Source organism: Hyperolius riggenbachi, chromosome 3 (genome assembly GCF_040937935.1).
Source record: "Hyperolius riggenbachi isolate aHypRig1 chromosome 3, aHypRig1.pri, whole genome shotgun sequence".
Taxonomy (NCBI): Eukaryota; Metazoa; Chordata; class Amphibia; order Anura; family Hyperoliidae; genus Hyperolius; species Hyperolius riggenbachi.
Window position 1 is genome coordinate 137,485,267 of NC_090648.1, and position 72,089 is coordinate 137,557,355.

Below are 72,089 nucleotides of genomic sequence, written 5' to 3' on the forward strand. Positions count from 1 at the left end.
CCGTACATCAAAAAAGGGCGTCGGGAAAAAAGGGCGCGTGGTGTAAACGATAAGCAGTATTATCGTATATAGAAATATTGTGTAGAATTTCGTTTACAAATAGTGTTTTAAGAATTTATAAATCATTAAATAATGTGTATGAGATCGGCAATTCTTAAAACGTTAATCTTCCCTGTTTCTAAACTGAAACTTATATTTACGTTTGTTAAAAACCCTCCCTGTACCTATCCCTAACCCCTAGACCCCCTGGTGGTGCCTAAACCTAAGACCCCCCTGTTGGTGCCTAAACCTAAGACCCCCCTGGTGGTGCCTAAACCTAAGACCCCCCTGTTGGTGCCTAAGCCTAAGACCCCCCCTGTTGGTGCCTAAACCTAAGACCCCCCTGGTGGTGCCTAAACCTAAGACCCCCCTGTTGGTGCCTAAACCTAAGACCCCCCTGGTGGTGCCTAAACCTAAGACCCCCTATGGATAATAATGTTTTACAAACATTAATAAATAAAAAATGTAAATAAAAAAAATGTAAATAATTTTTTGGGGTGGATAATAATGTTTTAGAAATGTTTTAGAAATAGTGATTTAGTATCTTTATAAACGTTATTCGTCACGGGCTCATTTTGTAAAGTTAAATCATCACAAGCACAGTTATAAAACCTTAAAAATCTCCGGGCGCCGTTTGTAAAACGTTAATAATCTCCGGCGCCTTTTTTTCCCTGTTCGGCGCCCATTAAACGATATTTATAATGGGAGTGAATGGGGCGCCCTTTTTGTCCACTTGTCTCATGCGCCCAAATCTCCTGCTTCCACCACCGCTGCCTCCCTGTGTGCTGCCACCACTGCCTCTCCATCCCCGCTGCCTCCCTGTGTGCTGCCACCACTGCCACGCCACCACCGCTGCCTCCCTGTGTGCTGCCACCACTGCCACGCCACCACCGCTGCCTCCCTGTGTGTTGCCACCACTGCCTCTCCATCCCCGCTGCCTCCACGTCAATCCCCGTCAGACCTAAGGTCAGCGGCAGCCATGGAGAGAAAAGGTAACATTTATTTAGAGAGGCCCCAAGGTTTTGGTGAGAGAGCATATGTTCTTCAGCAGTATCTGTTAACTGGGCTCCAGCTTTTGTTGGCCTGCGGTTTCATTAATTGAAAGTGTCATAATCCAGTTATAGGGGAACTCCAGAACCCATGACTTTTACTCTTATTATTTTACTAACCTAACTTTGACATCAAACCCCACATTATGAGCCTGATTTACTAAGACATCTCCTGAGAATTCCAAGTGTGTCTGGAAGGGATATCAGAAGTAATGTAAATGCTCCAAATAAGAAAGATGACTGAATCCCTCCAACTCAATAAAAAAAAAACATTTTACTATATCATCATCATTATAAAAAAATGCATGACTTCCCCAGCTGAATCATCCCAGCATACTCTTCCAATTTCTGAGAGCCGCAGAGCGAAGGTGACCAGACTACAAGAATCATCTTGTAAGTGCCCTACCACTATGGGTGAGATCTCCCCCAATTTGCTTTGTTTGGTGGCGTCAACACTAAATTTTGCACATTGATATTTGCATGGCTGACTAGACTGATCCTGTGGACTAAGATCTAAACCTGACCCAGCTGTGATTTGGCCTCAGGTTGTATCACAGAGAATACAGCTGGATGTCTGTTTGCAGCAGTGGACTGCGAGTGGGTCCAGTGCTGGGAGAAGGTAAAAATGGCGCATGACGAGCACCTATAAAAATGGCGCCGCCATAGGCCGCGATTAGCAGCAAAAAGGTTAAATTATGGCACTCAATAAATAGCAGGCACCAAGCAACTGCTATTTATCAGGCAGCATAGTTTAAACTTTTTTGCCGCTAATTGGTGCTTGTACTTTGCCGCCTATGGAGGCAGTAAGACAGGTGCAGGCAAGGTGGTTAGGCAGGCAGCGCAGCACAGCGGGGGTACAGTAGTTAGATTTAGGCATGAGGGTGGAGTGGTACGGTTTAGGCAGAGGGAGGGTTCAGTGTGAGAGAGGCAGGGGCTTTAGTATACATTACCTTGTCCCAGGTGATCGCATCTCCTTCACTTCCTTGTTAGTTTGCTGCTGTTCTGCAGCCAGCCAATCACCATGCGCCTTCAGCCCCCGCATGGTGATTGGCTGGCTGCAGGACTCCTGCACACTAAACAGGAAGTGGAGGAGATGCGATCGCTGGCACCAGGTAATGTATTAGAGATAACAATAATGACAACTTATTACTAAGGTTATTTAATGTTTTAGGATAATTCTGAAACCTTAAATACCCTTAGTAGCAAGATGCCATTATCAGCATGACTCTGCACCATTTTTTTGCCGTGCCATTTTTGAATGTACCCCATTGGTAACAGGGATTATTTATCTCTTTACTGACATTACCAGTGATGTGTATGACATTTTATCAATATAAATGCAAACAGTCTGATCTACGACAGGGGCCCTGGTGTGGTCTCAGCCTCTATTTCTCCTATTGCTACACCACTGGCCTAATCCTTACCTATCTTTCAGAGTGTTGCCAAGCAAAACGTGATTCTATGTGTATCATGATCTGCAAAAATACTTAAAAATGAATTTGCACATAAAGTTTAAAATTGCCATAATATAAGGGAGACACTGTAATAGGATTTAACATCTTATTTTCCTATATATAGTATGGCACAGCAAGTTACCAGGGCAGAGTGTGGGCATTCTTCTATTCCTTTCTGCTAACAAAGCAGAGATGAACAAAGATCCATTAATTTTCTACTCAATTTTTGCCAACACAGCAGAGATGAATAGAGATCCCATAATGAATACTGCTGAATAATAACTCTCCTGATTACAACCTCACAGCCATTAAACAGGGGATCAGTCAGGTCCAAGGCTTCCAACTCAACCTTTAAAGTGAACCTCCGGACTAAAAATCGACTCAGCAGCACTGAAAAGGCATGGTGTTTCTTTAACAGTATCACAGCATCAGAACTTTGTTTCTCTTATCCAAGCCTCATTTTTAGCTGCACAGAAGAAAACTGCCCGGGCTTTTTTCCCCTGATGCTGTGCAAAGCATGATGGGATTTCTGATGTTGTTGCTCTCGTTCTGCTGTTTTGGTGCAATTTTTTTTTTTTTTTAACATTTCGAATTTGACATTTGAAGCCTAGCGTGTGCAGCTGGGAGAGGTGATCAGGACACAGGACAGTTGGAACAGTGTCTCATGCTCCCTGTCACCTCCTTTCAACCAAAAAGATGTCTGCCCCCATGACAAAGATGGCAGCCCCCATGAATCACAAACATTTGCCTGTTCTTTTAAAACAGGGTGGGTAAAAAATTATATTACCTATCTATTCTAATTAACATAACTAATGTAACTTAAGGACAGTATGTTTGTTTAGGCTGAAGTTCCCCTTTAAATCGCTATATCACTATACACTGGTTCTGTGCATATTCTGTGCATATTTACATTCAGGTAGGGCAATAACAGCATGGATCTTACTTAAAGAAAGCCTGAAATAAAAATTAAAAGGCAAAATAAACATATGCACAACATACTCCAGTGTAGTCTACTCATCAATCTTTTTATCCTCTCATGCATCTTGTTTCTCTACTGTGATCAGTGGAATTCTTCGTCCTCCATTTTGAAAATGGCCATTACCCCATAACAGCTTCAGGGTCAGCACACTGTTAAACTGTAATATCGCCCACTTGAGCCATAGGGAAACATGGACATTACACCTTGCTCAACAATGTAGGCCTGGGTTCGATTCCTGGCCAATGTATGCGAGTTGGCTTTTGACATCCTACAAATCCCTAAGCAAGCTCATTTTTCTCTTGGATATATCATAATGGTACATGCTAGGCTGGCTTAAGCATGTAGCATTGTAGTGTGTTGTGTTGGTGCTATAATGGTTAGGATAGCAGCCTACCACGCGGTAGGCCTGGGTTCGATTCCTGGCCAATGTATGTAAGCTGGCTTTTGAAATGCTACAATTCCCTGGAAGATGAGAGGGAGGAGAGAGGGAGCTGTGGTGGGGTGCAGTATAAGGAATAACAATCAGCCAGGAGCAAGCTAACAAGCCTACAAGAGCCTAACTAAGCTTTCCCTAGCAGAGTCTGTCAGCAGCTGTCCCTTAACTAATTACTATAGGCAGACGAGTGAGTCAAACAGCTGGAGAACCTTGCCTTTTATAAGGGGGGGTGGGGCTCCAGGAGTGAGTGTAGTCTGATTGGCGACAATGTGCCTGCTGACTGTGATGTAGAGGGTCAAAGTTGACCCTAATGGAGCATTATGGGGGCGAACCAAACTTCCGCAAAAGTTCGCCTTCGCCTGCGAATGCGAACCATCCAAAGTTCGCCTAGAACCATTCGTGGGCATACCGTTCGGGCCATCTCTAGTAGGCAACAGCTTTTTTTGGTTGAAAAAATGGAATACCATACTCCCCTTACACTTGGTTCTTTCAACTCTAACGTCAGACGTCATTGTTAGCAAACATTGACTATGTCATTGTTTTTTATTAAAATTATTTATTTTAAACAAAATTACACTATTCCTAACAACATTGTACTACTGTTTACATTATCCACTATTTTTTATACTACGCATGACGGATGTCCTTTAACTGTAAACTCAGTAAGGCTCGGTTCCCACTTGCACCGGATCATGTACAGCCAGGGTGAGCAGACAGTGCAGTGTCAGCTTTGATGGTCCACTCTGGTCCGGCTGTAGGGCGGGGCAGATGTGTTACCCCCATAGGCTATATGGGGGAACGCATCCACCTGCCCAGGATTATTGTGGACTGCACAGAAGTGCGACCACTTACCGCAGGAGATCCAGAAGATTCATTGCAGACTGACAAGTGTGAACGGCTCCTATATATAAACTTGGAACTGTTCATTGTCAGTTTTGCAATGAGCAGAGAAAAGCTCAAGTGGGAACACAACCTAAATGATGAGATCAGATTACATGCCCACATTGAAAAAGATGTTTGTTGGCTAAATTGAGAATAGCTGAGGATCAGAGGGCTACATAAATAATTTTTAGTTTCAACATTTTTTATTGAGCATTCAACAACAACAAAAATAAACAGTTGTGCATGTGTGAGAGGAGAGCATCCCACGCAGGGGAGCAAATAGGTACAGTAAACCATGGCACAGGAGGCACCTCGGCAGCATGTACCGAGGAGCCCAGGCCAGGATAATAGGTTACATAGTTACATAGTTCTTTTGGTTGAAAAAAGACATACGTCCATCGAGTTCAACCAGTACAAAGTACAACTCCAGCCTGCTCCCTCACATATCCCTGTTGATCCAGAGGAAGGTGAAAAAACCCTTACAAGGCATGGTCCAATTAGCCCCAAAAGGGAAAAATACCTTCCCGACTCCAGATGGCAATCAGATAAAATCCCTGGATCAACATCATTAGGCATTAACTAGTAATTGTAGCCATGGATGTCTTTCAACGCAAGGAAAGCATCTAAGCCCCCTTTAAATGCAGGTATAGAGTTTGCCATAACGACTTCCTGTGGCAATGCATTCCACATCTTAATCACTCTTACTGTACTCTTACTGTAAAGAACCCTTTCCTAAATAAATGGCTAAAACGTTTTCCCTGCATGTGCAGATCATGTCCTCTAGTCCTTTGAGAAGGCCTAGGGGCAAAAAGCTCATCCGCCAAGCTATTATATTGCCCTCTGATGTATTTATACATGTTGATTAGATCCCCTCTAAGGCGTCTTTTCTCTAGACTAAATAAACCCAGTTTATCTAACCTTTCTTGGTAAGTGAGATCTTCTATCCCACGTATCAAGTTTGTTGCTCGTCTCTGCACGTGCTCTAAAACTGCAATATCTTTTTTGTAATGTGGTGCCCAGAACTAATTCCATATTCCAGATGTGGCCTTACTAGAGAGCTAAACAGGGGCAATATTATGCTAGCATCTCGAGTTTTTATTTCCCTTTTAATGCATCCCAAAATTTTGTTAGCTTTAGCTGCAGCGGCTTGGCATTGAGTATGATTATTTAACTTGTTGGCGATGAGTACTCCTAAGTCCTTCTCCAAGTTTGATGTCCCCAACTGTATCCCATTTATTTTGTATGGTGCTAGACCATTGGTACGACCAAAATGCATGACTTTACATTTTTCAACATTGAATTTCATCTGCCATGTATGTGCCCATATAGCCATCCTATCCAGATCCTGTTGCAATATGACACTATCTTCCTGAGAGTTGATGATTCTGCACAATTTTGTATTATCTGCAAAAATAGCAACATTGCTCACTACTGCATCTACTAGGTCATTAATAAATAAATTAAAGAGCACTGGACCCAGTACAGACCCCTGTGGGACCCCATTGCTAACAGTCTCCCATTTTGAGTATGATCCATTGACCACAACTCTTTGTTTTCTGTCCATTAGCCAGTTCCCTATCCATGCACACAGACTCTTCCCCAGTCCTTGCATCCTCAACTTTTGCACCAGACTTTTGTGGGGAACAGTGTCGAAGGCCTTTGCAAAGTCCAAGTATATCACATCTACAGCATTCCCAATATCCATATTAGCATTCACTACCTCATAAAAGCTGAGCATGTTAGTCAAAAGGGACCTGTCTTTAGTAAACCCATGTTGATGCTGAGAAATAAGATTATTTTCTACTATGAAGTCATGTATAGTATCTCTTAGTAACCCCTCAAATAGTTTGCATACAACTGATGTTAGGCTTCCAGATCTATAATTTCCTGGATCTGATTTTTTTGCCCTTCTTAAATAATGGGAAAACGTGGGCTGTACACCAATCCACTGGGACTCTGCCAGTTGAAAGAGAGTCACAAAAGATAAGATAAAGGGGTTTATCTATAACTGAACTTAATTCCCTTAGGACCCGAGGATGCGTGCCATCCGGGCCAGGTGCCTTGTCTATTTTTAATTTATTTAGTCTTGCCTTCACTTCTTCCTGCGTTAAGTATTTAATATTACAGTTAGAAGATTGAGACTCTTCTGCCTCTATAATTTGCAACAGTGCTGTTTCCTTTGTGAAGACAGAAGCAAAGAAAGCATTTAATAACTCTGCCTTACCTTGGCCATCCACCATTGAGTTTCCACCCTCATCCTTTAGGAGTCCTATACAGTCAACCTTTCCTTTTTTAGAGTTGATGTACTTGTAAAACTTTTTTGGGTTAGATTTAATTTTCAGCTTCGATCTTTGCCAGCCTAATTTCTTTTTTAAAATTTTTATTGCACTCCTTATAATTGCTTAGTACAGTCTCGGTCCCCTCCTGTTTTAGGACCTTATAGGCATTTTTTTTCCTCTTCATTTTATCCCTAACCTTTCTATTCATCCATAGAGGCCTTTTTTTATTCCTAGACATTTTGTTTCCATATGGGATATACATACTACAATATTGATTGAGAATAAGTTTAAAAGCTTGCCATTTCCCTTCAGTGTCCTCCCCTTGTAGTACATTATCCCAGTTCACCAAACTTAGCGCCTGCCTAATTTGATTGAACTTTGCTTTTCTAAAATTCATAGTTTTAGTGGTCCCGCTGCCCCCGTGCCCTATCAGTCACCAGATCAAATGTTATCATGTTGTGATCATTATTTCCCAAATGTTCTTGAACCTGCACATTTGATACATTATCTGGTCTATTAGAAATGATCAGATCCAGTAACGCATTCCCCCTAGTTGGTTCCGTTACCATTTGAGTCAAGTAATTGTCCTGTAGTGCTGCCAGGAATCTGCTGCTTTTACCAGAATGGGTAGCCTCAATACCCCAGTCAATGTCTGGAAAGTTTAAGTCGCCCATAACTATGACCTCATTTTTGCTTGCAGCTTTTTCAATCTGCTGTAGTAATCGCAGTTCTGCAGCTTCATTAATATGAGGTGGTCTGTAGCATACCCCAATAAGCAATAATGGTCATGTACATTCAAAAACCATAACAGGAACAAACAAACAAACAGATCCTGGAGGTCCAATGGCAAGCAGAGCCTGGGACCTGTAGTCCTGAAAGGGTTGTAAAAGAAAGGAGAGGGAAAATCATAACATCCTGTCGTGCCCAACCCAGGGCCGACCTTAGGTTTCACAGCGCCCTGAGTGTAACCAGATTTTGGTGCCCCTATCATCCCCTTCGCACACACACACTCACACGCTCGTGCATGCACATACACACACGCGCACACTCACACTTTTACAAGTTTACAAAAATGCTTACCAAAACCACCCAACTCACAAATCGCCGGATAGGGAAAAAAGCATTAAAAACGCCCAACACAAACGCACCTGGAACGCAATGTGAACGAGGCCTAACTGTATATAGAATGTTTTTTAAAAAGCCAAGGCTTTCTAACTACAAGCATTTATACTTACCTGGGTATTTTCTCCTGCCCTCTGTAGGCTGTGAGCTCCCTCAAATCCTCCTGGTCCTTTCCGCTTCTTCCCTGTCCAGCCTGGTAGTTTGGGATTACTGCGTATGCACAGCGAAGCGGAACTAAGCTTAATTGCAGCTTTAACCAGGCCAGATGGGAGGATCGGACGAGCCCAGGACAACAGCAAGGAAGCCCCAGGTAAATATAAATGCTTGTAGTTAGAAAGTTTTCGTTAAAGGGAAACTTAAGTGAAAAAAAAAAAAGGATTTCAACCTACCTGGGGCTTCTTTCAGCCTCCTGGACACATACTGTGCCCACGACATCCTGCTAACACCCTCTGGCCAGCAGCAGTAACCCCCACAAAGCTGGTCTGTCGCCGCCAGTCGGTGGCTAATGCGCATGTGTGGCCCTAAGCTGTGCGCACCTTGGTCGCACCACCGCCGGCAGAAGCACTCTGTGCAGTATGTGGAAATTGGTACTGCGCACGCGCAGAACGCTCCTGATAGTGGGAGTGCAACCAGGGTGCTCACGGCTGCACATGCGCAGTACCTTGCAACTGGCCAACTTTGCAGGGGTTGACGCTGCTTGCCAGAGGGGATCAGGAAGATGTTGTGGCCACAGTAAGAGTCCAGGGGGCTGAAAGGAATCCCAGGTAAGTTAACATCTTTTTTCAATTTTTCTTAAGCTATTCGGGCAGTAAAATTAAAAAAAAAAATAAGTTTTACTCACCTGGGTCTTCATCCAGCTCTTAGAACAGTTTAAGGTCCCACGCTGCTGTTCCGCTGTCAGCCAGGCTCTGGTCTCCCCTCCAGTAGATCATGCCCTGCGGCCAGGATTGGGATGTTCTGCGCGGGCGCAATGTTTGTCTCTCATCATCGATTGCGCAAAATAGTCGCCAGTCATGGGGGGGGATCACTGAAAATCACTACACAATCAGAGCATTCCCACCAATAAGCCCACACTGCAAACACATACATACTCTTTTCTCCCCCCCCCTCCCCCCAATAAACCCACTTCACTAACACATCACACTTACCCTTCCTCCCCTCACTACAACCAAATCACCTACACCTGCAGACCCTTCCCTCCCCAATAAACCTACTCCAGTAACACACTCCGACCCATCCTTATCCCTCCCCCCCATAAAGCCACATCACTAATTCCCCAAGTACATTTATAAAGATCGAAAGTAAAAGGAAACAAATATATCACCTCAGATCTCTGTTGTGTGCAATACACTCTCTGGCAGTCTGGCTGGAGCCGTATCACGTTGTTGAGGAGCCTGATCCAGTCTGCCGAGCTAAGTGAGAAGGAGTCAGCACAGCAGCGTAAGCTGCTCTCTTCATGCCTGCACTCCTTGGCCTCCCTGATTGCCATGCCGGCTCTGTTCTCTTCTCCCCACCTCTTCCGTACTCACATGGTAGGGCAGGCACTGTCGGGGCTGTGGTATGAAGAAAAAGCGGGGACTGGGGAAGCAGGCAGTGGTATAATTATGAGCCGCCGCCGAGTCACACATGAGCTCAAATGACTTTTCACGCTGCGTGCATCTGGCGTGCATTGCGCGCTGCGTGCATGAGGGGAAAGGGAGACGCAATCGATCGCGCTGAGAGCGGCCAGGCCGGGTGGGGGTTTAAGTGAAGGCGCGTTCCGTTTTACTGTACATACAGGGGAGCTGTATGTACGTACGGCCGCCGCAGCAGAGCACAAATTAACAATATGGGGCCAGGGCGGCAGGAGCGCGGTGCGGCGCCCCCCTGAAATCCGGCGGCCCGGCGCCCTGAGCGATCGCTCCGGTCGCTCAGGTCAAAGGCCGGCCGTGGCCCAACCCTCACCCATAGGGGTAGGAGGAAAGAAGAGAAAAGAACCAGGAAAAGAGGAAATAGAAAAGCCGGGGAAAAGAGGAGACTAGAGAGGGGGGAGGAAGAAAATTTGAACAATAAAAGCAAGCTTGAACTGAAAATAAACTGATGACAATTGCATTTATCCTCCTTTCTCCTTAAAATTACAATTTTTTTTACAATACCACAGTTTTATTTTGTTTTGCTTAAAAGCGAAAAAAAAGTAGGTTTAATGTTTTATTGTCTCAGCTGAATGACTCAGTCTGAGAGCCACAATATATGAACTATTGACCTTTGGACTATTGACCTTTAGCTAATCTTCATGTCCGAATGTTTAACCCTTTAGTGAGAAACATTAAAAAAATGAAGATTGTTATATACACGCATGCCCCTGTGCATACACATTTATCTCATTATGTTAAAGGTCAGTTCAGCTGCCCTTTAACTCCCCCACGACCAATGGGCGTGATCGTGGCGGCAGCCCCAGGACCGACTAACGGCTGCTGGAGCCTATGACAGCTGATCACGTTGATTGGCTGGTGGGGGGAGGGAGGGCTGGGGAATAAATAGTAAAAAAAATAGCAACATTTATTTATAAAATAATAAAATAAATATTTATAATAAAAAATAAAAATTGGGGGAGTGATCAGACCCCACCAACAGAGAGCTCTGTTGGTGGAGAGAAAGGGAGGGGGGGGGGGAAATCACTTGTGTGCTGAGTTGTGCGGCCCTGCAGCGGGGCCTTAACGCTAAAAAAAATTGATTGATTTTCGCAATGTAATTTGTTCATAGTTTTGATCCACAGTCATCCTGCAAGTAATCATCTTTACTACTGGCAGACATAAAAAAAATCAGACAGCACAAACTGCCATTATCTATAACCACACCCCCTAACAATGGGATAGGCTAAAATGTTTTTTTTTAATAGATATACATATGCACAGAGGGAGATACTAATTTCTTAGCAGGTGGCAACAGACGTTATTTGCCACAATCCAACAGGGTTCACAGACAGGAAACTGTCAGGACCATGGTCAAGACATCACACTGTGGAAGGCATTTGAGCACAATATCAGCCAAACACATCCCCATGAGAAAAGATTTCTTGTGGAAAGGGGGTATCAACTACTGATTGGGATGAAGTTTAAACCTACAGTTCCTCTTTAAGTTCCAGAGGTAATGCCCTTACTTTACACTCGTCAACCTCACTGCTTTTGTAATTTGCCATGGTTAGTTTGGGGCTTTAACCTTAAAGAGAATCTGTATTGTTAAAATCGCACAAAAGTAAACATACCAGTGCGTTAGGGGACATCTCCTATTACCCTCTGTCACAATTTCGCCGCTCCTCGCCACATTAAAAGTGGTTAAAAACTGTTTTAAAAAGTTTGTTTATAAACAAACAAAATGGCCACCAAAACAGGAAGTAGGTTGATGTACAGTATGTCCACACATAGAAAATACATCCATACACAAGCAGGCTGTATACAGCCTTCCTTTTGAATCTCAAAAGATCATTTGTGTGTTTCTTTTCCCCTGCATCTCTCATGCACTGAAGTTTCAGGCTGCTCTTTTCTTCCTGCAAACAGCTTTGCCCTTGTCTGTAATTCCTCAGTATGTGAAAGCCCAGCCAGCTCAGAGGAGGATTTATCCAGCTTGTAAAAGATAAGAGAGAAGAGAGAAGCTGCCCTAATCTAAATAATACACAGGCAGTGTGCATAGAGGGGCGTTCATAGCAGAATCACAACACTGAAGAACTTGGCAGCCTTCCAGACACTGGCCGACAAGTCTGACAGGGGAAAGATACATTGATGTATTACAGAGATGGTGATAGTAGAACATGCTGCAGTTAGCCAGAACACATTAGAATAGCTTTTGGAACTTGTAGGATGATAAAAAACAGGATGCAATTTTTGTTACGGAGTCTCTTTAAAGAGGAACTCCAGCCTAAACAAATATACTGTCATTAAGTTACATTAGTTATGTTAATTAAAATAGATAGGTAATATAATCTCTTACCCACACCGTTTTAAAAGAACAGGCAAATGTTTGATTTCATGATGGCAGCCATCTTTTTGGTTGAAAGGAGGTGACAGGGAGCATGAGACACAGTTCCAACTGTCCTGTGTCCTGAGCACCTCTCCCAGTTGCTAGGCAACATGAATAACAACATCATCCCATCATGCTCCGCACAGCATCAGGGAAAAAGCCCGGACTTTTTTTCTTTGATGGGTGGAGCTTAGCTAAAAATGCAGCTAAAAATGATGCTTTGGTAAGAAAAACAAAGTTCTGAGGCTGTGAAACTGTTAAAGAAACACCAAGCCTCTTCAGTTCTGCTGAGTAGATTTTTAGTCTGGAGGTTCACTTTAAGAGAATGCAGTCTTATTGCATTTCTTTAAATTAAATGGTGGAAATGAAATCCTGCCACATCGTGAATTCTTCTGTAAGGTCCCTTTGCTGGTACAGAGCTTGGAACACCAGCCAAATTGCTATGAGCCTTGAAAGTGCTTGTTCCACATGAAGATACCCTTGTGATTCTGAAGCAAGGCTTTTAGGCTCCATTGTGCTTGATACTTTCTATGGAGACATCAAGCATGTTTTGCACACATCTGTTCCAAGTCTCATTGCAAAGTCACTTCTTGTGTTGTAAACAGACAATTGGGAATCCGTATCCAGTTGTATTTGAAAAAAAAATCCTTATAACGTATAAATCATTTTGACAGCTGTTTCTCAAAGGAAGATGTAACAAAATTACTCTGCCAAATATGTTTGACGAACAGAAGCTATGGGAGGATGAAGGCACAGGGCACTACAGGTCCTGTCATTATTATTGGTACTAATAAGCCAACCTGTTCACTCTCATCAATGGAGTTGAAAACTCAGTAAAAACATACTGCAATATTTTTGTTATCTTTGATCAAAAAGCTTAGAAGAATTCCAATCGAATATAGAAAATAATGCAAATGATTTCCCTTTGTATTGCTGTAAAACTAATTCAACCCTTTTTTCAATTTAGGTAGTGTAATTCTGAGATATAGTATACTGTTCATTATCTCTGTATAATATGGATCCCATATAGAAGCCCTGCCCAACCAGCAGCTTAGCAGTCAATTGCAAATCATAAACAAAAAACTAAATAAATAAAAAGATAGATACTGTGCAAGGGGGCTTAACTATATTGTGCATTGCCAAGCCCCCCTAAAGTGATTTGTTAGCCAGGACATTCCTGAACTTAAAGGGAACCTGAAGCGAGTAAAATTATTTAAAATAAACACATGACATAGCAGATAATGAATATTACATACTAACCTCACCGTCAGTTTCTCTCAGAAGCTCATTGTTTTTTTTTATAGTGATCTCTTCCAGTTCTGACAATATTTTGTCAGAACTAAAATATACCAGTTGCTCTCAGTTATACATCAGCAGCTGTCAATTACAACTGAATGTGCAGGGTAATGTCCATGTTTTCCTATGGCTCAAGTGGGTGATATTACAGTTTAACAGTGTGCTGACCAGGAAGCTGTTATGGGGTAATGGCCATTTTTAAAATGGAGGACAGAGAATTCCATTGATCACAGTGGACAAATGGGACGCAGGAGAGGAGAAAGAAATTGAGGAGTAGACTACACAGGAGGTAAGTATGACCTGTGTATGGTTATTTTAACTTTTTATTTTCAGTTCAGGTTCTCTTTAATGCAGAGCAGGCAGTGGGACATTATACATAATCTGCCAGCAGTGGGAAGGTCCTCCTCACTCCTCTTCAGCGACAGTGTACAAGCGCCGTACAGCTAATCTCCATGCATCTTCTATAGCCACATGGTGATTGGCTATACAGCAGTGCTTGTACACTGAAGAGGAGGGGGAAGGATCTTCCGCCACTAGAAGCAGGTAATGTATAACGTTCTACTGCCGCTGCTGCTCTGCATAAAGTACAGAATCAGGCCAGGCCCACCCATGACAGTGGAGATTGCTAGAGCTTTTGTTACACCCCTGGCTGTGTGCTATTAGAGGCATATATAAAATCAATGCCAGTTTTGCCCCACACTCTCTACATGGTGGCTGTTAGGGCAGCATCAGAGGCCAAGCTTAACAGGACCCCTCTAACCCCGGCCTTACGTCGCAACCATCCAGCAACTGCAAGGCCCACTCTTCCACAGGTTTCACCATTAGTTATCTTAAAAAACAAGTTTTGATGCAATGTTTTTGGCATAAATTGCGTACCATTATTAAAAGACAACTATCAAAGTTAACTAAAATTCTAAATGCCACATATATTTCCAACTGGATCAGGGTTGTGAGGAGGCGCCAAAATTGTGTAGAATTTGAAAATGGTATCTCTATATTTATATAAAAAAGAAATTTCTTACCTCTACAGAAAACTCACGAGAATGGATTAGCAGGGAGCCTTTATTAAGAAAGCGGTTATACTGTTGACAACAACAGTATAACCGCTTTTTTAATAAAGGCTCCCTGATAATCCATTCTCGTGAGTCTTCTGTAGAGGTAAAAAAAACCCTCTTTTTTATATAAATATAGAGATGTCGTTTTCAAATTCTACACAATTTGGGTGCCTCCTCACAACCCTGATCCAGTTACTTCACACCACCCACGGAGGTGATGACCTCGACCACGGTGGACTAGTTCCATCAAGAGTAGAGGACCCAAAGAGGAGCACAACCGCCCAACTCCTGAGTAGTCTGGGACACCAACGTTTTTTTCCCACATGCCTATACGATGGTTGCAGGACTGCAACCCGTGTTTGTGAGTATCCACTTCTTCTGAATTTGAGCCATAAGGCGATACTAACGATACTGCACTATTGGGCTCCCGGTCTTCCCTTTCTTAACAGAAAAAAAGGGGATCCGACTTCTGAAGTGAAGGAAGGACCCTAAACCTGTACTTCTCTTGACATATATTTCCAGTAATTTCTAGTGAATACTAGCATTACAAAGGCTTTTTTTTCATCTTTTCATGTTTTATGTGAAGAAAATATGACATTTACATAGAACAAGTTTTACTGAGTGCATTACTATGGAGAACTGCATCCAGAACATTCAGCATACAGAAACAATCATCACTGGCTGTAATCTTGCCACTAAAATCTTTTTAGAATGATATAAAGCAGAAATATAGCTTCAAATGTGTGTAAATAATCATCAGCTGCAGCTCTGCTTATGTGCCTGATCCTGTGTCTCTCTCTATCTGCTGTGCATTGTAAAGTAGGCAGTTTACAGCCAGGGAGATCATCTCACTCTGAATGGGGGTGAAAAGGTAAGGAAAAATTACAGGTCCTTCTTTTCAGATCCTTCTCTGTATCTAAAAAGGCCTCCGCTGTTCTCATATAATCTGTGATAAAGCAGTGTGTGTGGGCAGGGCAGAAACAAACAGTAAATCATTCCTCTGTCAATAGTGATAGAGAAGTGTAACCTAGCTTACAAACAGCTGATAAACAAAGCATTTTTTTCCACACAGGCTGTGATGACAGACCTCTGAAAAGCTTTCTAGTATTGCTGGCTAAAAGCTCTGTGTATGTGGGGTTTACAGAAGAACAGTTTGTTTGATAGTTGTTCTTTACAAAAAACAGATGCTAAAGAAATACCTTCTGTAAGTACTATTAAATACTGACCATAGAATGTTGAGTGGGCATGGGAAAATGTGATTCTGAAAGGATTAACAATCATTTGGAGAATTCTTATGGGCTCATCTTAGTTGGGGCGCCAAGCAGTTTGGTGCAGGGCAAGTCAAGTGACGGTTCTCCCTGCTGCTGCTAAACTCCCGGGCGGCGTTAAATACTATTCCCCCTCTGAGTTATCGCAACTCAAAGGGAGATGTAATTCGGGGTCTGGTAATTGCCGGAGTCCCAAATTATCATTACGTGGAGCACGCATCATAACATTACTGACATGACGATGCCCAGCTTTCGGCACTCTGCGCTTAAAATAACCTGCTTCGGATTTTTATTATGTAAGCTGACAAGAGCAGGCTTCTCTCCCTTTTGTTTCTTGTGATTGCTGTATGAGTTTTTTTAGACTTTGTACTTAGTCACTGCAACATTTTTGTTGTCTTCTTCCTCTTTGTTATGTCCCCATGTTATGTGTTCATGTTTGTATTATCTACCCATGTTCTTACTTTGTACTGCATATTGGAAGATAATGGCTCTGTAGAAATCAATGACAATAATTTAATGCATTATGGAATTGTCCTCCACGATGATGACATGCAGCTAGTTGTGCGCTCCTGTATTGTATTCCAAGCCGGTTTTCCTGCAGAGCGCAGCAGCACAGCCTCGTATTCAGTAGCTCGCAAAAGAATGTATTTATGGCTGACAGTCTGCTAAATTCCCATAGCAGTCTAATGTCAAAGAGGGGATTATGACAGCATGAAATGTTTATAGAAAGGTTACCAACCTTTTCAGAAGCCAAGGACAACGAAAAAGTCAAAACGCTATTATAATTTGCAATATAAATGCGTGTCTGTTAACACCAGCACATTTACATTGCTCATTCCACGTTGTCCCAATTCCTCCTACTCATTGGTTTGGTGACAGTGATTAATGGTGTTAACGGTTGTACCTGTTAAGCTACAGCACGTCTAACCCTGCTAGGCAATAATCTGGTCAAGTAAATATACTAAATCTGTAACACGGAGCTTTGGCAAAATCAGGCAAATATTAACCCCTTTTTCAGATAATCTATATTTAAATTTATAAAAAAAAGTCTATCTCAAAAACTGCTATAGAAAAGCTTTCTGTGGTGCAGGACATGTGCACAAGAGTAAATGAGAGAAGTCATCACTCTTTGCATAGCACCACAGTATGACAAGCGGTGAGTACAGGATGTTGGTTGGAGCTCACCATTGAACAATGTTTCTCCAGGTGGAAGAACACTGTTCACACAACTACACAACTCTAGTGGGGATCTTGTCCTTCCTGTCAACAGTAAGGCTGAATACTACATTGGTTTATCACCTTTACCACCATTGCAGCACTGGCTGCTCTCACTAGAAAGGTTCTTTTAAGCCTACATGAGCACCAGTGTTTGGCTGGACTTCTTGGTTTAGAAGCCCAGCCACGCCCACTCCTGTTTCTGACCATTGCAATGCCCCCACCCACACTGCTCATGGGACAGATAGAAAGAAAGAAAGAAAGAAAGAAAGAAAGAAAGAAAGAAAGAAAGAAAGAAAGAAAGAAAGAAAGAAAGAAAGAAAGAAAGAAAGAAAGAAAGAAAGAAAGAAAGAAAGAAAAAAACAAAGAAAGAAAAGACTTGCCTCCACTGGTTAGATTTTCATCCAACAGTGGTGACTCACCATAGTGATGTAGTCTAAAAAGAGACGTGAATAAAACTGCAATCTGCACCCCAAAATTTCAGGATATAAATAAAACTATTTCTAAATAGACACCTACATTTCAGCCAATGCTGTCCTAGTTCTAGGATCAGGGATTTACTTAAAAAAAAAACCCTAAACATTGTCTGTAACCTAAACTAATGTCCAGCGCTGCGTAATATGTTGGTGCTTTATAAATACAATAAATAGATAAATAAACAAGCCTGAAGTGAAAATTACTGATGAGATAAACAATCGTATTAATAGACGTATTCCTAAATAGGACTTTCCTGGAATCTCATTGTCTTATTTTGTGTTTAAGAGCTAAAAACACAAGTTTAAAGATTTTATTGTCTGGTGTGAATGATGTTTTTTTTAATGTTGTACAGCTCCTGCGGTCACAAAACTTGAACAACTGCATAGTGTAATGGTTAAGGGCTCTGCCTCTGATATTGGAGACCTTGGTTCAAATGCTCCTCAGTTCCTCGGGTCTTCCTATTTTAGTAAGCCAGCACCTATTCAGTTAGCGAGTTCTTGAGCGAGACTCCCCAACACTGCTATTGCCTACTGAGTGCGCTCTAGTGGCTGCTTTGCAAGCGCTTTGAGTCTCTAACAGGATAAAAGCGCTATACAAATACTGGAATTATTATTATTTATCTCTTCCATGTATTAGAAAGTGTTTTTCTGCTGTGAAATATTTTTTTGGGCTTGTAATTATCAGTGCAAGTTACACTATACAGTGGGGTGCGAAAGTTTTGGCAACCTTGTGAATCGTTGTGATTTTCCTGTATAAATCGTTGGTTGTTACGATTTAATGTCAGTTAAATATATCATATAGGAGACACACACGGTGATATTTGAGAAGTGAAATGAAATTTATTGGATTTACAGAAAGTGCGCAATAATTGTTTAAATAATATTAGGCAGGTGCATACATTTTGGCACTGTTGTCATTTTATTGATTTCAAAACCTTTAGAACTAATTATTGGATTTCAAATTGGCGTGGTAAGCTCAGTGACCCCTGACCTACATACACAGGTGAATCCAATTATGAGAAAGAGTATTTAAGGGGGTCAATTGTAAGTTTCTCTCCTCTTTTCCCTCCTCCAAATTTTCTCTGAAGAGTAGCAACATGGGGGTCTTAAAACAACTCTCAAATGACCTGAAAACAAAGATTGTTCACCGTCATGGTTTAGGGAAAGGATACAGAAATCTGTCTCAGAGATTTCAGCTGTCTGTTTCCACAGTTTGAAACATATTGAGGAAATGGAAGACCACAGGCTCAGTTCAAGTTAAGGCTCAAAGTGGCAGACCAAGAAAAATCTTAGGTAGACAGAAGTGACAAATTGTGAGAACAGTCAGAGTCAACCCACAGACCATCACCAAAGACCTACAACATCATTTTGCTGCAGATGGAGTCACTGTGCATCGTACAACCATTCAGCAGACTTTACACAAGGGGAGGCTGCATGCGAGAGTGAGACAGAGGAAGCCCACAGCACAAACAGAGCTGCTTGTGGTATGCTAAAGCACATTTGGACAAGCCAGCTTCATTTTGGAATAAGGTGCTGTGGACTGATGAGTTATTTGGGAATAAAAAGGGGCGTTATGCATGGAGGTAAAAGAACACCGCAGTCCAACAAAAACACCAGCAGCTACAGTAAAATATGGTGGTGGTTCCATCATGCTGTGGGGCTGTGTGGCCAGTGCAGGGACTGGGAATCTTGTCAAAGTTGAGGGACGCATACATTCCACTCAGTATCAGCAGATTCTGGAGACCAATGCCCAGGAATCGGTGACAAAGCTGAAGCTGGGCCGAGGCTGGATCTTTCAACAAAACAACGACCCGAAGAAGTTGTAGATATGCACTACTGTCCAGTAGGTGTGGCGACGTGCCCTGGCTGTAGGAACACCACTCCTGTTGCAATGGAAAGGATCAGCCGGCACCGTCAAGTATTATGCTCTTTAAATAAATTTATTGAAGATCTGTCATCGTAGTAGCAGTAACGACGTTTCGGAGTAAGTACTCCTTTATCAAGTTAAATGACAGGTCTGACCATTTAACTTGATAAAGGAGTACTTACTCCAAAACGTCGCTACTGCTACTATGATGACAGAGCTTCAATACATTATTTAAAGAGCATAATACTTGACGGTGCCGGCTGATCCTTTCCATTGCAAAAAGACAACGACCTTAAACACTGCTCAAAATCCACTAAGGCATTCATGCAGAGGAACAAGTACAATGTTCTGGAATAACTATCTCATTCCCCAGACCTGAATATAATTGACGATCTGTGGTGTGAGTTAAAGAGAGCTGTCCATGCTTGGAAGCCATCAAACCTGAATGAACTAGAGATGTTTTGTAAAGAGGAATGGTCCAAAATATCTTCAAACAGAATCTAGACTCTCATTGGAACCTACAGGAAGTGTTTAGAGGCTGTAATTTCTGCAAAAGGAGGATCTACTAAATATTGATTTCATTTTTTTTGTCGTGCCCAAATGTATGCACCTCCCTAATTTTGTTTAAACAATTATTACACACTTTCTGTAAATCCAATAAACTTAATTTCACTTCTTAATATCACTGTGTGTGTCTCCTATATGATATACTAGCTGATTGCCCGGCATTGCCCGGGTATGTATTTCGCTGGTGTTGGCTCCACCTACTTTTTCTAACCCTTAAGCCCCATCTACACGGAGGGACATTGTAGCGATCCGGCTCGATTAGCCGCCGGATCGCCTCTTCCGCGTGCCCGCCGCTTTCCCGCTCGCCGCATTCGATTCCCCGCTCGTGCCCGCTCGTCCCCGCCGGCGCCGCTTATCTCCTGCACGATTCCCTGCCATTGTCCCCTCGCTGGGAGCGAGCAGGGAATCGGCGGTGCGGAGATCCGTCCTGTCGAATCGTATCAATCGAGCCGCATCAGCGGCTCGATTGATAAGGAACATCGTGGCCGCATCTACGCGTGTAGATGCGGCTTAACACACAATTACTCACTGACCAAGTTTGTGAGCTTTGCATTGTTTGGCACCAATAATTTGCATTGAAATGAAACAAATCTAATTGGCTGTGTGTGGCTCCACCCCCTTTTCTGAATTTGAACCCCAGTCACCCAATAACCAACTGTACCAGGTTTGAGGCCTGTGCCATTAACAGTGCAAGAATCGTAGCAATTAAATATTCCCCTTGAAAAGCAATAGGTGAAATTTGATTCACTTTTGTAGGCTCCACCCACTTTTCTGAATATTAATCCCAGTCACCCAGTGACCAACTGTGCAAAGTTTAAAAACCCTGCCATTAACAGAATTGCTGCAGTTTACATTTTCCCAGTGAAATTTATGTATGTATTTGACTGGTGTTGGCTCCGCCCACTTTCTAACCCTAACACACAAACACTCAAAGACCAAGTTTGTGAGCTTTGGGGTCCTTGGCATCAATAATTTGTATATTCCCATAGAAATTAAACAAATCAGATAGGCTGTTTGTGGCTCCACCCCTCTCCAGCATTTGAACCCCAGTCACCCAATGACCAACTGTAGCAGGTTTGAGGCATCTGCTATTAACAGTGTAAAAATGGCAGCAATTTAAATATTCCACTTGAAAATCAACAGGTGAATTTTGATTGGCTATTATAGGCTCCACCCACTTCCCTGAATATTAATCTCAGTCACTCAGTGACCATCAGGGCAAAGTTTGGGAACCCTGAAATAAACAGTGTAAGAATGGCTACAGTTTACACTTTCCCAGTGAAATTTGTTTTTGGCTCCGCCCACTTTTTGTAACCTGGACACAAAGTCACTACTCAATGCCCAAGTTTGTGAGTTTTGGGGTCCTTGGCATCAATAATTTGTATTTTCCCATTAAATGAAACAAATCTGATTAACTGTTTGTGGTTCTGTCCCTTTTCTGAATTTGAACCTCAGTGACCCAATGACCAACTGTACCAGGTTTGAGGCTTGTGCCATTAACAGTACAAGAATGGCAGCAATTTTAATATTCTCCTTGAAAAGTGACATGTGATTTTTGATTGGCATTTTTAGGCTCCACCCACTTTTCTGAATATTAATCCCAGTCACCCAGTAACCAGCTTTGCTAAGTTTGAGAACCCTGCCATTAACAGTGAAGAAGGGCTGCAGTATACAATTTCCCAGAAAAATCTGTTTTTAACTCCACCCACTTTTTGTAACCTTGACACACAGTCACTACTCAATGACCAAGTTTGTGAGTTTTTGGGTTCCTGGCAGCAAAATTGTGCTAATGGAAGCAGTTTATCCAGCAAAGAAATCTGGCTGTTTTTGGCTCCGCCCCTTTACTGAATTTGAACCCCAAACACTTAACGCCCGACTGTAGCAGGTTTGAGGCTTCTGCCATTAACAGTGTGAGAATGGCTGCAGTTTCAATATTCCCCTTGAAAATCAATAGGTGAATTTTGATTGGCTCTTGTAGGCTCCACCTACTTTTCCAAATATTTATCCTAGTCACCCAGTGACCAACTGTGTGAAGTTTGAGAACCTTGCCATTAACAGTGTAAGAAAAGCTGCAGTTTGCATTTCCCCATGTAAAAAGTTAGTTGTTTTTGTCTCCGCCCACTATTTCTAATCTTGACATACAGTCACTTAATGACCAAGTTTATGAGCTTTGGGGTGTTTGGCATCAATAAGTTGCATTTTACCATTGAAATTAAACAAATCTGATTGGCTGTTTTTGGCCTGCTACCTTCAGAATTTAAACCCCAGTCTCCCAGTGACTGACTGTAGCAGATTTGAGGCCTCTGCCATTAAGAGTGCATGAATGGCAGCAATGTAAATATTCCCCTTGAAAATCAAAAGGTGAATTTTGATTGGCTGCTGTAGGCTCCACCCACTTTTCTGAATATTAGTCCCAGTCACCCAGTGGCCAACTGTGTCACGTTTGAGAACCCTGCCAATAACAGAATGGCTGAAATCAATCTAACAAATCTGATTGGCTGTTTGTGGCTCCACCCCTTTAGTGAATTTGGACCCCAGTCACCCAATGACTGACTGTATCAGGTTTGAGGCCTCTGCCACTAACAGTGTAAGAATGGTAGCAATGTGAATATTCCCCTTGAAAATCAATAGGTACATTTTGATTGGCTGTTGTAGGCTCCACCCACATTTCTGAATATTCATCCCAGTCACCCAGTGGCCAATTGTGTAAAGTTTGGGAACCCTGCAATGTAAAAAATGAAGTTGTTGGCACCGCCCACTTTTTCTAACCTTGACATACAGTCACTCAATCATCAAGTTTATCAGCTTTAGGGTCCTTGGTATCAATACTTTGTATATTCCCATTGAAAAACAAACAAATCTGGCTGTTTGTGGCTCCGCCCCCTTCCTGAATTTGGACCCTAGTCACCCAGTGACCAACTGTACCAGGTTTGAGGCATCTGCTATTACCAGTATAAGAGAATGGTAGCAGATGGAACATTCCCTTTGAAAATCAAAAGGTGAATTTTTATTGGCTGTTGTAGGCTCCACCCACCTTTCAAAATCCTAATCTGTCACCCAATGACCAACTGTGCAAAGTTTGAGAACCCTGCTATTAACGGTGTAAGAATGGCTGCAGTTTATATTGTCCAGTGAAATTTGTTTTTAGCTCCGCCCACTTTTTGTAACCTTGACACACAGTCACCCAGTGTCCAAGTGTGTGAGTTTTCAGGTTCCTGGCATCAAAAATGTGTGATTTGAAGCAGTTTATCCACCAAGGAAATCTGATTGGCTGTATGTGGCCCCGCCCCTTTAGTGAATTTGGACCCCAGTCACCCACTGACTGACTGTAGCAAGTTTGAAGCCTCTGCCATTAAAAGTGTAAGAATAGCAGCAGTTTAAATATTCCCCTTGAAAATCAATAGGTGAATTTTGATTGGCTGTTGTAGGCTCCACCCATTTTCTTGAATCTTAATCGCATTTACCCAGTGACCAAGTGCGCCAAGTTTGAGAACCCTGCCATTAACAGTCTAAGAATGGCTGCAGTTTACATTTTTCCATGTAAAATGAACAGCTGAAATTTGATTTGCTGTTTTATGCTCCGCCCACTTTTCCTGGATTTGTAACCTCGGTCCCCAAGTGACCACCTGTGCCAAGTGTGGGGACTCTGGCTTGATTACTGTGAGAATGGCAGCCTTTTACATTTTTTCCATTGACTTGAATGGGTGAAATCTGATTTGCTGTTTGTAGCTCCGCCCAGGTGTGCAGGGGAGACCCGAGACCCCCAGAACATATCATCCCAGGTAGTAAGGGATCTGTGTACCAAGTTTCATTCAAATCGGTCAAGCCGTTTTTGCGTGATCGCGGCACATACACACACACATACACACACACATACACACACACATACATACATACATCCGATTTTATATATATAGATTAAACTAACATTTTTTATCGTAACAACCAACGATTTATACAGGAAAATCATAATGATTAACAAGGTTGCCCAAACTTTCGCACCCACTGTATATCACAAACTGATGAATCGCCCATAGTGGGCAGGAAACGCATTGGTAGGCGTAGATTATGTGTCCTTGACAGACACCCACTACACCCTGCCCACTTGAGCTGCGTCCTGAGCCTTGCAAGCCTGGTGTGTTCACTAGCTCTGCCATTGGGGGCTCTCCCGAGGTGGACCTACATGTAGGTACACATTGGATCACCTGAGAACACATGTTGGTAAGATCTCTGCTTACCCTTACAACAGGGGGATTGATCAACTGTGGTCTGCATAACTTACAGGCTGCTGTGGAAGTGGAACCGCTGCTCCCTATGGGATGCTTGTACAACTGAGCCATGACGCTGGGATGCATATTATAAATATCTACTTTGCTGCTCAGTGAATGTGTAGGCTCCGTGCAAGTGTGTATGCGTGCGTGTGAGACGTATGTGCTGGCTTAGCATAGATAGTCAACTTCCTACTGCTATTGCTGATCAGCAGCAGCATGGAATCATTGGACACGTCGGCTTTGCTTACTTTAAAGGGGCACTATGATGAAAAATTGTAAAATGGAAAATATGTGCAGACAAATAAGAAGTACGTTTTTCCAGAGTAAAATGAGCCATAAATTACTTTTCTCCTATGTTGCTGGCACTCACAGTAGGTAGTAGAAATCTGACAGAACCGACAGGTTTTGGACTAGTCCATCTCTTCATAGGGGATTCTCAGCAAGGCTTTTATTCTTTATAAAAATATACCCTAAAAAGGATTTAAACAATGATGCTGGCCATCCTCCCTGCTCGCTACAGTTTTTTTTGGCAGTTGGACAGAGCAACTGCCATTCACTAAGTTTGAAAGTAAGTAAATCCCTGAGAATCCCCCTATGAGAAGATGGGCTAGTCCAAAACCTGTCACTTCTGTCAGATTTCTACTACTACTGTAAGTGACAGCAACATAGTAGAAAGGTCATTTATGGCTCATTTTACTCTGGAAAAAAACATACTTTTTATTTGTATATGTTTGCACATATCTTAAATTTTAAAACTTTTTCGCCATAGTGCCCCTTTAATCTTGTTTAATCACTACACGGCAGTGGTGTAGCTAAGGAGCTGTGGGCCCCGATGCACGTTTTACAGTGGGGCCCCCCATAACAATTGATACGGCGCACCAAAACCTGCCAAGGGCAACTACAGTGTCAAAGGTGCAAGAAGGAGATGGGGAACAGTTTGTTAACGATTACCACTATTCAGAGTATCTATAGAAGTGATTATTATGAGTACAGGACCAATAGAGAGCTAATACTGCAGTTGAGGGATGGGCCCTCTGGCCCAAGAGGCCCGATGCGGTCGCTACCTCTGCACCCCCTGTTGCTACGCCCCTGCTACATGAATTTTGCAATCAAACTATAGGCTTGATTCACAAAGCGGTGCTAACCTACTTAGCACACCTAAAGTAGTTTAGGCGTGATAACCTTTGCACTAGTAGGTTAGCAACGTTTTCAGGAATAAAACTTGCGGGCAAAGCTTTGCGCGCAAAGTTTTACGCGCGCAAAGTCCGGTGCGTGTACAAGTTGCATAGGGTTTAATGGGTGCATAAAACTTTACGCGTGCAAAACTTTATGCGCACTAAACTTTGCACGGGAATTTCGCGCGACTTTGTTTTTATCACACCTAAACTGAGTTTAGGCATGATAAAGGGCTTTTCACCAGCGTGCTAACAGTTTGCACCGCTTTTTGAATCAAGCCCTATGTGTGTTATTGCTGTGCTTTACTAATAATTGATTGACCTATCTAATTTAACATGCAGTAAATTCATGCCTCAGCATTACATTTTGTAAACAATATTACGGGTTGTGTGTATCCCTAATAAAGTCAGCATATGCAAGGTTATATTGCCTGTGGTAGTTTGTATATATAATGATAAAGCGTTATACTGGACTCTGACCTAAGAGAAAATGCCATTTACAGCTCTGGATTAATCTCTCTTACAGGAAGGAAAAAAACAAAAAAGAGACACAGCCTAGCCGAGTGTAAATACAGGGGAGCAACGCCTGCAACTGCAAGAGGGCCCAGAGGTTTGAGGACCCATAACTACTGTACTAACCTTCCCTCCATCCGATACTCCAGATCAAATGTTTTGTGAGTATGGGTGTGACCATCCTGATGGCGACACTTGTTTTATTACTCTTGTAAGATGGGCCCCTTGCTCATACAAACCTGAGTTTTCTACATGAGGTTTGGGAGCTTTAATTGTTCAAAATTAGTAGAAAGTTGACTCTTTTTGTGACAACCGGTGATGTTCATTTCTTCTTCACATTGTATAGCAAAACAAAAGACTTTAACTATAACTGCCATATGGAAAAGAAAGTTTACTATTGTATTTGACTAAGGTAAGTACTCTCATAAATTAAGTTCCATTCCTGGCGTGTAAAGTATCTTCTTTCAGTATGATAAAGTGATTGGGGAAACCGAGCGTGAATAAAACTGCAACAGAGCTCCATTCAATGAGGGTTGATGTTTTTTGAGTTTTCTTATTATAGAGAGAAGATTTATAAACATCATTAGGTTTTAATAGAGTGACTTGAAGCATGGATGTTTTATTTGCAGAAACCAAACTTTTATTATTGATTTATATAGCACCAGCACCTACCATAGTACAATAGCATACAGGGTATAACAATACAAAATCAATGATGAGCGACAACACCAATATTCTTTTTGCATTATTTTCGCAAAAATAAGTACAATTTTATTTTCCACAAGTGTAAATACGCTGGAATAATTTACTTTCTGTAAGGCCTAATATGGGGAGAGAAAAAATTCCTTCCCATAAATGTTTGAATTTTCACGCAAAACACATTTTGAATATGCCAGTTATTTTCAATTGCTATTTGGTCAAAAAATATGGCACTCGTTTTTTTTTTTAAATTTGCGCAAAATGCAAAAAAAATAGCGTATTTTTGTCGGAAAAACACGAAAAAACGAAAATGGCATTTTCAATGTGAAAAGTACTTTGACAAAAATTTGCAAGCAAACACTGTACAAAATAAACAATACAACAGTTAACAATACAAGACAATGGTGGTTACCGCTGATACAGTGAACAAATCCACTACAGATTTTTACACAGGGGTGGGAGGTATATACACATTACACAGCATTGTGAGACAAAAGGGAAGAGATCCCTGGCCAAAACGCTAAAGTTTAAGGTATAGGACAGTAGGTGAAGGGAAGCTGTGTATGAGGTGGTAGAAATGGTGGTCAGTGGCTGAAGTGTCCTAGGTGGGAGAGTATGCTTGCCTGAAGAGGTGAGTTTTCAGATTGCACCTAAAAAGAGTAAATGTGGGTAAGTGGTGGATCTGTTGAGGGAGAGTGTTCCAGAGGAGGGGAGAGGATCAAGAGAAGTCTAGTAAGCGGGAGTGGGAAGAGGTGACCAGGGCAGAAGACAAAATTATATTGTTAGTAGAGCGGAGATTGCGTGTAGGACAGTATCGGGAAATAAGTTTATATAGATAGGAAGGAGCTATGTTGTGGAGAGCTTTGTAGGCGACTTCCAGGATTTTAAATTGTATCCTTTGTGTAACTGGCAGCCAGTGAAGGGACTGACAGTGGGGGATTGGGCTGGAGAAACAGGAGAGGTGGATGAGTCGCGCAGAAGAGTTCATGGTGGCCTGTAGCGGGGAGGCCACAGTGGCAGACGCTTGGTTACATAAATCGACATGACATCTTAATGAAAAGGTTCATTATGATATCACATTAATAGTGACACTGACCTCTGCAGTAGGCAAGGACACCCAGATATATACAGTAAGTATCTAGGGAAAGAACACACTAGGGAATTGTAGCGCACCGTTGAATAAGCAATATTTCATACGATTACTACTCATTGAATAACTGAGTTTATTAATACAAATACATTGAACTGCAATAGGAATCCTCTGGGGAAGTTGATGTCTCAACATTCAACAATGCTAACAAAAGCACAACATGTCACCTGCAAGTTAAGGCTTACATTTCACCTTTAGGTTTTGCCTAAATCTCACAAAATATCCCAATTGTTCCCCCAAATTTCTTTTTCTCAGTAGCAGGCTGCCAATTGCTAGCATGAAAGTTATTATCAAACTAGCTGGATGTAGCCTGCCTTGTCATTGTCGTATGGACAACAGGTTGTTTAGTGACTTCAAGACAAGACACAGAAATGTTGTATTGCCCTATTCTCCTTGCTGACTCAAAGCACCAGAGCTTCAGCCACTAGGGCATGCTCTGGGAGCCTTGCTCAAGGTCTCTACATTGAATAGGGGGAGGCTTACTGAACAGGATAAGCCAAGATTTGAACCCTAGTCTCCTGTGTCAGAGGCACAGACCTTAGCCAGTACACTATCCAGCCACTGACAGGAGTGACATAAGGGTCAGTCACAACAAAGACTTTTCTAGGCACAGAAGTAGGTAGCTCTGCAGCTTACTGCAAATTCACGCTATTTATTCAGCACAAGCATCAATTCTTCTCATACTCTTTACCACTATTTTAACTCATATATTGGGTACATTACAATCAGAGTTACTGATGGTCAAAATTTGGGTTCAATTTCTATTAGCATATAATAGAAAAGAAATTCATTCTTATTTTATAGAAATTCTTAACTAATAATTACACTCAAAATCCACTTACTATTAACCCTTTAGCAGCCAATTTATTTAGAGGCTTGCAAGTGCTTCAGGCCAATTTATTTTAGCACATTTTTTTATTTCCGATTTGTTACATTTCCCTGCTTCTAATTACTACTACTGTGATCTGTATTTATGGACAATTGTCACCAAGGGACAGTGTGAGACAATAACAGAGGACTTCTGCTTTCAGATTCTATATTTTCTGCTAGTACGAGAGAGATCAAAGCATTCCAAGAATTTACAGCACAATGAGTTTTGCTGAATGAAGTCAAAAGCAGTGCAATTATCTCAAATGAGATAACTCTTTTGAAGCTACTAATGGGTTAAAGATTATCTAACAAGAACAGGGAAGGAAAACTAAGCTCATGTATGACAAAAAAGGGAAGGAATAATTCATGGGATAAGGAAATAATGGAGCTGTAGGATGTTAGCAATGCATAAGAAAAAATGTTATTAATCATTGAAGCCTGCATTGAACCACATTATGTCGTGCTTTACCAAATTAAAAATTTGACAGAATTGTCAAGAATAAGGAAATCACTAAGCCATGTTCAGCCATGAAAAATAGCATTTCGTATAGCCTATAAAACACATTAGTTACTATGCAGATAGCAAGGAAATACCTCTGACAGTGAGTGATTCTGCACTTGATAAAGTTAATGGGATTTTCATGATCAGAGATATTAATATGGTAACTACGGTATACAATAATCATTGGGATGGTTTATGGTACACACAATATGGGATTTTTCTTGTCTTATCAGCGATACCAGCTAACCTTGTGAGTTTAGTAATTTTATATTTTTGACAAATGTGTAATTTTTTAGAAAATACATTATAAGCTGACACAATAGATGATTTTACCCTTTAAAGAGAAACTCTGACCAAGAATTGAACTTTATCCCAATCAGTAGCCGATACCCCCTTTTACGTGAGAAATCTATTCCTTTTCACAAACAGACCATCGGGGGCGCTGTATGGCTGATATTGTGGTGGACCCCCTCCCACAAAGAAATTCTGGGTATGTACTCTTGGCATTTTCCTGACTGTGAACCTTGTTGCATTGTGGGACATAGCTGTTTACAGCTGTTTCCAACTGCCAAAACAGCAAGCAGCAGCTACATCACTTGCCAGCAGTAAACATTTTACCATGTGATAAATGTCAGAATATAAATCAGGTATTTAAAATATTTTACAATGGGCAAACACTGACTAAATCATTTATACATAATTATTGTAAAAATAAAGCACTTTTTTATTACATTATTTTCACTGGAGTTCCTCTTTAAGTACCTTTGCTTGAACTCGAGCTGTGATCGCTGTGATTGGCTCACAGTGATAACACAGTCAGGATCCAATGAAATCGACACCTGGAGCTCAGCTTTCATTACACAGCTAGCTAAGCGGACTGCAACAGCGACCGAGCAATGGGAGCAATGGGAAATAGCAGGGATAAAAGGCAGTAAATAGGGCTAAGATTTCAATTACCCACATTTGGAAAAGTTTAATGAATAAACAAAGTTTTTTGTTACCTATAGCCCCTTCAATTCTTTTTCCCCTTCCCTGTTCCTTTCCAGTTCTTGTTATATAAAGTCACACTCAACCTGAATATCAGTTGGTTTGCATCAATGAGAAATGAATAATATTCATAGAAAATTTGGGATGAGCAGGAAAGTCTCTTAACCATCCTGGGGTTGAAAGGCCTTCTACTGGACACCTATGATATTTTATTGCTCCCAGGGCATAAAAGAACAGATATATTAGCCCCATATCCATAGCTAGAATGCTTTTAAGAAGGGGGGAAGATTTGCTGGAGGGTGGTAAAATATAACATTTTCAGGGTTTAGGAACTCAGGGCATACAAGGTTTGTCAGTATGTATAGCAATGTTTGAAAGCAATCATCTGCTCCATCAACATTGCTTTCTGCTCTCTGTAATAATTCTATAATTTAAAAAAAAAAAAAGCAGCAATGTTGGTGATCCCAGGTTTGGATCTCAGCCATGATACTATCCTTATGCCATTCTCATAACAGACTTTATTCTCAACACTGCAGCAACAGCCTAGCAGAGGCATAGTCACACTACGGCCCCAGGGCTAGTGCTGTAGGCCCATGATCTTTGGCCCCTAGGCTGCAGTGCATTAAAACAGAGATGACTCCATAAATTCACTGCCTGGGCTCAAAAACACTTTCTGAAAACCATTGTCTGAGTACAAATGCTACATGGGAGCACGTGGCAAGGGTAGCTTGCTCATCTGGAAAAGCACCGTTAATGCTGCTGAACGCTATAGAAAGGTTTTGGAACAACACATTCTCCCATCCAGATATGTATTTATTTGCCAGGAAGGCCAGCATATTTCAGCAAGACAATACTAAACTTTATGATACGGGTATTGCAACAACATGCATGCAGCACAGACCTGCCACCTACTGAAAACATTCAGAGCATTATGACATAAAAAGATAGCAAAGTTACCATGAACTTCTCAGCAGCTGATGCACTTTACCAAAGTAGACCTGAACTCTTGCACATGACACAAGGAAAACAGAGAGACATGCACCCTGTGTGTTTTTATAGAGAAAAGCCTGTCTAATTCCCCCTTATCTTCAAGTTATCACAAGTGTAAAGTAATCTCTCAGCTGTGTCAGCAATGTTGCATTTGGCAGTCCTTGACAGACACAGCCAGTATGTTAACCCTTTATCTGCCTTCATGAAAGCAGGAAGTAGACACACTGCAGATTTATTGCAGGATTTGTATAAGCTGTAACAAAGAAATGTTTTTCTTTAAAGGTTATTATGCTGTTGCTTATCTTTTAGAGCAGAGAGGAAGTTCTGAGTTCAGATCCTCTTTAAAGGGAAGTTTCAGGGAGTGGGAAAAAAAATAAAAATCCATATCCACTTACCTGGGGCTTCCTCCAGCCAGTGGCAGGCAGGAGGTGCCCTCGCCGCCACTCCGCAGGCTCCCGGTGGTCTCCGGTGGCCGACCCGACATGGCCAGGCCGGCTGCCAGGTCGGGCTCTTCTGCGCTCCAACGACGGGCTCATCTGCGTTCTACGCGGGCGCGCTGACGTCATCGGACGTCCTCCGGGCTGTACTGCGCAGGCGCAGAACTACTGCGCCTGCGCAGTACAGCCTGGAGGACGTCCGATGACGTCAGCGCGCCCCCGTGAGGTGCAAATTGGAGCGCAGAAGAGCCCGACCTGGCAGCCGGGCCTGGCCAGGCCGGGAGCCTCCGGAGCGGCGACGAGGGCACCTCCTGCTTGCCACGGGCTGGAGGAAGCCCCAGGTAAGTGGATATGGATTTTTTTTCCCACTCCCTGAACCTTCCCTTTAAGCAAAAAAAAAAAAAATTTCAGTTTTAAAACTACAGTGATTGGTCTACTTAATTCATAAACATTTGCGTAGTCTTGTTAAAAGAGGATATTATGTAACAGGGTAGTAAACATGCTCAATCTCAACTTTTCTGAAATATGTTGCTGACAATGAAACTCCAAGCAGACACTGATTGTGTTTTCAGTAAATACCTCTGTTTCTACATTTCATATGTTATCTGTACTACCAGTTTTTTTCAGTTTGTTGGAGGGTTTAAATGATTTGCAAACCCTCACATTTTGCTATTATTTACATTTTACACAAATCCCACCTGTTTTGGAAATAGGTTAGACATTTGTACAAGTTTTTCATTTTCTCATTTAAAAAACGAAACAAAAAAAAGCACTGATTTATCACTACTGGGCTGCAGTGAGTAGGTATTTGCTGTTCGCCAGATTCAGTTTTGCTGATCACATTTTTAGCTATAATATCAGCCTAAGAGTCACTTAATGAAACATATATAACACTGCTCAGAAAAGTGACAGTTCAATCATATGAAGATATTGTTGAGTTACAATGTTGTGATATAGGAAGCCCACAAATCATCAATAAAAAGCTGATCAATGTGTAATGATGCAATATATCCTTTCCTTCCACTGTACCAATAAATATTATACAAATGATGATGAAATCAGCACAGAAATGTTTGGTTCATGGAGCCCTGTCTATGAATTTACTGTAGACAATGTAGCACTAGCAATGACGCTGCAAAGAAAACGGGGATGAAATACTCTGATCTGGTTAGTTAGTTAAAGCATAACTGTACTTATATAAAATGTGCCATTATAAAAAATGTCACTCTTGCTCCCAGTCCTTCCTGCTGTTTGATCACCTGAACAGAAAGTGTAATCCATGAGTAATTTCATGTAAGTTTTGCATAATTGCATGCTGAATTTAGCAGCCAATAGCAAAGCCCCCATACATGCTGTCGTCACCCCAATTGCTATCTATGCGATGAGTAAGAGTGGCAACTCTTCGATTTTAAAATGCAAATGTTTTTTTTAAACTCAGAAAAAGGACAGTTTAACCACTAGGGGCGTAACTAAGAGCCCCCGGGCCCCCCTGCAGAAATTGTGAGCGGGCCCCCCCTCCCCCCCCTAGGGCCCGCTCGTGGCTGTTTTGGGGGCTGGAGGGGTCGCACCATGAGGGGAAAGCTATGGCCACACTTGGCGGGGAGGGGGGAAGGTCCCCCCCCTTCCTTTACCTCGGGCTTTCCCCTCTGTGCGCCCCTCCAGCTTCTAACTACAAGGCAAGTGCAGCGAGCGGAGCGGCGGGCAGCGGCAGGCAAACATACCTTCCGTGCGTCTGGACGCTTCTCGCTCTAGTGACTGACGCGACTTCCTGTTTTATACAGGAAGTCGCGTCAGTCACTAGAGCGAGAAGTGTCTGCGCTGGAACGCACTGAAGGTATGTTTGCCTGTCGCTGCCTGCCGCTCCGCTCGCTGCATTTTCCTTGTATAGTTAGAAGCTGGAGAGGCGCACAGAGGGGAAAGCCCGAGGTGAGGGAGGGGGGGGACCTTCGCCCCTCCCCGCCGAGTGTGGCCATAGCTTTCCCCTCATGGTGCGACCCCTCCAGCCCCCCAAAACAGCCATGAGCGGGCCCTAGGGGGGGCCAGGGCCCCCCCACGGGCGCATGGGCTGCATCCCCTATTGTTACGCGCCTTTTAACCACTTCACCACTGAGGGCTTTTACCCCTTGAGCACCAGAGCAATTTTCACCTTTCAGCGTTCCTTCCATTCATTTTATAACTTTATCATTACTTATCACAATGAAATGAACTATATCTTGTTTTTTCGCCACCAATTAGGCTTTCTTTAGGTGGGACATTATGCCAAGAATTATTTTATTCTAAATGTAATTTAATGGTAAAATAGGAAAAAATGTGGGAAAAAATTGTAATATTTTTCAGGTTTCGGCCTTTATAGTTTTTAAATAATGCATGCTACTGTAATTAGAACCCATGAAATTTATTTGCCCATTTGTCCCAGTTATAAAACCATTTACATTATGTCCCTATCACAATGTTTGACGCCAATATTTTATTTGGAAATAAAGGTGCATTTTTTTCAGTTTTGCGTCCATCCCTAATTACAAGCCCATTGTTTATAAAGTAACAGTGTTATACCCTCTTGACATAAATATTTAAAAAGTTCAGTCCCTAAGATATTTATGTATTTTTTTTAATTGTATTTTTTTTTTAATTACAAAAAAAAAAATTGGGGAGTGTGGGAGGTAATGAGTTATTTTTTAATGTATAACTAATGTATTTGTTTATGAAAAATGCTTTAGGGTATAGTTTTACTATTTGGCCACAAGATGGCCACAGTAAGTTTTTGTTTATGCGACCTGCAAGCGTACAGGAAGTACGCTTGCAGGAATTTCAGGGAGGCTGGGCAACTTTTTTTTTCACAATGTGATCATTGCGGGGGGCTTAGATCAATGAACAGGAAAGGTTTTTCCCGTTCATTGATCTCCGGGCGAGCGGGAGCGCGGACAGCGGCGGGAGCGGCATCAGGTACGGATTTCTCCGTACCTTGGTGGTAACAGGGTGGAAAAAGGGAAGGAGAAATCCGTACCATTGGGGGTAAAGTGGTTAAAAAACATTTTTCTTTTGCATTTTTAAAATCGATTGTCTCAAAAACTACAAGGTCTTTTTGAAAAATTATTTTTTTTCAGCTTGTTGCCACTATTCTCTGTGTTTTAAAAAGGAAAAATCCACATCCTTCTCAGTTTAGGCTCCCTAAACTGAGAAGGATATGGATTTTTCCTTTTTAAAATAATACCATTTGCCTGACTCTCCTGCCGATCCTGTGTCTCTTAATACTTTTAGCCACAGCCCCTGAACAGGCAGGCAGATCAGATGCTATGACTGAAGTCAGACTGGATTAGCTGTATGCTAGTTTCAGGTTTGTGATTCAGCCACTACTGCAGCCAAAGAGATCAGCAGGACCGCCAAGAAACTAGTATTGCTTGACCACTTGAGGACCGCAGTGTTAAACCCCCCTAAAGACCAGGCCGTTTTTCTGAAATTGGGCCACTGCAGGTTTAGGGCCTTGCTGCAGGGCCGCACAGCTCAGCACACAAATGATTGCCCTCCTTTTCTCCTCACCGACAGAGCTTTCTGTTGGTGGGGTCTGATCGCCCCCCCAGATGTTTGTTTATTTTTCAACAAATATTTATGTAATTATTTTTTATTAAATTTCCCTTTTTTAAATATATTTTTGTATTCCCCCTCCCTCCCCCTGCCAGCCAATCAGCGTGATCGGCTGTCATAGGCCATCGGCGTGACGTGGTCGGCAAGTGGTTAAAAGGGAAACATCCGCATCCCTGTCACTTAAAGCCATTGGGTATCAGCTTGAGAAATTTTGTAAAAAATACATATTCCTGTTACCTGATGTCGCTACATGCCCATGCGCTTACTTTCGCAGCACCACCGGCCCCCGTTCCTTTAATATATCCCTAATTCCACCGGGATTATTTCCAAGATGGCTGCCGACCTTTGCTTCATGTTCCGGGTCGGCAGCCTCTTACTTCCTATAATAGCCAAGTCTCCAGCGGGGATAACATAGCGCGAGACAGTGGAGACTTGGGGAGCGCGTCCATGGTACTGTGCGCGTGCGCGCACGTCTACCGTCAAGCGCGCACGCGTGCATTACATAGCTGCAGTGCACATTCCACGGAGCTGCCACATCTAAGTACATGTGATATAAGATATAATATTTATATCACATCCTCCCACTGTCCCGCTTTGTGCTGCAGCATGCCAAACAATGTAAAAGTATAAATATTTCCTGTCGTCTTCACGCTGAGCGTGCTGTGCGTACGATGACAGGCAGGCACGCACGCACAACCTCACCCAGCAGCTGTGCGCGCTCTTGTACTGAGCCAGGGAGACGCGCATCTGCGGGAGTGCGAATGAGAGGGAGGAACAAAGGGGCGGAGATGACGGAGGAGTGACAGAGCAGGCCAAATAAGCTCTTCCTCCTCTCTCTCGCCTTCAATATTCGACCAAAGTGGTCAAAGTTTATAAATAATGATTATAGGTGCAATCCTGCAGCGAAAATTATGGGAAAGGGATATATCTATAGAGGGCATTGAGGCAAGTGGTCCTCTATTACTTACAACAACAACAAAAAAGGTAAACATTCACTTTAAGGTTCCCTTTAAAGGGAACTTTAACTGAGGAATAAATAAAAGTTTCACTTACCTGAGGCTTCCCTCCAGCCCCCTGCAGATGTCCTGTGCCCGCGCCCCCCCCCCCTGATCATCCGGTCCCCCGCAGGCAGCTGGTTTAGTTTTCAGTGCGTCTGCGTGGCTTTGGCTGTGCGCGTACCTGATCGCACTCCTGCCACCATGGCTGAAATTACCATGATGATGAAGAATGCTTTTATAACTTTTATAAGCCATGAAGTGCAAACAAGCACCACAAGTAGGCTACAGCTTCTGAGCATGCAAGTATCTGAAAAATGCAGTAAGACACAGTAACATTTAGAGTAGCTTATACAAAACAAAGCATTTGCTACTCTTATTAAAGGGAGTCTGAAGTGAAAATAAACGTATGACATAATGAATTGTATGAGTAGAACAGCTAAGAAATAGAACATTAGTAGCAAAGATATGAGTCTCATTTTGTTTCCAGTTCAAAAATAGTTAAGAAACTTCATTTGTTTTTATGCAAAAGAACTAATTTTGTCAGAGAGCAGTGCTATTTTCTGAAGCACTTATACATCAAAAAAACCGTGAAAGACAACTTCAAATAAGATTTTACTGCAGGGGAGTTCAAGGGGTCATTAGCTCTGCTCTGTTTCATAGTTTAAAATGCAGAGTGTAGTTTGTAAACTGCAAATATTACAGAATGATGCAATGTTATAAAAAAGCTATATATTATTTAGCAAAAAAAAATTAAGCGGGGTTACTGCCAGAGAGGTTAATTGAGAGTCACTTTAATGCCGTAGACTCTCCCATAGTCCATCATTGATGTAGAGTTGTTTATGCAAGTTATATTGCCATACTGATTATTTTTTCTCTTTAAAAAGTTTTCACATGTACAATGTCACCTTACAAATGTTGAAATAGTTTCTCTCAAATAGCTTTGTATTTTGTGAATATGGTCCGTTAAGGGCCCGTTTCCACTTCTTAGTGTATTGCGAATGTGGCTTCCTAGCCGCATCGCATCACTTCCGCCGCCGGCCGCATCACTTCCGCATCTCCGGATGCGGAAGTCAATTGAGGAGATGTGACGCGGCTGCGGGCGGATGCGGCCGTGTGTGAATCTGCAGTATGCTGCAGAGTCTCGGATCGCTCCGCACAACATGCACGCAGTAGAAACTCTTCCATTGCCGTGCATGTGTTTCAGGACACCTGCGGTGCGATGCGGCTACGTAGCCGCATCGCACCGCTCCTAGTGGAAACGGGCCCTAAAGAGTAATCATAATGACATATAGGAGAATCAAATGCATTATCCAGGACATCCAATTTTAGGTTAATTATCATGGTTTCAGCATTAGAAACACTTTCTACATCTATAGATCTCTGTATATTGGTATTTAAATCGCCCTCCCAGTGATGCTTAGACTACTGTAGAGTCTAGACCAGGGGTGCCCACACTTTTTCGCCTCGCGAGCTACTTTAAAATTCGCCGAGGCCAGGAGATCTACCGGTGTTTCAAATGCACCCATCCCCCCCCCCCCCCCGGAAATGTAGTTAGGTATAGGTCCCTTCAGTATAGGTTAGCCGGGTATAGGTCCCTTCAGTATAGGTTAGCTGGGTATAGGTCCCTTCAGTATAGGTTAGCTGGGTATAGGTCCCTTCAGTATAGGTTAGCTGGGTATAGGTCCCTTCAGTATAGGTTAGCTGGGTATAGGTCCCTTCAGTATAGGTTAGCAGGGTATAGGTCCCTTCAGTATAGGTTAGCTGGGTATAGGTCCCTTCAGTATAGGTTAGCTGGGTATAGGTCCCTTCAGTATAAGTTAGCTGGGTATAGGTCCCTTCAGTATAGGTTAGCAGGGTATAGGTCCCTTCAGTATAGGTTAGCTGGGTATAGGTCCCTTCAGTATAAGTTAGCTGGGTATAGGTCCCTTCAGTATAGGTTAGCAGGGTATAGGTCCCTTCAGTATAGGTTACCTGGGTATAAGGCCGGTTTCTTCCTGCGGCGGTGTCCAGGTATTCACTCCCCCAGCCGAGGCTCCGGTGGGCAGCGTGAATGGAGTTGCTCTGCTCCCCTGAATGGCTGCGCGCCTCTCCTCCCCTGATTGGCTGCGCGCCTCTGCTCCCCTGATTGGCTGCGCGCCTCTGCTCCCCTGATTGGCTGCGTGCCTCTGCTCCCCTGATCGGCTGCGTGCCTCTGCTCCCCTGATTGGCTGCGCGCCTCTGCTCCCCTGAATGGCTGCGCGCCTCTCCTCCCTTGATTGGCCATGCTCTCTCCTCCTTCGCGATCAGCGGCCAGCAGCAGAAACTGCGTTCTACAGCTGCTGGCTGCTAAATTCAATGGGACACGGCCAAGAGGCCACGATCTACCGATCAGGCGGTCGCGATCAACCTATTGGGCAGACCAGGGGTGCCCACACTTTTTCACCTTGCGAGCTACTTTAAAATTCGCCAAGGCCAGGAGATCTACCGATGTTTCAAATGCACCCCCCCCCCCCCGGAAATGTAGTTAGGTATAGGTCCCTCCAGTATAGGTTAGCCGGGTATAGGTCCCTTCAGTATAGGTTAGCCGGGTATAGGTCCCTTCAGTATAGGGGGATCTTTTTAAGGGGGATTCTCAGGGCTTTCTTTGTTTTCAACAGCATTTCTTGAATAACAGTTTAACTGCCAAAATAGCAAAATACCAGCCAGCCTCCCTAATCACTTGCACACTATTATGTCAGTTAAATTTTGCAACTGTTGTTCAGGAAATGCTGTTGAAAACAAATAAAGCCCTGAGAATCCCCCTTAAAAAGATGGACTGGCCCAAAATCTGTCATCTGTCACGTTTTTTAACTGCCTACTTTTTTCGCGAAAGAACCCCTTTAAAGTAATGTGATCAGTTACAACACAGTACTGTAAACAGGCCCATAGAGATTGTACTCACCTCCGGGCAGTGTCAGGCGTGCTCAAGTACAGCGGAAGTGACAGCAGCGAGGCGTGTTGCCTGAAGTCCACAGCTCAGTCACACAGAGAGTGCTTCATTCCCTGTATTGATCCACTTGTGGAATAAAACTGGGTTTACTGAACGTGGTGCCAGGTGTTATCCTTCCGGATGTGAGACTCAACAGATTTATGATGTGCCTGATCCAAGCAGCTATATGGTGAGTGAAATCACGATGGGGGAAGCAAGTGAAGTGTGGTCCGGTGTTAGTGAAATGTAAAAAGACTTCTTTAGTTAGTCATTTAAGGTATCACCAGAATCATTGTTTGTTGGGGTGGTGGAGTGACAAATTGATCCTTCCTGGTGGTGGCACATCCTGGTGGAGTGCTGTTTGGTTTGAGAGACACTTTTAATTGAGCTCTAAGGCCCGTACACAATTTACTTTTTTTCCTGAGTTCTCTCCTAGGTCAGTGTTCCCCAACCCTGTCCTCAAGGCCCACCAACAGTGCATGTTTTGTGTAAATCCACACAGGTGGTCATCTCTGCTGAGACACTAATTAACTCACGCGTACATGTTTGTGGTATTCTGCAAAACATGCACTTTGGTGGGCCTTGAGGACAGGGTTGGGGAACTATGTCCTTGGTGATAGTTCTACATCTTGTCAATAAAATGCACTTTTAAAATGTATATTACTTTTCTTTTTAATTTTGAATTGCAAAGTGATGAAAAGTTATTTGAAAGAAAAGATTAACATTTATCTCCTAACTCAGGAGAAAAGGTGAATTGAATAAGGGCCACAGTGTGACGTTTTGAAGCGTGTTTTGCGGTAATGTTGGAATGTAACACGCCATTAGACCACACCGCACCAGCCTCACTGTGAATGCCACATTTTTCGTTGCAGTATACATTGCAATACGGCCATTATGTTGCACTGCAAGGCCCCACTGTGAACGTAGCCTTGCTGGTTACTTCCAAAAAGCTTACAAAAACCATCCTAATCGCAGGGAATAGGTTTTTATTTACTTGTCTGTTTTTTTTATAAGGTTTAAAATATTCTGTATGCATCAGGCTCTCTTCTGCTCATCCCTCAGATCAATTGCAGAAAGGTAATCAAGGATGAGCGCACGCCTGCCTTACTGTTCAGTTAGTTATGTAGTTGTGTCCCTTCAGATCTTCTATCCATTCAGCAAATCAATACTGAGCAATCAGAAAAGCTTCCGTTTAATAGCCATAAGCACCGGTATGAGCTACTTTCTGCTGATCATCATTAGTGGATCTCAGTGGAGGGATGAAATTCTAGCTATCTGCAACTACAGGGGATGTGACAACTAGACACGGCACACATAGACAGGGCATTAATCCATATTATCACATGTACTGTGGGCTGGGGCTGTATAATGTCAAAGCTCCGTAATATCAGGAGCTGACAGGGATGTAGATTGTGCTGAGAGTGTTACCTGATCTGCACTGATAAAAGATACTGTGGCTGGTATACTAAGCTGGGGCATTGCAGTTTGCAGCCGTATGCTGCCCAGGTGACACAGCTGTAGTGTACAGAAACTGTATACTGTAATGACTTCTTGCACTTTACTTTAAATTGAACGGTTGCATGTGCCCATTTCTCAAACCATCACCTGTCTGACTATTAGATTCTCTTGCATGCAGAGTGTGCAAAACATTTTTTTTAGTAGAAAAAACTGTGTAGCTGCACTACTGTACCACTAAAACAAGCTATTTATTAACCTGCCTGGCGTTCTGATTCCTGTGGCCCTGCAGCCTAGCGCTAGCTACATGATTCCCCCCTCCCTGCAGTGTCCCTCCCTGCCCTCCGATCGCCGCCGGTGCAATGGCCCGTCCGGAAATCCCGTTCTGAACGGGATTTCCTTGAGGGTTTCCCTCGTCGCCATGGCGACAAATGTCGTGACGTCATCGAAGTCAACGACGTCGTGACGTCACAGGGAGACCGAATCCACCCCTCAGCGCTGCCTGGCACTGATTGGCCAGGCAGCGGACAGGGTCTCGGCTGGGGGGCCCTGTATCGCGGCAGGTAGCGGCAGATCGGCGGCGAGTGGTGGCGATCGGGTAAGGCACGCAGCAAGCAAAGTGCTTGCTGTGTGTTTAAAAAAAATGTATTCAAATCGGCCCGGCGGGGCCCGAGCGGTGACTTCTGGCGTCTCTGGATGAGCCTAGCTCGTCCAGAACGCTAGGGAGGTTAAAGTTAATGGGAATTTAAAGAAAAAAATCAGCCAGATACTTTCCTAAGAAGAGGGAAGGCTCTGAGTCCTATAGAGGCTTCCCTCCCCTCTCTCGGTCCCCTCATTTAAGCGATGACTGCCCCGTTTAAATCCCCTCGCCGCAGGGACTTCAGAAGCTCTGTACTGTGCCTGTGTGATTGCGCGAGAGAGAGGGTGCTCACTAGGGATGGTCAGAAATGGCAATTTCCTATTCCGGGGATTTCCGACTGATTTCCGAGCTCCGATTCCTGAGTAGCCTTTTTTTAAATTATTTTTTGCATTCTGTGACTGGCCAAATACTTTTGAGTTGTTTCTGCATTCTTTGATTGGTCCAATGCTTCCGAGTTCTGTGACTGGTCTACAATTACCGAGTTGCTGTAATGCGGTATTTCCATCAAAATCCAATTTCCGAATCATTTCCGAGTTCCGAGGAGTATCTTTTTTGGTCATTTTTTGCATTCTCTAATTGGCCAAATACTTACGAGTTGTTCTGCATTTTCTAATTGGTCCAGTGCTTCCGAGCTCTGTGATTGGTCTCAAATTACGTTGACGTAATGTAGTATTTCTGCCGAAATCCTTTTTCCGAGTTCCATTTTCCGATTTCTGAGCTTGAGCGGAGTCCAATTGGAAATACGGATTTCCAATTGGAAATGCGGAAATTTAAATTCTGCAAAATCCAAATGAGCATCCCTAGTGCTCGCGCAGGGTTCCAGAAGACTTCCGAAGCCTCCTTCGAAATTGGTTGAATACTGCTACCGGAGCCAGCGCTGGAAAGTGTGTACCCTGCGAGGGGCGGGAAGGCTCTATAGGATCCAGAGCCTTCCCTTTCCTTTAGGTAATTGTCTGACCAATGTTTCTTTTAAGTTTTCATTCACATTAACCACTTTTGTGGTTCACTGCAGTATATATATGTCAGGCAGGACTCAGTTCCTGCCCAGCCACATAGATAACTGTCAATGGCTGCAGAAGGGAGCCGCTCCCACCGCCGTAACTCACATCCGCCCGTTAGAGGGGAGATGAATGAATGGGAACACAGTTTCCATTCATTTATCTAAGTCCCCATGTCAATGATCAAGTAGCACGTCCACGCATTACTTCCTGTTTAACGTACTTATAGTACCCTAATAGGAAATAATGTGCAAGGACATCTTGTGGCCAAATAGTAAAATTACACCCACACACAGTAAAATTACACCTATATATATTTATTTTAATAAAAAGACCCATATATACATTTAAAATTAACCCCTTACCACCCACCCTCTACCATAGTTACCTAAATAGATTACATGCATATAAAAAAATGACAAATAAAAAAATGTATACTGTAAATAGTTACCTTAGGGACTGAACTTTTTTTTTAATATGTATGTCAACAGGGTAAGTTAATGTATTTTTATGAAATTATGGGCTTGTAATTAGTGATGGGCACAAAATTTAAAAAATGCACCTTTATTTCCAAATAAAATATTTGTCCCGGTTATTAAAATGTTTAAAATATTTCCTTAGTACAATGCATGGCGCATGCATTGTACTAAGGAAATATTTAAAACATTTTAATAACCGGGACAAATAGGCAAATAAAATGTGTGGGTTATAATTATGGTAGCATGTATTATTTTAAAAATATAATGGCCGAAAACTGAGAAATAATGATTTTTTCTACATTTGTTTCTTATTTTTCATGTTAAAATACATTTAGAGTAAAATAACTCTTAGCAAATGTACCACCCAAAGAAAGCCTAGATGGTGGCAAAAAAAAAAACCCAAGATATAGATCGTTTCCCTGTGATAAGTAGTAATAAAGTTATTGGGGAATGGAATGGAGGAGCACTGACTGACAGGTGAAAATTGCTCTGGTAGAGAAGGGGAAAAACCCCTCAGTAGTAAAGTGGTTAAACTCACTATATATTATGCAGTTTAGAGTTGCCCAATAATAGTCCAATATTTGTCCCATCTTACCATTTATTTGTAATATAAGGAACTGCCTAAAGTATTCATTGCATATATTCACTCAGTTTACCCTTTTACTACATACATTTGTAGCCACCGTTAGGGTACATACACACCTCCAATTTTACCACCTTCCTGTAGTATGAGAGCTTACCTACACAATCTTTTCATAGTATTCAAAATTTGTTGGCCCTTATACTACATGAAGGGGGTAAAAATGTCCAATGATTGGCCAATCAAAATTGGATGTGTATATGCACCCTTAGAGTGTACCAGAGCTGATAACATATGCAAGTTCTATACATACCTGGGTCTTCCTCCAGCCCCATAAGCTTGGATCGCCCCCACGCCGCCATCCTCAGTCTTCTCCCTCTTCGGTACTGGGTCCCATTACTTCCTCCAGTCGCCGCCAGTTTGCGCAAATGAAGTGCGCCCTCTATGTATCTCTCCAGCAGCTGCTAAGTGCAAAGAGCGCACTTCTCTTGCGTCAGACTGGCCACGACTGGAGAAAGTTACGGGACCCGGTACTGAAGAGGGAGAAGACTGAGGATGGGCGGTGTGGGAGCGATCTGAGCTTATGGGGCTGGAGGAAACCCCAGGTATGTATATAGATCTTGTATATTTTATCAGCTCTTGGTTCCTTAAAGCCTGGTACACACATTCAATTATGCTCAATCACAAGAAAATGTATGCGTGCTCTACACCAAGCTTAACCCTTTTAAGTCTAGCTGTGCAAATCTGGCTTTTGACCCTGCAAAGTTTGGCATGCGAAAGCAGATGCATTTCTGCGTGAGCATGTCTCATGGTAAGCCATTTTAGCCAGATTTGCACAGCTAGACTTGAAAGGGTTAAGCTTGGTGTAGAGCACGCATACATTTTCTTGTGATTGAACACATTCAATTATGATTAGCCCATTACTAACAAATGTTACCATCTCCATGTAGTATGAGGGTTTACTGGCTGGTATGGCTGGATAGTGTAATGGTTAAGGGCTCTGCCTTAGAGCCCAGGAGATTATAGTTCGAATCTCGGCTCTTCATGTTCAGTAAGCCAGCACCTATTCAGTAGGATACCTTGGGCAAGACTTCCTAATGTTGCTACTACCTATAGAGCGCGCCCTAGTGGCTGCAGCTCTGGTGCTTTGAGTCCGCCAGGAGAAAAGCGCAATATAAATGTTCTGTGTCTGACCTACACATTCTGCTCATAGAATTCAATATCTCTTGACCTTAATACTACTTGGAGGTGGTAAACTCGGTCAGTGGTTGTCCAATCATAATTTAAAGTGTGTACCAGGCTTTAGAATGTTCCAAGTGAACAATGGTCCGGTCTTAGTCAAGGAGCAGAAATGCAGTTATTAAACCAACAAACGATGATTGCGGTGATAACTTAAATGACTAACTGTACATGGTTTATTGCAAGCTTTCGAAACGAAACTGCCATTATTTCTTCTTCAGGGATTATACAGAACTGGATCAGAACCATACAGTAAGAATGGTTCAGATCCAGTTCTGTATAATGCCTGAAGACAGAGCTGGCTTAACCTCCGATTGGGTCCCAGGGCAAAGCTAATTCTGGGGCCCCCATCCTGCAGAAAAATGACAGGCACTGGCCAAATGCCAAGACCTCTGTCCCTCCCCCTTTTGCGGGCAGAACCCCGACCTCCCTCCTAATTAATCCGCGCTAACAAATGTATCCTCTAGCGGGGCCCCAGCACGAGAGCAGCGTTTGTACTTTACCTGTCTCGGCTGCTGTGCTGGAGCCACATGCTCATCTTCATTCAACTTCCTATACCCGGTGAATCATATCATTTGTAACATGCGCCGGGTACACGAAGTAGAATGAAGACAGGCAAGCGGCTCCAGCACAGCAGCCGAGACAGGTAAAGTACAAACGCTGCTCTCGTGCTGGGGCCCCGCTAGAGGATACACTTGTTAGCACAGATTAATTAGGAGGGAGGTCAGGGTTCTGCCTGTGTGGGGCAGTGCGACCACAATGTTGAGGCAGGGGGAGGCTGGGGCCCTAGCAGTGCTGCCTAACCCTAACCACCACCCCTCAGTGCCTAACATTAAACCCCTCGCCCCCCCCCCATGTCTCAACTTAAAGAGGAACTCCAGCCTAAACAAACATACTGTCATTAAGTTACATTAGTTATGTTAATTAAAATAGATAGGTAATAGAATCTCTTACCCACACCGTTTTAAAAGAACAGGCATAAATGTTTGATTTCATGATGGTAGCCATATTTTTGGTTGAAAGGAGGTGACAGGGAGCATGAGACACAGACCCAACTGTCCTGTGTCCTGAGCACCACTCCCAGTTGCTAGGCAACGTGAATAACAACATAGGAAATCCCATCATGCTCTGCACAGCATCAGGGAAAAAAAGCCCGGGCTTTTTTTCTTTAATTGGTGGAGCTTAGGTAAAAATGCAGCTAAAAATGATGCTTTGGTAAGAAAAACAAAGTTCTGATGCTGTGAAACTGTTAAAGAAACACCAAGCCTTTTCAGTTCTGCTGAGTAGATTTTTAGTCCGGAGGTTCACTTTAAGCCCCCTACTGCCTAACCAGAGGTGAAAATAAACCGATGAGATAAATAATTCTACCTATCCTACTTCTCCTAAAAATGACTTCTTTAGATATCCAGCAATTTTATTTTATATTTAAATCTACTTTTAAGTTTTTACTGTTTCATTGTTTCTGCTCAATGACACATTTCGTGGAGTATGCCAGAGCTAAATCTATAAACTATTGACTCTTCCTATCTCTTTCCTGCTCACAGAAGCCATTTTCTGCTAGGAAAGTGTTTTATAGTTATAATTCCTTATCAGTGAGGGTTACGCTATAGTCCAACCCAGTCCTGACCCGGCCAAAATCTGTCACTTGCATACCTGATGTTTAAATCTTTCAGGCAGAGAAATTAAAAAAGGAACACAGCATAGTTATCAGTGTGCTTAGCACTGTACATACACATGTTTATCTCATCAAGTCCCATGTCACCTCGGGTATCCTTGAGGCTACTTACACACTAAGACGTTGCGTTAGGTGCTACGTTAAGGCTGCATAACGTGCACCTAACGCAACGCATGGTGGTGCGGGAGAGGACGTTAGAGTGAGCCGCGTTAGGCGGCTCTATCCGCATAAGGTCTCCCAGAGTGGCGCTGATTGGCTGGCGGGACCACGTGATGCGGAGCGAGACACTCCGCATCACGTAGTCCCGCCGGCCAATCAGCGGCCGCCAGTGCAGTGCATATTAAGTAGCCATGTGCGTGGCTACTGTAGCGGCATCTCCCCGCCTCCTCTCCGCCCCCCACTGAGCATGTGCAAACAGTCTAACGCGGCTAAAGCCGCTAGAACGCACAGCATGCTGCACTTTCACTACAACGTGCAGCGTTACATGTAACGCAACGTGGGCAGTGTGAACAACCCACTTGTGTTACATTGCTGTGCGTTGGGGGAATGTTACAAGCTGCACTAACGTGCGCCTGTAACGTCCCTGTGTGTAAGCAGCCTTAATCCTCGTAGTGCCTAAACTTAGCCCCTTTACGCCTAACACTAAGCCTAAAACCAATCCTGCAATATACAGAGGTGCAGCTTATAAAATACATGGGAGGCAGAACTAGGTCTTTAACTACCCCAAAAATTATACAGAATGCACATAAACTATAGGGACAGTGCAGGACACACACACAAAAGCTGTAACTACCACTACCAGTTTTGTTTTTCCCTTGCCTGGTTATCTCCCTTTATAACCTGCTTCTAGCATAAATGGCAATTTTTCAAACATGATTGTTTGAAGCCGCGTGTGCATAAAAACATATTATGCTAATAGTCCCATTCACTAAGGCTATAAAAGTGTATTTTATTTTTGAATTGTAAATTCACACCATTCACTGAACAGTAAAACTATCAAAGCTGTGTCATTTTCATTCCTCTGATGTAAATCAGGGGCTAAAAGGGGATACAGCGCTAAGAAAGGACCATCATTTCTGAACACTTGTTTCTTAGCAATTTATTGCTCATAGGCTATTCATGAAACTATCTTCTGAATTTTGTAAATCGCTTGTTGTTCTCAAAACACCCAACACATAAAGTAGAGTTAATGTCAAATAAATAAAGCTACCCAGCTTGCAGCAGTGCAGGTGATACGGTAAACCTCTTTGATGTTTGTCATCTGTTTTTTATCATTTTTTTTAAGGATTTTTCTGACTTGATTTTATCTTATGATTTACAAACAATTAGTAGCCAAGGAAAATATTTTGAGTGCTTTTAACCACTTGAGGACACACCCTTTACCCCCCCCCCCCCCCCTTAAGGACCAGCGTTATTTTTTGTGATCTGTGCTGGGTGGGCTCTGCAGCCACCAGCACAGATCATGTTTCATGCAGAGCGATCAGATCGCCCCCCTTTTTTCCTCCCTATGGGGATGATGTGCAGGGGGGGTCTGATCGCTCCGATGGGCAGGCATGTTGCGGGGGGGCACCTCAAAGCCCCCCTCCGCGGCGAAATTCCCCCCTCCCTCTCCTACCTGCTCATCCCCGGTGATCGGGGCTGCACAGGACGCTATCCGTCCTGTGCAGCCAGTGACAGGCTGTCCCCTGTCACATGGCGGCGATCCCCGGCCGCTGATTGGCCGGGGATCGCCGATCTGCCTACGGCGCTGTTGCGCAGCAGCGCCGTACAATGTAAACAAAGGAGACAAATGTCTCCTACGTTTACATTTAGTCTGCGAGGCGCAATCAGCGGCTCGCAGGCTATTCACGGAGACCCGCTCCGTGATCTAACAGGAAATGGCAGCTAGCGCGAGCGGCCTTTTCTGATTAATTAGGGAGGCACCTGGCGACGCACAGTTGCGTCGCTGGTCCTCCAATTACCACTTTGCCGCCACACGGTATGAGTGTGCGGTCGGCAAGTGGTTAAGGCAGAGTTCACATTATTGCAAAAAACTGGACATTTTTGCATGCTTTTTTTGCGTTAAAATTTTCGTGCATATGCAAATTTTCAAACGTGTCTTTTACCGCAGCTTATGAAAATCAAAGGGAATTTGTGTGTGATGTGCGAATTTATGCTACAAGATGTACGTTTTCTTCATGCAGGCAAAAACAATTTTGTGAATTTTATTAGTGCGATTCATTACATGTGCGGCTAATGCCTTTTCGCACATTCACACTCAAAAATGTGCCTGCAAATAGGGAATGTGTGAACATGCTGTGCTACTTGTAAAACTAATAAGATTATCTACTAGCTAGCTAGCTAGGAACATGGGTAGCCCTGGTGGAGTGCCCTAGGAGTACGGTCAGTTGCAATATTTATTAGAGTGGTAGCCCTTAGAGGAATGCCGCTATTATGGATATGAACTTTTATTAGAATTATTGTATTGATATTTATAATTGGTGATTAAACTAAGGGGTGGTGACATGGATGTAGGTATGGTAGTAAGGAGTGGCTTATGTCTAGGTAGTGATTACCACGCCCCCTATTTCAGGGGTGTGGTGCACATGTCATTATAAATGTAGGTGTTGTGTTTGGTTTCATTATACACCTGATGAAGAACCGTGATGGTTCATAACATGTAGTGTTGCTCCACCATTAATACATGCTTTAATTAGCAAGCCAGTTGTGTGCTGCCTCTTCACTGATACAGCTAGGAACACGGTGGCTGGGAACACACTAGGCAGTGCGGGAAACGTAGCGTTTTGCTGCATTTCTGCATTTTTTGTGTGCTTTTTACATGTGTTTTATGTGTGTTTTCTATGTGTTTATGTTTTTTCTCGCTCATGTATTTTTCTTGTATTTTGCGTGCGTTTTAATGCATTAATGCATTCAAATTTTGTGAATTGCATATATAATCACATATGCGTTTTGTATGCATTTTGCATGCATTATTTTTATGCGTTTTACACAAATCACTAGGAAGTCTACAGGAAGTGGAAATAATCAATTTTTTTTTAAAATGCATATAAAAACGCATGCTAAAACGCATACAATGTGCACTAAAAGGCAACACCTCTGCATCACCATTGACTTTCATTATGTGCATTTTTTATGTGTTTTTGAAAAATATGCAACAAAACCAGCGGTTTGAAAAATGCTCATTGCAGAACGCAAGCATATGTGTTTTTTTCATGCAGCCCATTGACTTGCATTATGTGCGTTTTGGATGCATTTTTCGCAATGCTAGCGTTTCTGCCTAGTGTCTTCCCTGCCAGAGTGAAAATGTTGCTTCATGCAGAGAGCTGGTGAATCCTGTAAAGAAGTCTAGTTCTAGTTACCCTTCCTCCGTGACTGCTGAACACAACATGGACACCTGTATGTGTGATAACCGTAATCTGCTAATTACCATTACGCAAAATTTGGCATCATTTTTCTAAATTACGGCCATATGTAATTACGGTTTGGACATGCAACTGATTTCACGTAAACCATCTGTAATTTTGCATATTTTATTTTTTTTTACATAATCTTTATTTTTCCAAATTTATTTTTGCAAAATTATACACATAGTTTCACATTCAATAAATAAATAAACTTTACTTATCACAGCAAGTATAGATTCCAACTTATTCAAAGAAGAGCCACTTACTTATTCCCCTCATTCCTACACCTATGGTATAATTTATGCCAGTTCCAAATCTCTCCCCAATCTTAAAATCGGCTCTAACATTGCTTCAGCTCTTCAGTTTAATTCTACTCCATTCTAATCTTGCTGTGAAACTACTCCCTTTAGGGATCCCTCTTTTCTCCTCAGTTTACTAGGAGGGATCACCAAAGTTCCAATCTCTATTAACATACCAATCACTCTTCCCATTCATATATACCCACTCTCATCATCTCCATCTTTCTCTGTACCAAAAAAAAAACATAACAAAACAAAACAAAGCAAATCAAATCTTAACAAAACAACAACAACAACAAAAAGCCAGCCCAAAGAGAGCGTATCTCCAAAAAAGAAAAAAACATGTCACCAAGTAACACCAAATATCAGGGGGGAAACCTACTCCATCAAAGCTTGTGCATAACTTTCCGTGTTTTTGAATGCTATCCATTGAGCCCACACCTTCCGGAACTTCTCTGATTGAACATGCCTCATGAGAGAGAGATCCTCCATCTGCATAATCTCCTCTACCTCCCGAATCCAATCGCCTATTTTTGGGGGTTTAGGTGCCTTCCATCTTCTAGTAATTAGTATCTTAATTGCATTAAGCAGGTGCCTCTGGAGCATGTTTTTGTATTTTTTAATACTCCATGGATTAACATGTAATAGATAGAAAGCAGAATCGTCAGGGAAATCCCCTCCCACTATCCTGCTCATGTAACCCCTAAGTTTCCTCCAGAAGTCCTTTAAAGAGAATCTGTATTGTTAAAATCGCACAAAAGTAAACATACCAGTGCGTTAGGGGACATCTCCTATTACCCTCTGTCACAATTTCGCCGCTCCTCGCCGCATTAAAAGTGGTTAAAAACAGTTTTAAAAAGTTTGTTTATAAACAAACAAAATGGCCACCAAAACAGGAAGTAGGTTGATGTACAGTATGTCCACACATAGAAAATACAACCATACACAAGCAGGCTGTATACAGCCTTCCTTTTGAATCTCAAGAGATCATTTGTGTGTTTCTTTCTCCCTGCAGTTCTCATGCACTGATGTTTCAGGCTGCTCTTTTTTCTCCTGCAAACAGCTTTGCCCTTGTCTGTAATTACTCAGTATGTGAAAGCCCAGCCAGCTCAGAGGACGATTTATCCAGCTTGTAAAAGATAAGAGAGAAGAGAGAAGCTGCTCTAATCTAAATAATACACAGGCAGTGTGCATAGAGGGGCCTGAAAGGGGAAGTTCATAGCAGAACCACAACACTGAAGAACTTGGCAGCCTTCCAGACACAGGCTGACAAGTCTGACAAGGGAAAGATACATTGATTTATTACAGAGACTGTGATAGCAGAAAGTGCTGCAGTAAGCCAGAACACATTGGAATAGCTTTTGGAACTTGTAGGATGATAAAAAACAGGATGCAATTTTTGTTACGGAGTCTCTTTAATTCCTCACATTCCCAAAATATATGGAGGATCGTGCCCTTTACCCTATTGCACCGCCAGCACAAAGGTGAGACCCTTGGGAATGGGAACATCTTATTTAACCTATCAGGTGTCATATACCACCTTGTGAGGAACTTGTAGTTTGATTTCTGGGTTTTAGACGCCATTGAAGATCTATGGGCGAACAATAGTGTTGGGCGAACAGTGTTCGCCACTGTTCGGGTTCTGCAGAACATCACCCTGTTCGGGTGATGTTCGGGTTCGGCCGAACACCTGACGGTGCTCGGCCAAACCGTTCGGCCATATGGCCGAACTAAGAGCGCATGGCCGAACGTTCCCCGAACGTTCGGCTAGCGCTGTGATTGGCCGAACGGGTCACGTGGTTCGGACCCGAACGCGCTCTGATTGGCCGAACTGTCACGTGGTTCGGGTAAATAAATACCCGAACCACGTCATATCTCCGCCATTTGTCTGTGGGTTTAGCTTTGGGTAGGCAGGCAGGGTAGTTCGCGCTCCAGCCACGCTAGCCAGGGTCCCCCCCAGTCATTGTGTGTCACTGCTGGGAACAGTAGTACACCGCTTGTTCAGCCACACTATATAGCATTCTGTGTACTGTTCTGTGTCTGCTGGGAACAGTGGTACACCGCTCGTTCAGCCACACTATATAGCATTCTGTGTACTGTTCTGTGTCTGCTGGGAACAGTAGTACACCGCTCGTTCAGCCACACTATAAAGCATTCTGTGTACTGTTCTGTGTCTGCTGGGAACAGTAGTACACCGCTCGTTCAGCCACACTATATAGCATTCTGTGTACTGTTCTGTGTCTGCTGGGAACAGTAGTACACCGCTCGTTCAGCCACACTATATAGCATTCTGTGTACTGTTCTGTGTCTGCTGGGAATAGTGGTACACCGCTCGTTCAGCCACACTATATAGCATTCTGTGTACTGTTCTGTGTCTGCTGGGAACAGTGGTACACCGCTCGTTCAGCCACACTATATAGCATTCTGTGTACTGTTCTGTGTCTGCTGGGAACAGTAGTACACCGCTCGTTCAGCCACACTATATAGCATTCTGTGTACTGTTCTGTGTCTGCTGGGAATAGTGGTACACCGCTCGTTCAGCCACACTATATAGCATTCTGTGTACTGTTCTGTGTCTGCTGGGAACAGTAGTACACCGCTCGTTCAGCCACACTATATAGCATTCTGTGTACTGTTCTGTGTCTGCTGGGAATAGTGGTACACCGCTCGTTCAGCCACACTATATAGCATTCTGTGTACTGTTCTGTGTCTGCTGGGAACAGTGGTACACCGCTCGTTCAGCCACACTATATAGCATTCTGTGTACTGTTCTGTGTCTGCTGGGAACAGTAGTACACCGCTCGTTCAGCCACACTATATAGCATTCTGTGTACTGTTCTGTGTCTGCTGGGAACAGTAGTACACCGCTCGTTCAGCCACACTATAAAGCATTCTGTGTACTGTTCTGTGTCTGCTGGGAACAGTAGTACACCGCTCGTTCAGCCACACTATATAGCATTCTGTGTACTGTTCTGTGTCTGCTGGGAACAGTAGTACACCGCTCGTTCAGCCACACTATATAGCATTCTGTGTACTGTTCTGTGTCTGCTGGGAACAGTGGTACACCGCTCGTTCAGCCACACTATATAGCATTCTGTGTACTGTTCTGTGTCTGCTGGGAACAGTAGTACACCGCTCGTTCAGCCACACTATATAGCATTCTGTGTACTGTTCTGTGTCTGCTGGGAACAGTAGTACACCGCTCGTTCAGCCACACTATATAGCATTCTGTGTACTGTTCTGTGTCTGCTGGGAATAGTGGTACACCGCTCGTTCAGCCACACTATATAGCATTCTGTGTACTGTTCTGTGTCTGCTGGGAATAGTGGTACACCGCTCGTTCGCCACTGTATAGCATTGTGCTCTGTGTCGCTTCTGGGAATAGTGGTACACCGCTCACCCGTCACTGTATAGCATTGTGCTCTGTGTCACTGCTGGGAATAGTGGTACACCGCTCACCCGTCACTGTATAGCATTGTGCTCTGTGTCGCTGCTGGGAATAGTGGTACACCGCTCACCCGTCACTGTATAGCATTGTGCTCTGTGTCGCTGCTGGGAATAGTGGTACTGTATAGCATTTCTGTACTGCCACTGTACTGCTGCCAGTCAGCGTGTACTGTAAGGATAAGTGAAATGAGGAAGAAATCCGGTGAAAGAGGGAGGGGCAAGGGAAGAGGTGTTTCCCCTGACGGTTCACGTACAGGCCACAGGGGAGCACCCAAGAAAACCCACTCAATACCGCCCATGTTGTCCAGGACAACAACCCTCACAGATCCAAAAGAACAGGACCAGATAATTACTTGGATGACCTCTCAAGCGTCCAGCAGTGGGTTAAGCAGCACCAGCACATCACGCACGAGGTCCGAGTCCTCAGCCAGTTACAAGGAGCCAGTGGGCACAAAGCTGACACAACCGGCAGCGACACCACGCACACAACTGCCAGATAACCAGTCCGATGAATTACCTCAGGACACAATGGGGTATTCGCAGGAGCTATTCCCAGCCCAACAAACTTCCACCTTTCAAAGGTCAATGGAGGAACAGCCAGAAATGTTATGCCTGGATTCACAACCGTTAACTGTGGGAAATGCACCGCGCACTGAAATACAAGGCGAGTCCGAAGAGGACTCGGAAACCCAAATCCCAGAGCAATTTGGGCAGGAGGGGTTGCAATTGCAGGAGGTCGGCCGACAAGATCTGGAAGACGACGTTGGAGTGTGCTGCGCAGAGGTTGTTGTGGGGAGCTCTACTCCACGGCGGTGGCCCACAATGACATATGACGAGTTTGAGGAGATGGAAGAGGAGGGTATGGACAATGTGGACAGAGACCCAGATTTTGTTTGTGAACGAGAACATCGCCGTCGTAGCAGCAGCACAGATGAGTCTGTTGAAGAACCCACTGCTGCACGAGTTCGCCTTGTGCCACAAGGTAGGCGGCGCGCAATTTCAGGCACCACAAGCGTGGAAGTTCAAGTGAGAGGCAAAAGAGGAGCAAACAGAAATCGCCAGCAAGGAGGCAGGTGCTCCAAAGTCTGGGCTTTCTTTGAAGACTGCACTGAGGATGTTACCATGGCGATTTGCAAGGTGTGCAAGACCCGCCTGAGCAGGGGGAAAAATATTAACAACCTCTCCACCACCAGCATGAGCCGTCACATGCTATCCAAACATCCCACTCTTTGGGCAAACGCGTCAGGACAGGGTACCAGAAACAACACTGCCTCCCTTGGGTTCACCAGACCCGCCTCAGCAGCAGCAGTAGCCCAGCCATTGCGTGGTTCACAACATTCACAAACATCAGACGACGCTGACACTGTCACTTTCCGGAGTAGTGCTCTTGAGGTCTCCCAGTGTTCATCAAACACAACAACCAACAGCCCTTCCGTGTGCAGCGCTACGGTTCAGTTGTCTGTGTCGGAGATGTTTGAGCGCAAGAGGAAATTGCCAGCAAATGACCCCCGGGCCGTGGCAGTAACAGCCAGCATAGCCAAGCTTCTGGCCTGCGAAATGCTGCCATATCGATTGGTGGAGACAAACAGCTTCAAGGGCATGATGTCAGTGGCCATCCCACGTTACGTGGTTCCCAGCCGCTACCACTTTGCACGCTCTGCAGTGCCTGAGTTGCATGAGCACGTGGTCAGCAAAATAACCCGAAGCTTGAAGAATGCCGTTGCCTGCAAGGTTCACCTCACCACTGACATCTGGACGAGTGCGTTCGGCCAGGGTCGATACATCTCCCTTACCGCGCACTGGGTGAACCTTGTGGAGCCTGGCAGCGATTCCTCACCTGCTACGGCACGGGTGTTGCCCACGCCACAAACAGCTGCACCGCCGTCCCTCCCACTGGATAACAGCAGCACCTACCTCTCTGACTCCTTCTCCTCCAACGCATCTCAAAGCTGTACCTCATCCGGAAACGCTAACCCAGCAGCAGTAGGATCGTGGAAGCAGTGCAGCACAGCTGTTGGCATGCGTCAGCAAGCGTTGCTGAAGCTCATCTGCCTTGGGGATAAGCAGCACACAGGGGAGGAAATTTGGAGGGGAATAAAGGAACAGACGGATTTGTGGCTGGCACCGCTGGACCTGAAACCGGGCATGGTTGTGTGTGATAATGGGAGTAATCTCATTCGCGCTTTAAGGTTGGCTAAGCTGACACACATCCCTTGCCTGGCGCACGTGATGAACCTAGTAGTTCAGCGGTTCCTGAGGACATACCCAGGCGTGCCCGATCTGCTGTTGAAGGTGCGTCGAGTGTCCAAACATTGTAGAAATTCCAGTACTGCTTCGGGGGCACTCGCCAAGATGCAGGAGCGCTTCAATCTCCCCCACCATCGCTTGCTGTGTGATGTCCCTACGCGCTGGAATTCTACGCTGCACATGCTAGCCCGCTTTTGCGAGCAGAAGAGTGCAGTGGTCCAGTACATGACGGCGCAGTACCGAGGCGCATCCGGCCAGCTGCCAAGCTTCTGTGGATCCGATTGGGCCAACATGTTGGACCTCTGCCAAGTCCTCCAAAATTTTGAGCAATCCACGTTGCTTGTGAGCAGTGACAACTCTTCAGTCAGCATTACCATACCACTGCTGTGTTTACTGAAGAGGTCGATGTTAAAAATCAAGGAAACAGCTGTCATGATGCAACTGGGGGAATCTGAAGGAGAAAACGATCAGCGTGATGGTACCAACATCAGGCCATCCGCCTCAGGGAACGCTGGCCCCAGCAGCTATGACGAAGAAGAGGAGGAGGAACAGCTGGAGTTGGAGCAGGAATTTCATGCCACCACTGACGAGGGCCAGAGCGGTGCACGTTGGACTTCCACAATTCAACGCGAATGGTCAGCAGAAGCAGACCAGGAGGAAGGTGACGACTATGATGCATCACAACAACTATCACAACGCTCACAAGAGGATGATGAGGATTCTGGTAGGACTCTGGCACACATGGCTCAATTCATGCTAGACTGCATTGAACGCGACCCACGCATTGTGCGCATTCTGGACAACACCAATTACTGGGTTTATACCCTTCTGGATCCACGGTACAAACACAATGTTCCAAAACTGCTTGAAGAAAGAGTCAGACAGGTCAAAATGGAAGAATACCAGCAGGCCCTTGTGGAGACTTTAGAGAGGAGATTGACATCCTCCCCCTCCTCTAGCCAGTTGTACGCAGACAGACTGACTTCCGCAAACCCAGGACGACCAGGAGGGCAGCAAACAACGCAAGCCGCAGCTAGTACCCAAAAGGGAATGGTATCGGCAGTGTCCTTGGAGTGGGAAAATTTTCTGACACCCATGCAGCCGCAGCCCACTGAACAGCAAGCGTGCAGATCCACCTCCAACACCGATCGCCTGGAGAAGATGGTCAAGGACTACATGTCAGATGGCGTAGCTGTGTCGAACTATCCATCTGCACCCTTCAACTATTGGGTATCGAAGCTAGACACCTGGCACGAACTGGCAATGTACGCAATAGAGGTGCTGGCTTGCCCGGCAGCCAGCGTTATGTCGGAACGCTGTTTCAGTGCTGCCGGAGGCATCGTCACAGATCGGCGTATCCGCCTCTCTACAGAAAATGCAGACCGTCTGACTCAAATTAAAATGAATCAATCCTGGATTGGAAATGACTACGCAACACTCCAGGACCCCAACCAAGTAACATGACCAATGAACATCTGGGATGGTGTTGCGTTTCCGGGCCCTGTTTATTGAACCTCTCATCTGTATTACATTTATGACTGCATGGCGGCAAAAAGCATTGCTGCTATATCCGCACGCTTTTTGTCCACATGCAAGGCCTGGGTTGTTGTGTCTCACAAAGCGTGGCCTTCTCCTCCTGCGCCTGCTCCTGTTCCATCACGTCTGCTGCTGCTGGGTTAGCGTTGCCGCGTGGTCCCTGTTTATTGAACCACTTATCTTTATTACATTTATGACTGCATGGCGGTACAAAGCATGCTATCCGCACGCTTCTTGCCCTCATGCAAGGCCTGGGTTGTTGTGTCTCACAAAGCGTGGCCTTCTCCTCCTGCGCCTGCTCCTGTTCCATCACGTCTGCTGCTGCTGGGTTAGCGTTGCCGCGTGGTCCCTGTTTATTGAACCACTTATCTTTATTACATTTATGACTGCATGGCGGTACAAAGCATGCTATCCGCACGCTTCTTGCCCTCATGCAAGGCCGGGGTTGTTGTGTCTCACAAAGCGTGGCCTTCTTCTCCTCCTGCGCCACCCTCCTCCTGTTCCATCACGTGTGCTGCTGCTGGGTTAGCGTTACCGGTCCCTTTTCCTGGAACCTCTTATATGTATTACATTTATGACTGCATGCCGACAAAAAACATGTTACCTGTGCAAAGAAAACAGACATTTCCCGCATTTAAAAGACAGTTTTCCCTTTGAAACTTTAAAATCGATTTTCTCAAAAACTATAAGCTCTTTTTGCTAAAAAAATTTTTCCTCTTGTACCCACTCCCAAGGTGCACATACCCTGTAAATTTGGGGTATGTAGCATGTAAGGAGGCTTTACAAACCACAAAAGTTCGGGTCCCCATTGACTTCCATTATGTTCGGAGTTCGGGTCGAACACCCGAACATCGCGGCCATGTTCGGCCTGTTCGGCCCGAACCCGAACATCTAGATGTTCGCCCAACACTAGCGAACAATAGAACCTTTCTCCACTGTTCATCTGAGAAAGTCTTATCTAGGTCCCTCTCCCATTTAGTCCTTATGTAACCTGCCGGGTTCACCTCATCATTTAAAATGGCATAGATTCTAGAAAGGGAACCTCTAGAATTCCCCTGTGCTCTACAGAGCTCCTCAAAAGGTGAAAGGTCTCTTGAGAAATCTCTCCTTTTACCCAGGGCTAGCAAGTAGCGCCTGAACTGAATCAGGCTCCATTCATCCAGCCGAGGAATTCCCAGCTGCAACTCAATTTGTTGTCGAGGGGTCCACTCTCCCCCCTCCAATAAGTGCATGGCCCACATATCACGTATCACCTTCTGCCATGGGGGCCCTCCTCCCATTACCCCCCCAACCAACCTCGGATTCCCCACCAAGGGGACAAGCGGCGAGAGCCAGGGAGAAACGCCACCACGTCCTCTATACTCACCAAGAATGTCAAGCGTATAAGCTACCAGCGTGCCTGCTGCATGCTTTGTTTTAGGCTTGTTGTCAATCCATGATATCCTACTAATATAATAAATGGGAAAGTTCGGATGTTTGGATGTTTGGATGTTTGGATGTTTGTTACTCGATCACGCAAAAATGGCTGAACGGATTTGAATGAAATTTGGCACACACATAGTACATTACCTGGAATAAAGTATAGGATACTTTTTATTCCCATAACCAAAAAGGGGGCGGTGACAAATACAAATTTCACTGGAAAATGTAAACTGCAGCCATTCTTACACTGTTAATGGTAGGGTTCTCAAACTTTGCACAGTTGGTCGTAGGGTGACTAGGATTAATATTCAGGAAAATGGGTGGAGTCTATAAAAGCCAATCAAAATTAACCTATTGATTTTCAAGGAGAATATTTACATTGTTGTCATTCTTGCACTGTTAATGGCACAAGCCTCAAACCTGGTACAGTTGATCATTGGGTCACTGGGGTTCAATTTCAGAAAGGGGGTGGAGCCACAAACAGCCAATTAGATTTGTTTCATTTCAATGCAAATTATTGATGTCAAACACCGCAAAGATCACAAACTTGGTAATTGATTAATTGTGTGTTAGGGTTAGAAAAGTGGGCACAGCCAACACCAGCCAAATACATGCAACGCTGGGTCATAAGTGGGCGGAGACAAATACAAATTTTACTGGGAAAATGTAAACAGCAGCCATTCTTACACTGTTAATGGTAGGGTTCTCAAACTTTGCACAGTTGGTTACTGGGTGACTGGGATTAATATTCAGAAAAGTGGGTGGAGTCTATAAAAGCCAATCAAAATTAACCTATTGATTTTCAAGGGAATATTTACATTGCTGTCATTCTTACACTGTTAATGGCACAAGCCTCAAACCTGGTACAGTTGATCATTGGGTGACTAGGGTTCAATTTCAGAAAGGGGGTGGAGCCACAAACAGCCAATTAGATTTGTTTCATTCCAATGCAAATTATTGATGCCAAACACCGTAAAGCTCACAAACTTGGTAATTGAGTAATTGATTAATTGTGCGTTAGGGTTAGAAAAGTGGGCACAGCCAACACCAGCCAAATACATAAGCGGGCAACGCCGGGTTATAAGTGGGCGGAGACAAATACAAATTTTACTGGGAAATGTAAACAGCAGCCATTCTTACACTGTTAATGGTAGGGTTCTCAAACTTTGCACAGTTGGTTACTGGGTGACTGGGGTTAATATTCATAAAAGTAAGTGGAGCCTACAAAAGGCAATCAAAAATTACCTATTGATTTTTCAGGGGAATATTTAATTGCTGCCATTCTTGCACTGTTAATGGCACAAGCCTCAAACCTGGTACAGTTGATCATTGGGTGACTGGGGTTTAAATTTATAAAAGGGGTGGAGCCACAAACAGCCAATATGATTTGTTTCATTTTAATGAAGGTTATTGATGCCAAAGACCGCAAAGCTCACAAACTTGGTCATTGAGTAATTGATTAATTGTGTGTTAGGGTTAGGAAAAGTGGGCGCAGCCAGCACCTGCAAAATACATAATCGGGCAATGCCGAGTCATCAGTAGGTGGAGACAAATGCAAATTTCACTGAGAAAATGTAAACTACTGCAATTCTTACACTTTTAATGGTAGGGTTCTCAAACTTTGCACAATTGGTCCCTGGGGGACTGGGATTAATATTCAGAGAAGTGGGTGGAGCCTACAAAAGCCAATCAAAATTCACCTATTGATTTCCAAGGAGAATATGTAATTGCTACCATTCTTGCACTGTTAATGGCACAAGCCTTAAACCTGGTACAGTTGGTCATTGGGTGACTGGGGTTCAAATTCAGATAAAGGGGTGGAGCCACAAACAGCCAATCAGATTTGTTTAATCTCAATGCAAATTATTGATGCCAAAGACCGCAAAGCTCACAAACTTGGTTATTGAGTAATTGTGTGTTAGGGTTAGAAATAGTAGGCGGAGCCAACACCAGCCAAATACATACCTGAACAATGTTAAGAAATAAGTGGGTGGAGAAAAATACAAATTTCATTGCGCAAATGTAAACTGCAGCCATTCTTATACTGTTAATGGTAGGGTTCTCAAACTTTGCACAGTTGGTCACTGGGTGACTGGGATTAATATTCAGAAAAGTGGGTGGAGCCTATAAAAGGCAATCAAAATCCACCTATTGATTTTTAAGGGGAATATTTAATTGCTGCCATTCTTGCACTGTTAATCACGTGTACCTGGTACAGTTGGCCATTGGGTGATTGGGGTTCAAATTCAGAAAAGGGGTGGAGCCACATCCAATCAGATTAATTTTATTTCATTGCAAATTATTGATGCCAAAGACCGCAAAGCTCACAAACTTGGTCATTAAGTAATTGTGTGTTAGGGTTAGGAAAAGTGGGCAGAGCCAACACTAGCCAAATACATACCCGGGCAACGCCGGGCATCCTGCTAGTGTTACATATAGGGCAATCTAACAGCTCCTGTTCCATTCCCACCCACTGTTTGGTCTCCCCATGTCGTGACCACTATTTGGAATTTTGCATAATTTCATGCCAATTTTAGCAGTTTATAGCAAAGCCCCTATACAGTGGGGTGCGAAAGTTTGGGCAACCTGGTTAATCGTCATGATTTTCCTGTATAAATCGTTGGTTGTTACGATAAAAAATGTCAGTTAAATATATCATATAGGAGACACACACAGTGATATTTGAGAAGTGAAATGAAGTTTATTGGATTTACAGAAAGTGTGCAATAATTGTTTAAACAAAATTAGGCAGGTGCATACATTTGGGCACCACAAAAAAGAAATGAAATCAATATTTAGTAGATCCTCCTTTTTCAGAAATTACAGCCTCTAAACACTTCCTGTAGGATCCAATGAGAGTCTGGATTCTGGTTGAAAGTATTTTGGACCATTCCTCTTTACAAAACATCTCTAGGTCATTCAGGTTTGATGGCTTCCGAGCATGGACAGCTCTCTTTAACTCACACCACAGATTTTCAATGATATTCAGGTCTGGGGATTGAGATGGCCATTCCAGAACGTTGTACTTATTCCTCTGCATGAATGCCATAGAGAGTTTTTGAGCAGTGTTTAGGGTCATTGTCTTGTTGAAAGATCCAGCCCCGGCGCAGCTTCAGCTTTGTCACTGATTCCTGAACATTGGTCTCCAGAATCTGCTGATGTTTTTCTTGGCTGTGTTTTTTTTCCTCCATGCATAACGACCCTTGTTATGCACAAATAACTCAATTTTATTTTCATCAGTCCACGGCACCTCATTCCAAAATGAAGTTGGCTTGTCCAAATGTGCTTTAGCATACCTCAAGCGGCTCTGTTTGTGCTGTGGGCGGAGAAAAGGCTTCCTCTGCATCACTCTCACATACAGCATCTCCTTGTGTAAAGTACGTCGAATGGTTGAACGATGCACAGTGACTCCATCTGCAGCAAGATGATGTTGTAGGTCTTTGGGGCTGGTCGGTGGGTTGACTCTGACTGTTCTCACCATTTGTCGCTTTTGTATATCCGAGATTTTTCTTGGACTGCCACTTCGAGCCTTAACCCTTTCCACTCGTCGAATGGTTGAACGACAGGAAATTCCCATTCCTGTCGTATGTCTCGCTATGCGGGACATTTTTTCAGGGGCGGTTTGCAGCACATCTGGCCGCAAGGAAAGCCCGATCTCTGTCCCCATACTTAGTGGGCATGTAAACCTACATGCCCACACAGGTGGTACCCCCCTCCCCTACACAGGAAGTGGGCGATCGGCGCTGGCAGGAAGTGTCAGCAGCAACTCTGCTTTGTTGTTGCGATTGTTCCTGCTTTTCTGCATGGCCGTTTTTTGCAGTTTCCTTGCATATTCCTGGCAGATTACCGTACTTTTGACAGATTCCTGGCTGATCCCTTGCAGGTTGTTTCATACAGATTTCTTGCAGATCCCTTGAAGATTCCTGGCAGACTACTCCTGGCAGATTCCTGCAAGTTCTTTCTTGATGATCCCTTTTTTGAATATTCCTTGCAAATTCCTTGCAGAGCGGAGCAATGGCATCCTCTGCAGCACGTAAAAGAAAAATGACAGCGTTTGAGGTGTCACAGCGGATTATGAATGACAGCAGCACAGAATCAGATGTGCAGGATTCTGGTGATGACAGTGACTATACTGTCACTGATGATGAGGATTATTGCTACAGTGATGACACTGTTATTGATGAGGCTGATGAAGGTGGTGAAGCTCCTACCAGTGACTGCTTGCTGCATAATTTTCCCTTTACTGTGTGTAATGCAGGGGTACAACTGCCTGCAGCTAATGTTCCAGAAACTGTCAGTGGGTTTTTTTAGCTGATTATTGTAATTTCTACTAGTTGTACTTCCTGACTGTTACTACTTACTTACTGTACTAGGGTAGGGACACTCACTCAGTCACTGTTCATAGGCTAGCTCCTGCGCGTGTGTGCGCGTGCGTGCACTCACTGTCTGTAGTGTACACACACTCTATTTCCTTGTGATTACTACTGATTATTGTAATTTCTAGTTAGTGTACTAGGGGACACACTCACTGTTCACTGTTCACACTTACTGATTACCGATTATTGTATTTTGTATTTGTACTGTACTAATCAGTTAGCGATCTAATCACTTAGTGATTAGTGTCACCTCACCCACCAACCCACTCCATTAAAGTACCCCACTTTTCACCCGCCCTTTTAAAAAACGTTTGTGTTTACGCCCAAAACATCTAAGATGCCTGGAAGTGGCAGCCAGCGCGGTTTGGGCAAGGGGAAGGGCAGCAAGGGAATCAGGAGGAGAGGGAGCAGCATTGTGGCAAGCCGCGGCCGCGCCACCATGCACAGTTCCGCAGCAGCAGCAGCGTCAGTGGCTAACATTCCTCCTATAGCCACTGGCCGTGGACGCCTTGGGCGCCGCCCAGCAGGAGCATCTGCAACTCACGCTGCAGAGACACAGCAGCAGCAGCGTGTAGCACCTGCTCCGATTTTCCTCCAGCCGGGTCGGAAACGTCCCATTGAGGAAAAGGATGCAGACACTGTGGTGCAACTGATGACGGAGGATGAGCAGCCCGCCATCAGCTCTGCATCCGAGGCCTCCACCCTCACCACCACCACCACCCCTGTTCACAGCAGCCGCCCAGCAGGGCCTGGGGAGGAGGCCAGTTCACCGTCACTCGCCGACCTGTCATTCAGCAGTCTTTTGACCCCAGGCATCATGAGTAAATTGTCTGCTGTTGTTGGCGATCTCTTGAGGAGGAGATGCTGATGGGCACTTTGGGGGAGGAGGAATTGGACAGCAAGACTGTGGCGACAGTCAAGCAGCCCATCCATGCATCAGGAGAGGAGTTTGGGGGGTCATCATCCCAGCAGGACATGTTTCAGGAGGGGGAGGATGATGATGACACGGTGACAGACAAAGACTGGGTGCCACCAGCTCCAGGGGATGTCGTCATCAGCAGCTCTGAGGAGGAGGAGGATGCGCTTGTGGGCCTTGCAAGGAGGCGCATCATTGCAAGCATTGGCAGCAGTAGGCAGGTCCCACAGCCTGCTGGTGTCTCAGGCTCAGCAGCAGCAGCAGCAGCATCTGCCAGTACCACCACCAGCTGCACCCAAGCCCCCACCCCAACCACCACAGGGAGACAGGCAGCAGCGGGTCCAGGCCGAAGGGGGTTGTTTTTGTCACCAATCTGGCGATTTTTCACCATGCCCACAGTGTACAGCAAGTACGCCACTTGCAACCACTGTCAGCGGAAGTTGAGCAGAGGTGCAGACCCCTTAAAGTTCAGCACCAGCTCTCTCATCAACCACCTTGCTGCGAAACATTTCCACCAGCATGAGGAGTTCCAGAGGCTGAAGGCATCTGGTGCTGGCAGTGGCACCACACCCACCACTGCACAGCCTTCAGCAGCAGCAGCAGCAGCAACAGCAGCCACCCGCCCTCCTGCTCCTCCAGCAGCACCAGCAGGAGTGCGGAAACGCACTGCTCCTCCCCCCTCTGCAACTCCTGCCGCCGACACTGAGGCCTGTTCTGGCAGCCAGTCCTCAGTGGCCTCCTCTGCTGTGTCCGCTGATTCCCGTGCCAGCAAAAGGCCACGCCAGAGCCTTTTGAGCGAGTCCTTCCAGGGGGTGGTTAGGGCTCTGCCTCCCAGCAGCCGTCGCGTGCGGCAGCTGAACGGCTTGCTGGCACAGGCCATGTGCTCCCAACTCCTGCCGTACACGCTCGTGCAGGAGGGGAGCGACATGCGTGCGCTGCTTGCTTGTGCAGCCCCAGACTGGCAGCTGCCCAGCAGACACTACTTTGCCCGCAAGGCCATTCCTGCACTGCACCGCTTTGTGATGGCCAATGTGGAGCGAGGGCTGGAGCACGTGGTTGGCGAAAGGGTCCACGTCACCATGGACTCCTGGAGCAGCCGCTTCGGGACAGGCCGCTACCTGTCCTTCACTGTCCACTGGGTCAGCTTGGTGGAAGGGGGTGAGGATGGGAGAGCAGCAGCGGGCACAGCAGCAGCAGCAACACAGTGGGTGGTGCCACCCCGCAGGGTGAGGGGAACTGCAGCAGGTTCCTCCGATCCTCTGCCATCCTCCGGCACACCTGGCCAAACCCCCCGCCTCAGCAGCAGCGTGAAGGCCCGCCACTGCCAAGCGCTGCTGCACTTGGTCAGCCTTGGGAAGACCAAACTGACGGCAACCCATGTGTTGGCCAAACTCCAGGAGCAGGAGAGGATTTGGCTGACCCCCAGAGGCCTCAGAGTCGGAGAGGTGGTGGCCGACAATGGGGCCAATCTGGTTGCCGCAATAGACAGGGGAAACCTGACCCACATCCCCTGTCTTGCCCACGTGCTGAACCTGGTGGTGCAGAAGTTCTTGCGCACCTACCAGGGGATGGGCGAACTGCTGGAAACGGCAAGGAACGTTGTGCGTCACTTCCGGCGCTCGGCTGCAGCCTGTGCGAGCCTGGAAGACGTGCAAAAGGAGCTGGAGCTGCCACGCCATCGGCTGATCCTTGACGTTCCGACTCGCTGGAACTCCACCCTGGCGATGTTGGAGCGTCTGGTTGAACAGAAGCACGCTGTCAACCAGTACCTTGCCCTAGCCACTGTGTCCACCGCTCAGAGAAGGGACAGGACCAGCAACATCCCGTCTATCGTCCCCGATGATGACTGGAGGCACATGCAGCAGGTGTGCTTAGTGCTGGCTCCCTTTCTGCAGGCCACTAACATGGTGAGCAGGGACCATGCTATGGTCTGCGAGTGGGTGCCCCTGGTTTGTCTGCTGAACAGGGCCCTCGATGCTTTGCTGGAACAGGGAGCGGCAGCCTTGGACCAGCAGGAGCGTCATGCAGCTGCACAGTCCACCTCTGAGGGGGAGGAGGAGGAGGACTTGGTGGAGGTCCCTGACCTTGCTGCTGATGAGGGGGATCAGCACAGCGCAGCTGAGTTGGTGCGGGGGTGGAGAGAGGATGAGGCGGCAGAGGAGGAGGATGAGGACAGCACTGCCGTCGATGTGCCAGCACACGTGGCCCGCCTCTTCCCAATGGCAGCGCACATGCTGATGTGCCTGCGCAAGGACCCCAGGGTGATCCAGATGAAGCAGAGGGAGGACATCTGGATCAGCATGATGTTGGACCCACGCCTCAAGGGGAAGTTGAGCCAGTTCCTGCCGCCTGCAGGAGGAGACCCAGCGCAACAAATAAGGAGCTTGCAGCAGGCCCTTGTTGAGCGCTTGGAGGAAGCCTTCCCCCAGCCTTCCACCCCCACTGTCCAGCCAGCACAGAGGCAGCAGCAGGTGCCTGCATCCAGCAGCAAGAGCCCCACAGACCTGCTGTCTCTCAGCAACGAGCTCTACAGGACTGTAGAGGCTCCGGCAGCAGTGACTAGAGAGGAGGTGCATGCAGCAGCATCCTCCTCCGGTCACAGCCAGCGCCTGACCCGAATGGTGGCTGACTACATGGGGTCCTACAGCGGGCTTGACAGCGATGCCCCTGTTGATCCCATGGAGTATTGGGTCAAGCGCCTGGAGATCTGGAGCGAGCTGGCGCAGTACGCCCTGGAAGTGCTGTCCTGTCCCCCTTCCAGCGTGCTGTCCGAGCGCTGCTTCAGTGCAGCTGGTGGCGTGGTCACCGAGAAACGCTCACGTCTGTCTCACAAGTCTGTGGACAGACTGACGTTTCTCAAGATGAACCAGGCGTGGGTGGAAGGCGAGTTCCTGGCCCCTGTTGTCGGCGAGAGGGGGACATGTACTGAAGAACAATCGTTAATGTGCCTTACCACCCTTTACCACCTCCTGGCTCCTGCTCACTAAGCCAGCCTGGTTCACTTTGACTATTACGTCGCCTGCAGCCACACATTTTACACCTACAGTGGGCTGCTGTGTACTGCCCTTCTGCTGTCTGTCTGTGTTTCCCACTGCCAGGGTACACAGAATTACCTTCTGCTGCCACTCTGCCACCAGCTATTACGTCAAACAATAGCTATATCTGTCTGTGTAATTTGTTGTAAAAACAAAACAAATAAACCATTAAAAAAAAAAAAAGGTTTAATTTTTCTGAGGTGCCCGGGTTGAAAACTGTGTTGTCCCAGTTGTGTATTGGACACGATGTGGGCTGCACGACCGCTGTCTGGGACCTCCTGCTGTGTTTATTTACAGCCCTGGTATCACCGCTAGGTACCAGGGCTATTATGTCACGCTGCCTACCTACCTGCTGCCACACTCACACTACTCCTCCATTCCTCCTGCTGCTGCTGCTGTCTGTCTGTGTTTCCCACTGCCAGGGTACACAGAATTTCCTTCTGCTGCCACTCTGCCACCAGCTATTACGTCAAACAATAGTTGCTCACATTACTCCTCCATTCCTCCTGCTGCTGCTGCTGTCTGTCTGTGTTTCCCACTGCCAGGGTACACAGAATTACCTTCTGCTGCCACTCTGACACCAGCTATTACGTCAAACAATAGCTATATCTGTCTGTGTAATTTGTTGTAAAAACAAAACAAATAAACCATTAAAAAAAAAAAAAGGTTTAATTTTTCTGAGGTGCCCGGGTTGAAAACTGTGTTGTCCCAGTTGTGTATTGGACACGATGTGGGCTGCACGACCGCTGTCTGGGACCTCCTGCTGTGTTTATTTACAGCCCTGGTATCACCGCTAGGTACCAGGGCTATTATGTCACGCTGCCTACCTACCTGCTGCCACACTCACACTACTCCTCCATTCCTCCTGCTGCTGCTGCTGTCTGTCTGTGTTTCCCACTGCCAGGGTACACAGAGTTTCCTTCTGCTGCCACTCTGCCACCAGCTATTACGTCAAACAATAGTTGCTCACATTACTCCTCCATTCCTCCTGCTGCTGCTGCTGTCTGTCTGTGTTTCCCACTGCCAGGGTACACAGAATTACCTTCTGCTGCCACTCTGCCACCAGCTATTACGTCAAACAATAGCTATATCTGTCTGTGTAATTTGTTGTAAAAACAAAACAAATAAACCATTAAAAAAAAAAAAGGTTTAATTTTTCTGAGGTGCCCGGGTTGAAAACTGTGTTGTCCCAGTTGTGTATTGGACACGATGTGGGCTGCACGACCGCTGTCTGGGACCTCCTGCTGTGTTTATTTACAGCCCTGGTATCACCGCTAGGTACCAGGGCTATTATGTCACGCTGCCTACCTACCTGCTGCCACACTCACACTACTCCTCCATTCCTCCTGCTGCTGCTGCTGTCTGTCTGTGTTTCCCACTGCCAGGGTACACAGAATTTCCTTCTGCTACCACTCTGCCACCAGCTATTACGTCAAACAATAGTTGCTCACATTACTCCTCCATTCCTCCTGCTGCTGCTGCTGTCTGTCTGTGTTTCCCACTGCCAGGGTACACAGAATTACCTTCTGCTGCCACTCTGACACCAGCTATTACGTCAAACAATAGCTATATCTGTCTGTGTAATTTGTTGTAAAAACAAAACAAATAAACTATTAAAAAAAAAAAAGTTTTAATTTTTCTGAGGTGCCCGGGTTGAAAACTGTGTTGTCCCAGTTGTGTATTGGACACGATGTGGGCTGCACGACCGCTGTCTGGGACCTCCTGCTGTGTTTATTTACAGCCCTGGTATCACCGCTAGGTACCAGGGCTATTATGTCACGCTGCCTACCTACCTGCTGCCACACTCACACTACTCCTCCATTCCTCCTGCTGCTGCTGCTGTCTGTCTGTGTTTCCCACTGCCAGGGTACACAGAATTTCCTTCTGCTGCCACTCTGCCACCAGCTATTACGTCAAACAATAGTTGCTCACATTACTCCTCCATTCCTCCTGCTGCTGCTGCTGTCTGTCTGTGTTTCCCACTGCCAGGGTACACAGAATTACCTTCTGCTGCCACTCTGCCACCAGCTATTACGTCAAACAATAGCTATATCTGTCTGTGTAATTTGTTGTAAAAACAAAACAAATAAACCATTAAAAAAAAAAAAAGGTTTAATTTTTCTGAGGTGCCCGGGTTGAAAACTGTGTTGTCCCAGTTGTGTATTGGACACGATGTGGGCTGCACGACCGCTGTCTGGGACCTCCTGCTGTGTTTATTTACAGCCCTGGTATCACCGCTAGGTACCAGGGCTATTATGTTACGCTGCCTACCTACCTGCTGCCACACTCACACTACTCCTCCATTCCTCCTGCTGCTGCTGCTGTCTGTCTGTGTTTCCCACTGCCAGGGTACACAGAATTTCCTTCTGCTGCCACTCTGCCACCAGCTATTACGTCAAACAATAGTTGCTCACATTACTCCTCCATTCCTCCTGCTGCTGCTGCTGTCTGTCTGTGTTTCCCACTGCCAGGGTACACAGAATTACCTTCTGCTGCCACTCTGCCACCAGCTATTACGTCAAACAATAGCTATATCTGTCTGTGTAATTTGTTGTAAAAACAAAACAAATAAACCATTAAAAAAAAAAAAAAGGTTTAATTTTTCTGAGGTGCCCGGGTTGAAAACTGTGTTGTCCCAGTTGTGTATTGGACACAATGTGGGCTGCACGACCGCTGTCTGGGACCTCCTGCTGTGTTTATTTACAGCCCTGGTATCACCGCTAGGTACCAGGGCTATTATGTCACGTTGCCTGCCTCATTGACTGCCTGCTGCCACACACTCATCCTCCTCCTCCTGCTGCTGAATTTACCTCCTGCTGTCTGTGTGTTTCCACTGCCAGGGAGCACATACAATGGCGCTTCCAACATGCGTGCGCAACCAGCTATTTATTACGCTCAAAAATAGCTGCATTTCTTTAAAAAAAAAATATAAAAGAGAAATAAGTGAAGAAGAAGAAGACGATATAGAAAAAGAAGGAGAAGAAGAAGAAGAAGAAGAAGAAGAAGAAGAAGAAGAAGAAGAAGAAGAAGAAGAAGAAGAAGAAGAAGAAGAAGAAGAAGAAGAAGAAGAAGAAGAAGAAGAAGAAGAAGAAGAAGAAGAAGAAGAAGGAGAAGAAGAAGAAGAAGGAGAAGAAGATGAAGAAGATGAAGAAGATGAAGAAGATGAAGAAGAAGAAGATGAAGAAGAAGAAGATGAAGAAGATGAAGAAGATGAAGAAGAAGAAGATGAAGAAGATGAAGAAGAAGAAGATGATGAAGAAGAAGAAGATGAAGAAGATGAAGAAGATGAAGAAGAAGATGAAGAAGAAGAAGATGAAGAAGATGAAGAAGATGAAGAGGATGAAGAAGAAGAAGATGAAGAAGATGAAGAAGAAGAAGAAGAAGATGAAGAAGAAGAAGAATATGAAGAAGAAGAAGAAGATGATGATGTAGAAGATGAAGAAGAAGAAGAAGAAGAAGAAGAAGAAGAAGAAGACGATATAGAAGAAGAAGAAGAAGATATAGAAGAAGATATAGAAGAAGAAGATATAGAAGAAGAAGATATAGAAGAAGAAGGTATAGAAGATAAAGAAGAAGAAGAAGAAGTATATACAGTACTGAACAACATTTTGGACATTCCTTCTCTATCCACCTTTTTTTTTTAAAGGAACATCCCCACATAATCACTTGCTGTTGTTACTTGGAAAAAAAGATGTTTCTTGCATCATTCACCCTCAAAACAAGTGTTGGAAGCTATTTAAGGCCAATTCGAATAGTCAGCTCGAATAATGAGCTCGAATACCGACTCGAATAGTGAGGTCGAAGTCCGAGGTCGAATCGAATAGTAAAAAATATTCGACTCGAATATTCGACCGAATTCGAATAATTTACTATTCGAATTCGACCAAACTCGAATTATAAAAAGGGGTATCCGAGCATCACTAGCTACGAGTGTTTTCTGAGGCTGGTTGTGAGACTGGATACCTCTTTGCGTTTGAACCGTATTATGGATCTGCAACTATGGAAAGCTTGCCAAGGCCAGACTCGCCATTTTCAGCTCACATTGTCCTTCATCTTTGTACAAATCTGAAACAAGTCACTCCTGGACATGGATACCATTTATTTACAGATCGATTGTATACCAGTCACATATTGGCACAAGAGTTACTAAAAGAAAAAAATTACATAACTGAAACGGTCATGCCCAATCGTAAAGGTCTACCAAGTGAAATAAAAAAATTGAAACTGAGGAGTTGTCAAGGTTGTGATTAGAAACTTGACAGTGAAGAGATTGTATTGGCATGGAAGGATAAGTGTATTATACACATGGTTAGCACTTTCTACCCTGCTACTACAACAACACAACAGAGAAGAATGAAAGGTAGAGTGACTGAAAATGTTGAGAAGCCCACAGCAGTCGTACAATATACTAAACACATGGGAGCGGTTGACGGATTTGATCATTACACCAGTAGTTACTCTTAACAGGAAGTCACTGAAGTGGTGGAGGAAGACCTTTTTTTGGTTGTTGGAGCTGGCAGTAGTGAATAGCTTCATAATTTACAACCAGTTGCATCCAAATGAACCAAAGGATCATATCAGCTACCGCAAGAACCTAATTCTTGAGTAGGTTCGCGAACAACGAGCCTCTAGGCCTCGGCGGAGATACGCCGCCCTTCTTTATTGGACATGCAGGAGCGTCTAAATGGTATCCAGCATTTTATTGCTAACAATCAGGGCTGTGGAGACGGAGTTGCAGTCGGAGTCGAGGAGTCGGGGCAATTTTGAGCACCGGAGTCAGAGTTGTAGTCGGAGTGGTGGTTTCGTAAACTGAGGAGTCAGAGTCGGGAGTCGGATGATTTTTGTACAAAATCCACAGCCCTGTTAAGTATTAGACTAAGGAGTTGGAGTCGAGGAGTCGGAGTCACAGCCATTTTGGGTACCCGGGGTCGGAGTTGGAGTCGGAGTTGGAGTCGGAGTCGTGGTTTCATAAACCGAGGAGTCTGAAGATTTTTGTACCGACTCCACAGCCCTGCTAATAATCCCAATTGAAACACCAAAGATTACACAGTGTGCAGTGACAGGAAGACACCAGGTGGCAGGCGAAAAACCACCTTTTATTGCGAAACTTGCTCACGCAGGCCAGGATTACACCCAGGAAATTGTTTTAAAATGTACCATACTTTGGCTAACTTCTCTGCTACCAGCCAATAGAAGACACCAAACTGCCCAAATAAGGTATGAAATTAAACATTATAATG